The sequence below is a fragment of the Sitophilus oryzae genome, unplaced genomic scaffold (assembly GCF_002938485.1).
Source record: "Sitophilus oryzae breed Bouriz unplaced genomic scaffold, Soryzae_2.0 scaffold_465_pilon_pilon, whole genome shotgun sequence".
In the NCBI taxonomy this organism is placed as follows: Eukaryota; Metazoa; Arthropoda; class Insecta; order Coleoptera; family Curculionidae; genus Sitophilus; species Sitophilus oryzae.
In genome coordinates this window covers 3,854,407-3,926,495 of record NW_022147046.1, presented here as the reverse complement: position 1 = coordinate 3,926,495, position 72,089 = coordinate 3,854,407, and the positions used below count along the sequence as shown (strand labels likewise).

The 72,089-nt window shown below is 31.9% G+C and overlaps 1 protein-coding gene across 1 annotated transcript; it reads left to right on the top strand.

The window, feature by feature from the left end:
* The first annotated feature begins 41,336 nt into the window (after positions 1-41,336).
* Positions 41,337-41,990, top strand: LOC115885908 (uncharacterized protein K02A2.6-like). The gene has a single exon (XM_030904935.1). It carries the CDS (start codon positions 41,337-41,339, stop codon positions 41,988-41,990), a length of 654 nt encoding a protein of 217 aa, XP_030760795.1.
* Positions 41,991-72,089: the final 30,099 nt, after the last annotated feature.

Below are 72,089 nucleotides of genomic sequence, written 5' to 3'. Positions count from 1 at the left end.
TCTTAGCTACAGGGGGTTAAATTCTTCATTTTTTTTCGATTTATTATAATTTTCCTTCAAGAGCGTTGAGCTATTCGAATGAAATTTTGAAGGTAAAAGTTACTATAAGTGCGACATATTTTATTGCTAAAAAAGTGTCGGCATATTCACCAGGGACGTGCGTATGGGTTATCACTGGAATATTTTTTTAAAAAAATATGTGCGCCACTAACTTTTAATTCTATTCTTAGTAAGAGAGCTTGTGTAGACCGTTTAATGCCAATTAAAAGTTGTCTCTTGATATTTCGATCTCTTTGATGACACTAACGCAATTTTATTTTTGCCTTAATTCAACTCAATAGCAGTATTTAAAACCTTTTAATGGCATTAATGGGTAAAAGTGTTAAATCAATACTCATGATTCCTCATCAAAAAATATGAAAAAAAGTTCCTATAAACATGAGTGCGGAAATGTGTACTTTTAAAGTTACAGAATGTTAAAACTTTTAAAAAATGGTTTTTTCTGTAATTATCTTAAATACTGTTATTTTTTGGAACTTGCTGTAGGTAGTAACTGAATATTAGTGTTATAAATTTATTACTTTTATTTTTATTTTATTAATTGTGATTAATAAAATTACGTTGTCTTATCAAGGAGATAGGAATCTAACAAAATATCAAGAGATCATTTTTAATCGGAATTAAACGGCCTACATAATTTTGATAATAAAAGAAAAAGTCAGTAGCGCACATGTTTTTTTTGGTCCAGTGAAAACCCATATGCCCGTCCCTGATGAATCTGTCGACAATTTTTAGCTGTGAAATATGTAGCACTCGTTTGGCATATATGGCACATGTTTTTTAAAACACACTATATTTACGATATAGTTTTACAAATTAAGCACCATTTTGCAGAAAATGTATACAGGAGTTTTTCCTGTATACATACAAGGTGTGCTGTAAAGCATTATGAATTGTCTAATACCGACCTAGTCGTTCTATAACGGTAGTTTATACTTTAAGAATAAAACAAAGTTGGTAGTAGTAGACTCTTATTTTAATGACGCGACGTTATAATTACGCGAGTATGTTTAAAAATTAACGAGATAACAAAACCAAATTGTGATCAATACCAATAGAATATATAATATTCTGTGAGTTTGATCTTGTTATTTGTATTAATGGTCTAACTCTTGTTGCATTACTATTTAAAACTCCATTTTGGTACGGAACAACATAATGCTGTTTACAAAAATCCAGACCATCGAAGTCATCGGTATGTTAAGAGTCCATTTCACTAGTCCGAAAAAGTAGCAAAATAAGCCTTCGGCATTTAACGTTTTATGTAAAACTGGCTAGGTATTTTTACACAAATGAAAAAGGAAATTAAAGATAAAGGATTATACTATATCCGTATTGGAGCACATTTTTTAGTTGCAACTTTACGTTACAACTTCTTTATTTTTAAGATTTTGATGGTCAAACATCAACAAAATATTCTTTATATTGGGACTATATTTTCTTGAACTAATAAAAAAATAATTTAAAATTCCGTTACAGTAAGGAAATAGATTGAAGTTTTGTGATTACAGTGATATATTATTTATATGGTTTTGTAACAAATTGCTCGCTATTTATGGCAAACGCTGAAGCTCTTCAAACCTTAACCAAGCTTTAAATAAAGCACGTGTGTTTGGAATTTTGGGTGTGGCTTAACACGACAAGATCGGGCTAAGCCTTAGGCAGATTTCTGAAATATAATATATATTTCCATTGGTCACACACCCGCTTTAACTGGCCCTCGAGGGCGACCCGAACAGTACAGCGTAATCAGATATAAATCAGACTCTTTAGATATAAATTCACCATATTCAGTTCGACCTAGTATATACTTTTTATTACTCTGAGTATCGCATATACGCCTCATGTTTCTAACACCTTCCCACTAAACAAAAGTAACATAAATACAACCGGGGAACAATATTCCGTGTTGTATGTGCGCGTAAGCACGTCAACAAAAATAATACTGCTTTCTTAACACCACCGCCACGTTTAGCCTTCTTTCGAAAAAGAAAATAAAGTATCTGCGTAGAGAAAGGATGAGTTATTATAGAAAGCAGACAGGGTTAAGGCATAGACTTTATATACAAACTAGACACACCATCGTAATTCTAAATTCAAGAACCGAATGGCACCGAATTCAGAATAGTAGTTAGTAATATAAACTATTTAATTTTTTTTTTCTGTTATACAATTCTAAAATATTAATGATTTTTTTATTTATACATTTTAAAAACTGTCCTGATAATGGGAATAAAACTCTCGAAAGCTTGACAAATTTCAAAAAGTAGTTTTATTAGCCTGTGTGGTGATTATATTGACTTAGTCAGTTACGACTAAACCTGCTGTTTTTTGTAAACTATTTAAATAAAAATATAATAATAGTAGTAACAAAGCCACGTAACAACTAGTGATGTGTCGGTATTTGAGTAACGCGATTTTGAAGCGGTATTTTATTGTAACGTCTTGTCGCGCTTCACAACGAATCAGGAACCTGTTACTGAAGAACGACGATCATAATAACGACAAAACTATAAATTACTTATAATTTGCAAATAAATTATTTATAATCGCTCTTGGAGCTAGCTCCAATCGCATTAATCGCATCGCGCCATGTTTCGGACCGGCTGTCTAGCAACGCGTGGCGATCCTAGGGTCGCGATTTCGTCGGTCGCGAACAGTAGTAACTGGAACTGGTACGTAGCGACGCGCGATCTCGACCGCTTCGTACGTTGCGAAGAGATTTAACTGGTACCAACCTATACCGCGACGTACTTCGCTCCAGTGCCAGTAGTCGCGCGATTGCTGTATACATTTACGAACACTAGTAACTCGAACTGGTAAGTACGTCGTGTCGCGCTTTGATCGGTTGCTATTGGCGTTGATGCTCCCGTTACAGTCGTTACAATACTTTCGAGATCGCGATTTTCGGTAGGTCTAGGTACTAGGCATTTTTGATTCATAATAAATACATGTTAGGTACATTAGATAGTCACAAATAAACACCTTTTACAAAAATAAGAAAAAACAAAGAAGAAATATGACCGAAAAAAAAAAAGAAATTTGTAAACCTACATTCAATTGGTTAAAAATATAATCCCACAATTAGAGTTACACCGAGTGCGTCTCAAAAGTGGCTCACTCCTGTAACTTTTTTATTTTTTCAGATGATAAAACAACGAGATTTGGTATGTGAGTATATGGCATAAATTGGGATTGATTGACGTATTCAATTGTTTTCGGTCACTTCCGAACTTTTGATTTTTAAATGGCACCCTCAGTATTTTTTTACTTTATTCGATAGAAAATGACACTCTGAATCGCATGACATATCATATGTGAATTTTTGACATAGTCACTCAAAAACGAATTCTATTTTAAATTTCAATCTAGAGTGCCATGGCTATGTTAAAAACACTAATTTTTAATTAAGGAGCCTTGGAAAAATATATTTGATCGTCTAATGTTTTTAGTATCTTGTCCTGGCCGGTTAAACGATGCCCAAATCGTATTTTTAGTCATATCTCAATTTTTTCAAATGGAACGAGGGTGGCTCATTAGCATATTTGGAAAAAGCATTTTTTACGAATAATTTGATACCACACACTTGGTATTTTGAGTCAAATTGTCGTTATGAACCGCATTTTACAATTTCAAATAAACCATATGCCAAAATGTCAAAAGTTAACATATGATATGTCACTCGATTCAGAGTGTCATTTTCTATCGAATAAAGTAAAAAAATACCGAGAGTGCTATTTAAAAATCAGAAGTTGTAGTCATTTCTAGTAAAACCGGAAGTGACCGATAACAATTGAATACGTCAATCAACCCCAATTTATGTCATATACTAACATACCAAATATCGTTGTTTTATCTGAAAAAATAAAAAAGTTATAGGGGGTGAGCCACTTTTGAGACCCACCCGGTATAATCTGCAAAGAAAGAGAATTACGTTTTACTAACATACGGTAATAAGGTAAGACTGATTTTATTTTGTTTATCTGACATGAACATTTTACTTCTAACTTTTCCTCTAATAAGGAATACACGTAGATAAAAACATACACGTAGATAATGAAATTTAGTATATGAAGTAGGTTTCTCGAATAATGATTCTTATGTTACTTTTTACTGTTTAAGCTAAACTATTTCCAAAGTAAACAGATTTTAAGAAGAAAGATAGAAAAGTATAATTATCTTACAAATGTATGTATTTTAATTTAAATCGTAACGGTTATAACATATAAATCTAAATATTATTGGCAAATATATAAAACTAATAAAAAGCTATTCTTCAGTCTGAAGAAAAGATGGCGAATAAAAAGTATTGAATACCAATAAATTAAATTATTTTGTATTTTTTATTTAATAGTTTCATTTTCAAAATTAAAAGCTAACATAACTAACTGATATGAAACCGGTATTCCCATCACTAGTAACAACAGATATAGGTTATACAAAATAAACTTTAAGTCACGTGATTAAGCTTGACCGGCACAGCGTTGTCCACTTTTACATATTTTTTTAATCAAAATATTTTACTAAACAAAAATAAAATAATTATAAATATATAAATAGTTGTTATTTACATCAACAAAACTCACCTTCTTAACAGCACTTAAGGAACATAAAGGGCCATTACTATGCCATTGTCCATCTTTTGCCTAACAGGTCCCATCTTTTGCCTAACATGAAGCAATAAAACCATAGATTTAGTAAGAACAGATATCACATTAGACATTTTAACCCGATCAAACAATCGGAGGTTGACTACGTACTGTAAAAACCAACTGAGATAGAGAAGGCGACATTGCCGCATCTTAAATTTGCGCCTATCTATCTACTCAGTTTGATTTGCAGAAAAAGGTGACTTTAAAACCTTCACCGGATATCAATAAATCTCAATTTCTTAATTAAATTAATAGTTTATTTTTAAAGAAGCATGCGTAATAATATGTTATTAACCAGAAGATATATGCGTTACTATCAAAGGACATGTTTACTGTTTAATGTGCTGAAACGTCTAGAACTATTGGCAACGTCGCTGCTAGTCTTCCAGAATGAAATGAGCCGTCCGTCCCACCACCCCTCGCGACGGCCCTTGGTCCGTTATAGCGTACTACGTTTAGCTTGCGGTGTGTTTGAAGTCGGAATCAAGACGAAAGTGAACTTTCAGTATTTTTCGGTGGTTTTTGTTTTTGTTTAACGTACTTTTGAATCTGCGAATTCAGTATGGTACCACAGTGTCAAGTGTGTGGAAAAATAAGCTCAAATTACCCGAATTCGTCTTTTCACAGGTGGGTATTGTTTTCGTCATTGTACATAGGCGCCCCACAAGGGAGCCTCTCACAATCAAAATAATTTCTAATTATATTTGTAATTAATCTATTTAAACAAGAACGTAGTATCCAGTAATTGAATTATAATTCGTCTCAATGACTACCTAACTGTTGTAGATCATAACAAATTTGAATATAAACGTTGCATTTGAAATTTTATTATAAGCCAGAAAGTGACATTTTTTTCTTAAAATTGCGTCATTTCTGGTCATTATATACGATATTCTAAAGGAATTTTGCTCAACAAATAAACAAAGGTGTTATCCGACCTTTTTTACATTTTATTGCTTTATTATATCTGCCCCTTTGGCCTTATTTAGACAATTTTTTACCACTGTACAAATACCTCTTCCTAGAGTTATTTGTACGGAGTGTTTACCTTTTTTTTAGAATGGGACGGACTGTAAATAAGTCTTAGGCTACTAGTTTTATACATACCTATATACAGAGTGACCCAGGCCTCCAAAAAAGCTTTTTACCTACTAGCTGCTCTCGCCATAGTAGTACGTTTTGTACTCAAATGCTATTTTCAGCTTTTATGCTTTTCGTTTGTCGGATTGAGGGTTACAGCAAAGTCGGCCTGACGATGGAGATAAATCTCCGAAACCGGTCGTCGAATGGCTATTCCCTTCAGTCTGATGAACTTAATGCAGAGAATAAGCATATATGTAGGGGTTAGGCCTTAATAATTTTTTACATCTTGTATTTTGTTTATTTATACATACCCTACCAAGCCTTGAGCTCCATCTACGGTAACGTAGATGAAGCAAACGTAATTCATTATTATGCGACAGAAATCCCATACTGTAGCACACAGGTTTGATACTTTTAATGAATCAATTTTCAATTTTCTCATTAAATATTGATTTTAGGTATAGGAAGTTATTAATAATACAAGATTAAACGACTATTACACAGTACTTCACAGGAAGCTATCGATTGCGAACTAACTAAATCGTTACTAATTACTAATTTTGAAGTTCTTTTTAAGATCAAAAATAGTAAAACTAAAACCTAAACTATCATTTCAGATTAAACGGGAAGTTCTAAATAATGTTGCCTATTCTAAACAAGAAAAATTTATTTATAAGTTTTATAACATCTCTAATTAAATTTAGACGAAAAGTAGTGTTTGCTGTAGGTAATTTCCTTAGGGAAAATACGAAAATAAAAATGACTTTTTAAGTCAAAAAAAGTCAAAAGGACAAGTTATTCCAAAAAAGGACTGTCCTTTTCAAAAAAGGACAGGTGGCAACCCTAGGTATTTCTGGAATGGAAATTTAATGGCAAATCTACAACTTTAGTTTGAAAATATGTTCCGGCCACCTATGTTTACAAAAATGTCTAAAATGTGCTTTACCGTTGCCTCCATATTCTGAAAAAAAAATTGAAAGAAATGTCACCAACCACAAACCTAATATAGAACTATCTCGGAAGCCTGAGTCACCCTGTGAATATTCAAAAGTAACTGAAAGTTTATATAGAAGTAACTGAAAGTTTAAATTGAAAATCGACGTTAGAGCGATTTTCGAAAACCACCTACTAACGTTTCAACATAGGTATATGTGGGATATTAATTATATTATTATATTAGACCTTATAACAAAACTCATCTGACGAAAAAGTGTTAATGTAGTATATTAATATGGAGTATAAATTTTACTAATTAATTTACTTTTACTTTACTAATTAAATGCTTTCCAAAAAACGATACGCCACTGGCCATTAGAACAATCGAAATGCTCCTAGTTGCCGGGGTTGGAAATTTTAGACTTCTCTGTCTCTTCTGTCCTTGTTTGACACATTGGAATGTTTGATACACTACCAACGAGTATTTATGAATGAGATGTTCGGTCTATCTTTATAATGTCTTTGAATAAAACGCAGATACGTAACTGTTCCCTAATGTTCCCTAAATGTGACAAAACTTTGCTCACTGGGTTGTTTTCAATATTTTAAAACATACTTCTAGAAAAGTATAAAATTTTCAACATTTTTTTTCATCAAAAAACCTTATGGGAGTGTTTCTGGGGTCGAACTATACTACCAGTTAAAATACTTATTTCTGGGACACCCTGTATAATTTTTTTCTACAGAAACATGTATGTCATTATCTTTGTATTGTCATTATGCCAAACCGAATTATGATTTAAGAGCCAAAAAGAGTTTTATTAAAATATTGGGTGATTTATATAAAAAGATATTTGTACTGATTATATTATTTAGATACTCTGTTTATTTTATATATTATTTATTCCTTTTTTAAATCCTACATAAATCCGCTTAAACTGAGTCTTAAGACATTCGAACATTATGATATAAATCCGTAAACTTTAAAAATCTAGTAAATTTGAAACCTATTTGTCTTAATAGACAAATTCTGTACTTGCCTTGAATAAATAGCTTTTTTAAATTACAAATTTTATATTCCCTTCTCAGAAGCTCCAACGGAAACTCTAGTAACTTTTTTTATTCTATTTACTTTCTCCATTTTGGCGTTGGTTTTCGATCACTGGGTAGAACATTTTCAATATTTTGATAGGACTCTTTTTTGATAGGATAGGGCTTTCGAAGTCGAGGACAAAAACTATGCATGATTTAAAGAACAGATATTCTCAATGTCCCCTCTTAAATATATACAGTAATAATAGAAGTAATATAATGGTCTCCTTGAACGTGTCTGGTATAATTTGACTATTTATGATTGGTTAACTTTACTTACAGATTTTTAGCAAAACAAATCTAAAATCAGTTTATACAGATTCCCTCTGAAAAGTATTTAAATTAATGGTTGACATTTAATTTAATACTGCAGTCACCAACTAATAGAATCATATCAATTCTCTAAGGTCAGTTTCCATTTTTGGCAAATTTCTGAGATTTTTTTTAATTTTAACTGACACACAATGATAACTAGTTGCTAAAGCTGAAATAATTTGACAGCTTTGTTGAAGTAATATCAGACATATCACAGCCACATATATTTTATCAAAAATAAACTCACACTAAATGATAAAAATGAAAATATCTAGGAAAATCTTTGTTTGAGGGGTAACAACCTTACCTAATAAGTATTTTAAGGAGACATAAATTCCCCATTGAATATCTGAATAATATACTGTGTGTTCCATTTAAACTAAAGGAGAACTTGTTTTTAAAGGTAATCAATGGTTCAACATTAATTTTGCCTCACCCTGTATAACTTTTTGGGTCAGGTTTTAATTTGATTTAAAGTACAATAGTTATTTTAACTACATATTACAATACCGGGTAAATTCCAATTTAGGTAGCTTTAATTGAAATTTCAAAATTGTTCTTCATTTTTAGAAAATGCTAAATAAGTCAAAAACCTTACATTTCAGTTATATACTTTCCTAATAAAAGTGACCTTTATTTTTCTCCTAGAATCCAAAAATCAATTAATACACACACCGGAAAAATCTAGGGATATCATTTTATTAAGTTAAAAATAAATGTTTTGAATAAACAACCACATATTTGTAGGCCGATTCTTTCTACTTCGATTGAAACGAAGTAGTCACACTAGTTATTTCTAAATTTGGGATATTTACAGAAGTGTTTGTGCATTTTTTGTCAAATGTATAAAAAGCACCTAGCATCAATTGTTCGAATTTAACCTGTACTGGCTATGTTTTTATGATAGCTGGCCAGAATTCATTCAAATAACTCTGTTTAGTATTAAACGACATTATGGAGCGTAGACATCTTAACAGAGACGAAATGCTAAGGGCCATGGGTATGCTCGAAGCTGGAATTGGCGCATTCCAGCTTCGAGCATACCTATCGACGTAGCTAGAGCATTAAATATAACGCAAAGTGTAATATCGCGATTAAGTGCACGCTACCGTGAAAGTGGTGATGTTGCTGAAAGGCACACAGGGTGACATCGCATCACTACCCCTCAGCAAGATCATTTTTTACAATTAAATGCTCGACGCCGACCGACTCTTACAGCACCAGAGCTTAGTTTAATTCTCCAGGAAACACATAACGTAACCGTTAGTCCTGACACTGTTCGCAATAGATTAAGAGAGGTCAACTTAAGAAGCAGACGCCCCTGGGGAGCTCAAACCTTAACGAGAGGAAATAGAGAGGTACGATATTTGTGGGCTCAAGATCATGTTCAGTGGTCGAATGAACAATGGGCCAATGTTCTCTTTACGGATGAGTGACGCTTTGGAATTCATCCGGATTCGAGAAGGCTTAGGTTATGGAGAGAACCAGGAAATCTTATTCGGTTGGATCATGTTCAGGAAGTGCACCCTTATCAAGGTGGTAAAGTTATGGTCTGGGGAGGAGTCCAGTTAGGCCTAAAAACCAATCTCGTTTTTCTTGAAAGGTTTCTAACAGGAATCACATATCGTGATTTAATTATCAATGCTCATCAATTAAACATCTTACCCTGGCCGGCACAATCTCCTGACCTCAACCTCATCGAGCACGTATGGGACGCGGTCCAAAGAAGAATTTTGAGAATGGGTATGCCTCGTGAAACTCGTAGGAATCTGGTTCGGGTCGTGAATGCAGCGTGGCAGGCTGTACCTCAAGAAGAGATCGACAACTTGATCAGGAGCATGGAGAGACGATGTAGGGCTGTAATGAACAGTAGAGGAGGCCATACCCTTTATTAAGTAAAAAATCGTTTTATCTTAAAAAAATGTGTGTCTTTTTTTGAGTTCAATAAAAATCATCAAATCAGAAATGCAAATAATAAAATTACTGACAATGGCTGGATAAAATTGTAATATCCCTAGACTTTTCCGGTGTGTATATATAGAGTATTCCACTACAAAAAACACAACTTTGATGTGTAACTTTTTTTGAGGACACCCTGTAGAACCCTTTATATTTTTAAAAAGTGCTCTGAATTAACCTACGTATGCTCACAAAATTTAATTTCAATATAAACTGACGTTCTCCTTGGAGCCTCCGCGTCGTATGAGAGGTGCCACCCTGTATTTATCATTTTTATTTTAATAAAGTTTGTATTGGAGGCGTCAAGTTGCAAAACCCGCCTTATCCCAAAATCGTTATTTCGAGATAATAAGCAAAAATCGTTTTAGCAAATGTTTGATGCGTTATTTTACAAAAAACGGGCTCATTAGGTGGAACCATTGTTTTGTATCTGGTTTTTGTAGAAATAAAAATTAAATATTAATTTTTATTTCTACAAAAACTAGATACAAAACAATGATTCCACTTAATGAGCACGTTTTTTGTGTGCGTTTTGTTTTGCGGATTTTTCTGCAGTAAGATATTTGCTTCCTAACTTGGAATTATTAGGTATGCTATTTTATTAAAATTATGTAAGAATTTGAAATGGATTTAGCTTGCTGTGTAAGGAAAAAATAATTTTTGTTGTACCTGCCTTCGCATTATTTTATTTTAAGCGGGTTTTACAGCTTGCAATTTTACTTGCGTTTTTTGAATTGGTGCGTTGGAATTTGAATTGGAACTGCGGGTTGCAGTTCTTCAAATATTCAGGGTAGATGCACTCCGGACATATAATGTCCGTCCTTCAACGTTCCAAAATAAAGGTTATTCTTAAGCCGCGTCCAAGCTAAGGGAACAAAACGTTCGCGAACATACACGGAAAAAAAGCTAAACTGGCTTAAAGATTATTAATCTTGAACCAACGATATGCTAGTTTCCCCATTCCGCAAATCTAGTTATACTTCTTTTCAAGAAAATCTTATCCTTAGAAGCTAAGAAAATTTATCTTTTATTTAAGATCTACCTAGTATTGAAATTAAGATTATATTATATACACTCCTTATATTACACTCCAGACAATTCTAGATAAAATCTTGTTTCGAGTACTTCTTATACTTATTTGTAAATTAGCAAATATAGAAATTCTTTGTGTACATGTAATAATTACTTTATTCTGAAATAAAGAATCTTCTTACTCTTAGGTTAGTTACTATCGTTACAAGAGTTAATATCTAATGATTAGTTTATAAAGATTTTTTGTTATCGTTTGTGCTTGTGATATGTGAAAATGGAGGACCTTCTTCAGGCATGAGAGATGACGGATTTGATCCCAAAATTTCAAGGTAAGTTTTGCAATAATCCTACATTATTTGATAACATTTGTTGGAGGTTAGAAGGACTCAATTTTAATATGCACTATTTCGGAACCGAATAAACCCGATTTTAGAATAAACTAGTTTTTCCTAGGCCGAATATTAAGCGGGTTCGAAAAACTATATAGTGTGCATAAAATTCGGTAACGTTTGCTTTCGGTGGTTCGGGTTCGATCTTGTTAGAAACTCTTGTTTTGGTAAAATATTTGATATTTTACCAATATTTGGATACCCTGATTTGGCCTAGGAAAAATTAGTTTATCCTAAAATCGGGTTTGTCCGGTAACATACATGAATATAATAGAGTTGGTATATGCTAAAAATTTTAATTCCATTTACAATAAGTATGGAATATTGAAATATCACCAGAATAACCCCAAATATGGTTAATACTTTTTAAATTAGATTAGCCAAAAATCACCTACCAAATTATGCTTTTCCTAATAATAAAATACAATAAAACAGTATTAATACTATACTTGTGTAAAAAGCCTATGAAAAAATGCGGGATTTGCAACAATAATGACAATAAAAAAAACAAATGTAAGTAGATAAGACAGATTTTGCTACAGTAACATAATTTGTAGTGAATTTTATATAGGAATAGGCGACTTTTTCTGCAATTTGGGTTGGGTTGGGTTTGGGTTGTTTATGTAGATTGTAGCGTCTACTATTAACGTATATCATTAGGCCATTTTTGTTTAAATGGATAAGGCGGATTTTGCGACTCAGGCTTTACGTTTTATTTTTATCCCGAATATATAATCCGAAAATCTCTTTAAAATTGTCCAGAAGGGGCTAAAATAAATGAAAAAAATAAAAACAATATAAGATACGCAGACGACACCGTGGTATTAGCAGAATCCGAAGACCAGCTGCAAACCCTAATGGACAAACTGACAGAAGAAAGTATCAGGATGAGTCTAGAGATTAACACCGTCAAGACAAAAACTATAACTTTCGACAGACATCAGCAAGACAATGAAAACACCGACATAATGGAAAACGGCGTCCATTTCGAAACCACGCAGAGATATATTTACTTGGGCAGGGAATTAAACAGCCAGCTAGACCACTGTAAGAAGGAATAGCTAGGGCTGGTTTTCTCAACATGCGGAAGTTCTTATGCCATCCGAGAATGGCTATACCAACGAGGTTAAGAACATTAAAACGTTATATATGGCCCCTACTTCAATATGGATGCGAAACATGGACGCTAAAAGAAGACATCAAACGCCTTAGTGCGTTTGAAGTGTGAATGTATCGTCGGATGGTGAGAATAAGTTGGACCTCCAGAACAACAAACTGTGAAGTTTTTAAAATCACAAAGATTTCCTACTTTGGACATATAATGCGGCACTCAGAATATGAAGAAATACAGCTCATAATAGAAGGAAACATCGATGGAAAACGTAGCATAGGGAGAAAAGGGAATCATAGCTGCGCTACATAAGAGGCTGGACCCACACCGACGAGAACACCCTTATTCATCAATCTCTGGACAGAGAATCATATGCCATATTAATCGCCAACCTCAACGAAGAAGGCACCTAGGAGGAAGAAACTCAAGCTACGTTAATAACTCACACAATTTAGTATCGCCCCACTCAGACATCCGAAACCAGCATCTACCTTTCGCCAACTCTATGATCGAATCGACCCCGAATCGATTGTGCATGGAGGGCGCACGCCCGTCGCACCTGTGTCCGCTCTTCGCCTCGTCGAGCGTCGCGGCGTTTCGGCAATAGCGTCGTGACGTCGGTGCCGAACGGACGCCCGCACTCAGCCACAGATCACAGATAAACGGATCGGCGCGCGATGTGGTGAGATTCGCGATCGCGGCGACAGGGACGGAAAGAAGGGTTACGGTGCAACGAACAACGTTCGCTTGTTGTTTTTCGCTGGAGGCAGCACACAAATAAACTACTTGTTTGATTGATTGGCGAGAATTGGGAGAGAAATTTTCTTCTGACAGGTGGGTGTCGAAAATGGGTCGGTTTGTTTTCGTTTTGGTAATGATGTTTTGGCGCGCAGAAACAGGCGACTTGTTTATGTATACTATAGAAATTAAATTAAATGAGCTTTCTCTATTATCCTTAATTCTATAGCTAAGAGTATCGTTAATAATAGAGATTGTTATAAGGTTTCTTTATAACAAGGACCTCTTAATAAATAAACTTACTATTACGCATTAAGTAATTCATTACAAAATCTGGTTAAAATTTTTACAATTTATCTAAAACTAATAATAAACTAGTAATAATTATTGGATTGTATTATGAATAAATATTTCTTTTACTATTTTTTACCTTGCAGTCGAAATATCAAAAATATTTTTTATATACATTTATGAATAAATATGCCAAATAGGCTGAGATAATTATTGCAAATTAATTCATTTCTGTCAAAATTTTACATCATTACATATCTGTTTAAGAATCCTAAAGGTAAAATGTTTAGGTAACCTAAAGCTGTAAAATTTTAAACATTTCAAAGTATAAGCGGTTTCTAAATACAAAGATCGTTTCTAATAAAATAATATGCAGGGTGAGTCTTAAATAAGTGCAAATATTTTTAGGGGTAGTATATTTTGACTCCAGAAACACGATTACGAGGTTTTTTTTCGCAAAAAAAAAAATTGAAAAATTGGAATTTTTTGAAAAAATGTTGGATTTTTTTAAAGATTTTAGTTAAAAAATATAATTTGTTGATAATATAGCAACATAGGTAGTAGATTATATAAATTTACAAGAAAGAAAGTCCAGAATAGATCCAACGGTTCTCAAAATTTTAGAAAAAATTATTTTTTTTTGGAAATTTTCTTAAGTAAAATATCTTGGTTGGTGTCTAAAAAGATTTATTTGAAAAACGATAAAAAAAATATGTTTCTTTTATCGACATCTACCAGTCCTGAAAATATTTGCACTTATTTAAGACTCGCCCTGTATACAATTTATAAAACATAAATTATAATTTAAAGAAATGAAACGTTTAAGTGATTACGTTGTATGAAATTATAGTTCTTAACAAAGTACTATATAATATATGATACCGAACCCAGAAAGTATGTTTTTCTTGGCTTGTTCCTGTATATCAGTCACATTGATAAATTCATTTTTAGGAAAATCTGTAACTATTATCTCTACCATTTATACTTGTTACAACAAATTAAACTAAAATTCAAGTTTTGTTCTTAACTTGTTTAACAGACATGAAATTTTGATAATTATTACTTTTTGTCATTGCAACTATGATGTTATTATTAAGTATGAAATTATAGTTCTTAAGAAAGTATATATAATATATTATGATACCGTACCAAGAAAATATGTTTTTCTTGGCTTGTTCGTGTATATCAGTCACATTGACTAATTCATTTTTAGGAAAATCTGTAACTATTATCTCTACCATTTATACTTGTTACAACAAATTAAACTAAAATTCAAGTTTTGTTCTTAACTTGCTTAACAGACATGAAATTTTGATAATTATTACTTTTTGTCATTGCAACTATGATGTTATATACTACACCCTGTATACAATTTATACAACACAAATTATAATTTAAAGAAATGAAACGTATCTTATATAGGTTTGACATATCCTATATATTTTGAAATAATGCTTTAACAATAATTTTAAATCAAAACACTATAATTAATAATATCTTAGTATACTAATAAAAACCAGTCAGATTTTAATAAGAAATTAGTTGTCTATTAAAAGATACAATATAATTTTTTCTGCGATTTTCATACTTCTAAGTAAAAGAACAAGTTTTCTTATAATATACTAGCGTGTACCAGCGACTTCGTTCGCGTCGAATTAATCATTTGTAATGGTGATGATAAAGCAAAGCAAGAATTTTCATTAACATACAAACTGGATAAAATTTTCTCACATTTATGTCAGCATGAGAAAAAACAATATGGCGATATTATTATATAACTTTATATAGGTATATATATTTTTTTTCTCCTTTCTTGGGTATGAGGTTTTTTTTATTAATTGAAAATGGAAACTTTTTTTTTTCAACGTGAATGATAAGAATTTCAATTCTTATCATTCATATAAATAAATAAAGAATAAAGTGCCTGAGAAAGCCCACCATGATGAGGCGAAACGTCGCATAATAAAAAAAAAAGTTTCCATTTTCAATCAATAAAAAAAAACCTCATACCCAAGAAAGGAGAAAAACAATATATATATATATATAAATTTCTAAAGGTTTAAGAAACAGAAAAAAAAATGAACTCTTATTATATAACTTGATAATATTTGAGGGGTAGTTTCATCTCGTTGGAATTTGACTTTCGAAAAATCCGTTTGCCAAAAATTAGCTTTTTACGTCAAGCAGTTTAAGCAGAATCGTGGTTAAGAAATTACCCAACTTTTTGGAACACTCTGTATGATTTTTTAAAAAATTTCAAAATATGTAAAAAACAAATAAATTATGCTTGTCCAAGCGTTTTCCCGAAAGGCTAACCGTTTTTTAAATAACAAATCGTCCCATTGCTGCCAAAAGTCACTAACTTACTTTTTATTATTTCCGAGAAAAATGCGTCTAAAGATGAATTGCATTGCATAAAGATGTCATAGTTAGTAACTATTCGGTATTAAAATAAAACATAAATAGCCAGAAATCGAAGTTAATGACATTTGCAATCGATACTCTGATTCAAAACATAGTTAGTGATTGAATTTGGTTGTTCGGAAAAATGTTAGTTAGTGACTTTTGTCAGCAATAGGACGAAATATTGTAATATTTGAGGGGCGTTTTCACCCTCTTGGAATTTGAGATTCGAGAAACTCCTTCTTATCGAACCACTACACCCCACAGTCAATCCGATTGCCAAAAATCAGCTTTAAACGTCAAGCAGTTTAAACAGAATCGTGATTACTCAATGGTCATATTTTATGAAACACCCTGTATAAATTTATAAAAAATTTTAAAATATGTAAAACAACAAAATAAAATATACGTGTTTAAGAGTTTTTCCGAAAAACTCACCAGTTTTTAAATAAAAAATATTTTAATATTTGAGGGATAGTTTCACCTCCTCAGAATTCGAGTTTCGAAAAATCCCTTCTTATCGAACCTCTACACCCTAAAGTCAATCTGTTTTCCAAAAATCAGCCTTTTACGTCAAGCGCTTTAAGCAGGATCGTGATTAATCAATGACCAGATTTTTCGAAACACCCTGTATACATTTTTAAAAAATCTTAAAATATGTAAAACAAAATAAAATAATACGTGTTTTTTCGGAAACTTGACCGTTTTTTAAATAAAATGTATCCCAACATTGACCTACTTACGTTGAGTGGTTTGAGCAGGATCGTGATTAATCAGTATGTCAGTCACTTAAGGATTTTATATATTAGTATAGATTGAGGATAATTTGTTAGTGATTATGCAGTATTGAATCAACACATAGCAAATGCATATTAGTTTTTATCAGTTTAAAGAAAAAAGTAAGTTTTGCTGATACATTTATGCAGTGATTTAAAAAAAAAATGTTAAACATAAATTGTTTTGGTGTATTGGGATGAACTAGTATTTTATTTTGCTGATTAATATAATAATAAAAGACAAAAGTGTTTTGAAATGATAAAAAATCTAAAAAAATACGTTTTTAAAAATTCCCAAACACTTAAACATAAATAATTGTTTTGGTGTATTGTGATGAACTAGTATTTTATTTTGCTGATTTATAAAATAATAAACGACTCAAGTATTTTGGGGCGATAAAAAAATCTAAAAAATACGTTTTAAAAATTTAGAAACACTTTTTTTGGTTTTGGACTGTATGAATTATTTAATTTTAATTTAAATATTTCAGATAATGATTCAGTATTGATTAAAATAATTTTGGACTTTTTCTCAAGTGTTAACTATTTTAACAGTTCCCATTTGAAGAGTACAGGGGAAAAAGGGGGGGTAAAAGTCCACCAAGACAAAATTTTCAGGACAGCGTTTTCAAAGTTTCACATGCTACAGTACCCGACTAAACTGGTAATTTTCATTTCCTTTGCACGTAATTTTTATGTCATATTTATCAACACGATAACCGATTAACTACGACTGCGAAATCATTCACGTATGACCAGTACGCAAGACCAAAATATATTAGCGCTACTCTGAACTTCCCGCTTTATTTGCCTGTGGCGCATGGACTTCCCTCCTTTTTCGCCTGTATGGCAAATTTTTAACTGCTTATATTATGGAACCTATCGCCTTTTCCCCCGGTACAATTTGACACATGATAGTGCTGTACATTTCATATCTGATGGCTTGAAAAACTGAAAATGGCAAAAATGTGGACTTCCCCCCTTTTTCCCCTGTACTCTTCATTTGAAAACGTTGTGTAAGTTAAAATAAATAAAACCAAGGGATGTCACAAATTCTTTTAGCATCAATTTATTTTTAGTTCAGTTGTCATTGGCAGTCTTTGGCAATGACAGCCAATGACTGTCAACGACTGCCAAGAAAATGTACATGTAATTCCAGTAGTGAGACACCCCTCACACAAACTTCGTACCTGAGAATTTTATAGCTTCAAAAATCTGCACTACTAAAAACTAAAATACTTATGACAATAGCTTATGAACTGAATACCGCTTTTGAACTGCTTTGAACAGCTTTTAGTTTAAAACAACAGACCTGTTCATTTTTTGTTCAAACCTGTTTATTTCTGTTTTAAAGCGGTTCACCGCGGTTCAAACCTGTTTATCCTTATTTATTAACGTATTTTACATGTTCTTATCTGATTGGGTTCCTGAAATTCGGTGTCTGTGCCGGAAGTGGCTGTCTGTCTCAAGTGTCCCCATGCCTACTGTCATAGCGGACTAAAAGTATTAGTTAAATCAAACTTATATGATTTTGACTAGGCATGGTAAGGATATTTACTTATTTGCATTTGAATTTTACCATATTGAAATTATTTGAAATATACATTATTTATATCGAGTTCAGAAACATATTTGTGTCGATAAACTTGGAAAGTATGTTTACTTCTATTATATTTGAAAGTTTTATTGCTAGGACGTTGGCGACTTGAGGTTTTATTTCTCTCATGGGGTTTGATATAGAGGAATATGTACTGAACTTTAAAGTTCGTAAATAAATACCGCAGTTGTTAAAAAGTATTTTTAAGTTTCCTTTTATGTATGATTCTCGTATGTTTCCGGAACATAAGTCATGTCATCATCCGGACGGAGCATACGCGACCTATGTGAAATTGTTCATATAAACTCATGGTACTTGCTCGAAGTCGCGGACGGCCCGTTCCATCTGAAAACGCTGTAAAATGTCAATTATTCCATGGGTATATTGATAAATGAGGTCTAAATTATAAGGAAATACATTTTCTACGAAAACTTGAAGAAATAGGTAAAAAATGACACAATAGAATTTGATTCACGTAAAATATACAGGGTGTTCCATTTAAATTAAACAAGTTATTGCCGTTTAAATCTAGTAATTATTTAATATACATTTTTGGACGCTCTGTATAATATAGTATAATTTTTATTATTGCAATACAATATCTGATCAATAAATAATCTTCAGTAAATATTTAGTATTAAAAACATCGATACCCTTGGAGAAATGAAGCCTTCATTTTTTTACTGCAATTTCACAAAATTGAAAATATTTCAAAAACAGTAAGGTTTAAGCATAGTTTAAGGAAAAGACTAGTTGCACTCTCGCAAATATTTTCTGCCAGTTTTTGCAAGCTGGCAGGTTGTAAAGCTTTTCAGTTGAATTCGGTCCGTCGAGCTGTGAGGTTCGAGCGCTGCGTCTGAGCACAGGGACGGATTGACAAAAAATGAGTGCCTTACTGTGCGCTGCTATTAATTGTGGAAATAATTCAAAAAATTGTTCTTTGAGTCTTTTTAGATTTCCATCGGATGTAAATCGGCAAGCTGATAGTAATGATCAATTAACATTTAATTATATTTGTTTATTTTAGAAGCTGAGATATTATGTAATTAATTAAATGTTATTATTTTTTTTAGCATGTGTGCAGATTTTAAAAATAGTTTTTTAGATATACAGGTTGTCTCAAATATGCGCATGAAAATATTTTTTGGTCAGGGGATTTTCCATAAAATTTTCATTCCTATAATAATTTACGAGATAATTTATATAAATTGGTTTTTGAAACAATTTTAGAGTAAATATTTTGTACATCTAAAGTCTCCGCAAATTATTCATATTTTTTAATTGAAAGAATTTTATAATAGCATAATCTCTTATAAATTTAGTGGACTGAATTTTTTTATGTTTTTTTTATTTATTTTTTATTATAAGTGGTCGTAATATAATAATATTCAAAATATTATAGACAAAATATTGAGTTTATATTTGAGGGAAGAAAAGTGCCACACCTAGCTTTAAACCACCGTAAATATACAGGGTGGCCCATTAGTGCGAGGAAGTCCAATATCGTCGTCGTTGTCGAAGATGTGAAAAAAGTTTTATTCATATGTTTCAAGGTTTATAAAGGGGTGTCTCCTAAAATATTTTGTTATATACAGGGTGTCACAAAAAAAGTTATGGTAAAGTTCGTTTGATTTTTTTATTATTCTACATCATTCTATATACATTATTCTATATTGGGTATTTTTTATGGCGTCACCAAAATCGCAATATTTAAAATGGCATATCTCAACTTTTTTAAATGCGACATTCTGTATATTATTTTTCTGTCAGAGGCAGAATTAAAAAGTGAAATTTTTTTTATTAATTTAAAGTGTTTCTAAATTTTTACCGTTGTCGCAGATATTCGCGGTATTATATTACATATGGCTCTTTCAACAGTAATTTTTTTTCAAAGCCACCTAATATGATCTTTATCTGTCTTGTCTTGTCAAAAAATGTTCACCTTTTAATTCTACATCTGAAAGAAAAGTAATATACAAGGTGTTATACATTTAAAAAAAATGAGATACAACATTTTTTAAATATTACGATTTTGGTGACGCCATAAAAAATATCCTGTTTACGATAAAGTAAATTTTTCTACACGAATTTATTCCGATATCCTTCATGTTTAAGAAAACATAGCAAAGTATTAATAAAGTTATATTCACTCTAGTTTTTTACCACTTTTCGTATATAATGTTTTTAACCAAAGTTTTAGTAAATAAGAAATAGATTCGCAACTCCGCAGTGTGCTTTAAATAAAGACAGTGTATTATAGCATAATTTTATGCCGAATCCAGTTATCTACAGAAAATTAAACTTGCTTTAAATAAAAAAAAGTCGTAGAAAATCTCTGAAATAGATAATAATATAATTATATGTCATTATATATTTTTTCCGCATTTCTTCCCATCAGAAGATTTTCAGATACAGAAGAATTGTTACCTACACGAAATGTGAAAATATTCTGTTTTCAAGCAAGTTTTTACTCGATGATCATTTTTTTTATTTTATTTTATTGTGAACTCATATTTTCCTAAATACATATCAGTGAAACTATGGCGAGTGCCACGTCTATACCTTGCCTAGTTAATAGACCACGACTATACAGCTACGTCGTCGGCTACGGAGGCGAGAACAATGTCATATAAAGTGGCAGAAAAAGAACAAAGGATTTGACAACGAGTAAAACTACTAGTTTCCTTATACTATGGTTTAAGTGTGATAAACCTTAATCAAATTTACCTTTATTTCAATCCTAGACTCCAAAAATATAATAATATACAGGGTATTCCATTTAAAAAAATACAACTATAATATTTTTTACTCATTTGGGATACTCTGTATCTTAAAATCATTTTTAAATTGTAGCTCTAATAGTCCTTCAACAAACCCAAAATTTACAATTTGTAAAAATCTAATTGTTTAGCTACAATACTCCGTGTCGTATGTGGTGAACAACCCCGTATTTTAGTATTGCTAATAGGTTTAAAAAAAATAATTCAGATTATAAAATTCCGTGCTAATTATTTTCTGTTTGAGTTATTCAGGTCTCACTAAAAAACCGCCTGTCAAAGGCTACCAATTAACTTTAATGACGTGATTAGTCCCTAGCGTTCCGTTACAAACATAAACAATTTAAAGCTAAATACCAAAACGGATATTAGCAAGTCTCCCCTTTTTTACTTCCCTAATCGCATCTCATATTCATCAGCGTACATCACCCACTTTTACTAATTTACTCGTAAAATGCTTGTTTACGTCAAAACGGATCACATCAAAATGTTACATGGAGCTTTAGTCGTTATGAGACCGACTTTTGAAATTAATTTAGCTGTTCTTTTTTCTTATTTGCGATGATCTACGTTGTGTTGACATTTTAAATAAAAATTTAGCCATTTCTTTTGTTAAATACATGGTTTAAGTCATTTCTATTCACATCCACCTTTAAAAAAATAACCCTGATTTAAAACTTTTCGATTCTGAATATTGATAGATTAAAAATATTGTTTTATCATCATCATTTTCAGCTTATTCAACCATTTCGAATTATGGTGTAATAGCCTCCTCACATATTTAGATCCCTCACATATTTAGATACTCTCTTTATAGTTGGGCCCATTGGTTGTCCATTGTTGGCTATGCGAGCCCAAGTTATCTCTGCTAATTTCTTAATATCATGGTCCCATTTCAGGTTTGGTCTTCCTCTAGGTCTCTTGATACCTTGTGGATACCATGTTGTAATTTTTTTGGTCCATCTGCTGTCCGTCCTTCTTGCCAGGTGTCCTGCCATTGTCATTTGAGGTATTTGATTCTGTGGATGACATCTATTACCTGTTTCTTTCGTCATGGGCGCCGGAAGAATGAAATTTAGGGGGGGGCAAGGTAAAAATTAATAAAAAATTGACATTTTTGGTAATTATTGGGAAAACTGGAAATCGTCCGATTATCACCAAAATTGGTATACACCCTATTTTGAAGTCGTAGATTACGAATCTGAACTTTTTTCTTGGCGGTCTCCGTTTTTCAGAAAAACGGAAAATAATTTCAATATCGAATTTTTCTTAATTTCTCATATTTTTAAGGTTTTCTAGCACATATTTTGTTAGGTATTCAATAATCAATAATGTTTTTGCTATTTTCTGTTACTTTTTTAACCAACTCTATGCATAATAGAGGAAAATTTGCTAAAATAAATTTGTAAACAATCTGAAAATGTTAGATTATAGCTTTGTTCGGGTTCTTGTTATTACCGATTCTGAACCGTCCAAGAACTCTGCAGCGCATGCGCAAATGAAATAATGTCTTCATATTTCCTTCTGCGCATACGCATCACAGTTCTAGGACGGTTCAGAATCGGTAATAAGAGAAACCCGAAGTAAGTTTATGTGTTTCTGGCATTTAAAGCAACGTTGCCAATGCTAAACCTAAATTTAGCGTGTTTTTTTCGCTCATTCTGGAATTACGAAAGGCGGTCGCCAGAAGAACGGCTCCTTCCCATAACTGCTATTTTACCAACGAGATCTGACTATTTATACCCACGAAGTTGCACGAAAGAGTTTTGATTGCATTGGTTACAACTTCCATGCAGAGGGTGTTAATCTTTTGTTGTTATATTATTAGATTAACTAAAAAAAGATTAACCCCCTCCGCAAAGAAGTTAAAACCAATGCAATCAAAACTCTTCCGCGTAATTTTGTGGATATAGGTGTATATTTAATTATTGTCGATCTCATAATAGGTAATTTATTTAAAATCCCTAATCACCCGAAAAAATAGAAGATATGGCAACGTTGTAAATTTTCAAATTTCTAGATTAGGTCTAGAATATATTTGTCTCTCTTATTACATAGGAGAGAGAAAGAAGGATATATCAAATGTCAAACTTCCATCTGGTCTCAATTTTCTTTGCTATTTTGTTAAGAAAAGTGTTTTTCAGTAAAATGTTTGACACTTTTCTATCCCCAATCAAGTGTGGCTTTTAGATAAACTATAATATAATGAAAATATAGTGAAATTATTACTTTATAGGGCCGAAATAAAGAAAAATTCAATGTTGAAATAATTTTCCTTTTTTCTGAAAAACGGTAAGAGACCTCCAAGAAAAAAATAGATTCGTAATCTACGACCTCAAAATAGTGTGTTTCGATTCCAGTTTTCCCAATAATTACCACATTTTTTATTATTTTACAGGTAACGCCTAACAATTTCATAATAATGATTATTTTTTTTACAGATGGATGTAAGAAGATAGCTTTTATTTTTATTGTTTCAGTGATCCAGGGGGGGGCAAATGCCTCCTCTTTCCCCCCCTGTCCGGCGCCCATGTCTTTCGTCATATCAACTCTATTCTTTTACGATCGCTCTTGGTTATTCCCAGCATATTTAGTTCCATTAAGCACTGTGCGACTTACAGTTTCCTTATAATGTCCGTTTTAAGTGTCCAGGTTTCGCATGCATAGGTCATGACTGGTAGTACACATTGGTCGAATGTTTTCTTCTTTAGATAGATTGACATTCTAGATCTGAATATGATTGAGTTTCTTTCATAAGTACTCCATGATAATTTAACTCTTCGGTTGATTTTTGGTAGTAGAGATCTCGAGCTGTGTATTAGTTGCCCCAAATATATATATTCTTCTACTAGCCTAAGAGCTGACGACATATTTAGAGAACATATTTTAGGCAAGCTAGAGTAACTAAAAATGTATAGTTTATTAACTGGTGAACCCAGAATCCTAAGTCTGGCTGGGGGGTTGGGGGTATTTCGCTACTGCGCAACCCATAACATTTCAAAAAATAAAAAAACATTCTTTAGGCAACTTGAAATTTGTTTATTCTTAAATTTTAGCATCTATTTAACCTAGAAATAAGTATGCCAGACTTTTTTTTCGGGTTTAAAGTGTAACCAGACCATTCCAAATATGTTTAATTATTATACCTGGAAAAACATACTTTAGGCATTCTAAAATTTTACAGCGTGTTTATTAGATGATATTAAAAAATATGTGTTAATTGCCAGACGAATTCAATGGGATTTAATATTTGCCAGACGCGAATAAAGATTTTAAATGAGCGCGATAAGAAAGTCTTATGAGTATCTATAAGCGCGAGAAAGATAGTTTATTGAGACTCCGGTCGGCAGCCGATGCGGCTGACGTAACAGCATTTTGGAGTCGTAAAACTTAAAAAACTAACTAATATTGAATAAATAAAAGAAACTTGTAGTCTGTCTTCATCAAAAACAATAACTTTGTCAGTATAGTAAGCATACATCAGCATAGTAACTTTTTTACAAACTACACAACTTAAATGTTTTTATCCATTGCGATTTAGTAGTTAGTAGCGAAATTCGTAGTTACTAAAATATTTATTTACAGTAATTATTCTAAACTATTTACACTATGCACGTCAATATTTATATTATAAATACATATTTGTACATGGTAACTTAATTCCAACAAAATAATCTCTGAATTAAAAGCCTGCAAATAATTGAAATGAAACCGAAAAAAATAGTTTTTATGAAAATTTGAAGTACATACTCTAAAATATTGTTACGTCAGCCGCATCAGCTGCCGACGGGTCTCAATAAACTATCTTTCTCGCGCTTATAGATACTCATAAGACATTTTTGTCGCGCTCATTTAAAATCTTTATTCGCGTCTGGCAAGTATTAAATCCCATTGAATTCGTCTGGCAATTAACACATATTTTTTAATATCATCTAATAAATACGTTGTAAAAATTTTAGAATGCCTAAAGTATGTTTTCCAGGTATAATAATTAAACATATTTGGAATGGTCTGGTTACACTTTAAACCCGAAAAAAAAGTCTGGCACACTTATTTCTAGGTTAAATAGATGCTAAAATTTAAGAATAAACAAATTTCAAGTTGCCTAAAGAATGTTTTTTGGATTTATTTTTTTGCAAATGTTATGGGTTGCGCAGTAGCGAAATACCCCCAACCCCCCAGCCAGACTTAGGATTCTGGGTTCACAAGTTATTAAACTTTATTTTTTTTTGTTATTCTAACTTGCCTAAAATATGTTCTCTAAATATGTCGCCAGCTCTCCGGCTAACTATTTCCAGTTTTGTGTTATTTACTAGAATTTCTGTTCTGTCTATCAGTTTGTTGTACATTACTTTAGTTTTTGCTAAAGTTATTTAATATAACTTTAGCAAAATAATATAATATATTATATAATAACCTACTTTCTTGCTGGCTGTATTTAGTTCGTTAGTTTGTACTTGTAGTCAGGACATTGGCAATTAAGATTATGTCATCAGCGAGTTTTAGATGGTTAAAATATATTCCCCATCTATTCTTAATCCTTAAAGCGTAAACAGCTTTGGGTATATTGCGTCACCCTATCGTACTCCTTTGCCAGTTGGGAGTTGGTCGTACTCCGTTTGCCATTTTTTATACGACACTAATAATACGGTATGACCTCCGTTTTCTTCCATCACCCCCTATTATATGTGATGCTCGGGAATCTCTCCAGTCTATCTTCGAGACTTTTGGTGTAGTAATGCATGTTAATGCACCAACAAGAATCACTAGAACTTGTTCTAGTACTATGGACTATGTCGTGTCATCCTTTGATCCAGAATTGGTTGACTGTACTGTGTTGAACTCAGGCTTCTCTGATCATGAAGGAGTATTAACAAAATTTTCCATAAAATCCGAGAGTAGAAACACTTTTCGTAAATTAGGACGTATTTTTTCGGAAAAAAACTTTATAAATTTTAAGCAGCTTTGTCTAACAACAGATTGGCATGTCATCTCTGGTGATGTAGACACTGAAGTTTCCAGATTTACACAAACATTATCTGGTCTGGCATCCAAAGCCTTTCCTCTCAGGCCTGTCAAAATTAAACATCATAAACCCTGGACTATTAAGGGCCTACGTACATCTGCAAAAAACATGCCTCTTTATCTCACCTAAAAAATTCTCGGATAGTGTCTTCACGAGTACGTGAAACTTTACAGGAAAATTTACCATAAGACTATAAAAGCCGCCAAGGACATCTATTACAATAGGAGGTTGACTGAGTCCGGTAATATTGCCAAAGAAACATGGTCGATTGTGAATGACTTGAGGAGTAAGGTTTCTTCGTCCAACATAACCTCAACTTCACCTGAGGACCTAAACAATTACTTTGTAAATGTGGCGAAGAATATAGTGAATACTATCTCACCCTCCCTTGATCCTCTATCATTTCTCTCTGACTATAATGTTAATTTGCACAGTTTCTTCCTTACGCCTGTGGGGTTGGCAGAGCTTCGCAATACATTAAATGATATTAAAAATAAATCTTCAGCAGGGACTGACGGACTTACTCTTTAAAATGTTCTCTAGTATGCCGGAATGTACATTAAACCATCTTTCAGCCTTAATTAATATGTCATTTGAAGATGGTGTTTTCCAAATTGCCTTAAGTCGGCGATAATTATTCCTTTGCATAAAGGAGGTGATAAAGAGCAAGCTTCCAACTATCGTCCAATTGCACTCCTTCCCACGTTATCGAAGATCATGGAGAGACTGGTTAAAAAGAGGCTTGTATCATTTCTTCTAAAATACAAAATACTCACCCCCTTTCAGTTTGGGTTCTTGAGTAACAAATGTACAAATGACGCTATGTTTTCGCTGTTTAATAATGTATACTCCAGTCTGAACAACCGTTACAGCAACAATTTTCTCTGATTTCTCGAAAGCTTTCTGATTGTGTTAATCATAACATCCTAACTAACAAATTGCAGTACTATGGTATCAGGGGAACGCCTCTTGAATGGTTTAAGTCCTACCTTAACAACAGAAACCAGCGTGTGAGGGTTGATAAGACTGTGTCTTCTTGCAAGCCAATAGAATGCGGAGTACCTCAGGGCTCAGTGCTAGGTCCTATTTTGTTTCTGTTGTTTATCAACGATATTGCTAGTCTGGACATCAGTGGTAAAATCTGTCTCTTCGCGGATGATACTTGTTTCACATGGAGCAGCCCGGACACCACGGCACTTCATAGAACCATTTCCAGTGACTTAATCAACATAAAAACATGGTGCGATTCTAATTATCTGTGTCTCAACGTCTCTAAAACTAAAGTCTTATCATATAAAAGTACGTTGCTACCTTTTCAACTTGATAATACCACCATTGACGTCGTTGATTCTGTGAAATTTTTAGGCCTTGTTGTGGACAACTATTTAAAATGGGATTTGCACATCGATGCTTTAGCTAAAAAATTAAGTTCTGCCTGTTTCGCACTTAGATCAGTTGCTAATGTGCTTAATTTGTCAACATCTAGGACAGTCTATTATGCCCTTTATGAGTCGCATCTCCGATACGCACTTCCATTCTGGGGTGCGTGTTGTGCGACTCAATTTGAGCGTATCTTCAAATTACAAAAGAGAGCTGTGCGATATTCACTGAGGCTAACCAGTTGTGCTCACTGCCGGGACTTGTTTAGAAGATATAAAATATTAACTCTTCCTTCCCTATTCATACTCGAATCCGTCTGCCTAGTTCGCAAGCACGTATCGAGTATTTCTCTAGAGCCAGTTCATGGCTATCCAATTAGGAACGCAGAGCATAACATGTATCTGCCAACCCCTCACTCTGAGTTAGTAAAGAGTTCCCAATTGTACAATGCAAAAAAAAATGCACTATCATCTGCCATCTGAAATTAATTCCATTTCATCCTTTCCTGCATTTCGCAGAGCCTTGAGATCATACTTACTGGAGAAAGCCTTTTACGCGGTTAACGATTTTTTTATTAATATCTAGGGTTCTAAATTTAACACACATTCACTAAATTTAGAAATGATTTTGTTTTCTATCCATTTAAATTTAGTATTGACATTATATACAGTTGTTTATTTACATGTATGTTTATATTTTATTTATATTTAATTAAATAAATTTTTGACAATGTACAATTTCTATAATTGTATAAAGTATTGTTTTAGTTTTGTATGTTTGCTGTTAGTTTTATATGTTTTTCTATTGTTAAGTGAAGTTTTGTATGTTTTTTATATTCTTTTTTTTTAAGCTTTGTCAACAAAATTGTAAATTTTTTTTATGACAATAAAGCAATTTCTTTCTTTCTTTCTTTCTTTCTTTCTTTCTATTAATTTTTAAATATTCTAATACTCTCTCTGGCAAATATGTCGATACCTTTTTAGCATTCAAATATGTAACACTTATAGTAAATTTTACCTTAAAAATTTCATTCGAATCACTAAAAGCACTTGGAAGAAAATTATAATAAATAGAAAAGAAATGAAGAATTTAACCCGCTGTAGCTATGAAAGAAAGCGGAACGCGACCTATGTTGATATAAAAGTAAACCTTATATTTACGTGAGGAATATGAGTGCACATGTTTTTTGAAACACTCTGTATAGTTTGTTAATCATTTTATAGGTCTGTCTTTAATGGTTCTCTATTATTCTTGTATTGTTCCAGTCTGTACAACTTACGTTTTTGAGTTACAAATTTTGTAACTCAAAAACGTTTACATATTTAAAAAAATATTACCTGTGGACTTCCAAACTTTTTGGATATCGAGTATTTAAATAATTACATTGAGGTTTAATGATTGAATAGGCATTAATGAAGCACAGGCATACTAACAAATATAACTATTTAATTTACTTAATTCCTTAGAGTAATTTCGAAAAAAAAATGTTTTTAGCAAGCAGCAACTCATCAATGTCGATATCTACTCTCCGTAATTGCTTAGGTTTTCATACCATACACCCCATTAGCAAAACCCTTAAATTTTATATGAAACTGATTATATTGAATATTAAACATATCTGTATATTGATCCATCAATAACTTACCGAATATCAGTGGAAGAAGTTCTTTGAAGTGTTTAAATCTTTCTTTCTCTGGTCCATTTAGATTTTTATTATTTCCAAATTAAAAAAAATTATATTGCAGAGCTAACCTCTTTATCATTATACGAGAATATTTGGAGTTTTCATTCATTGGAGTCAAAATTTGGTAAATTGGGTATCGAGTAAGGGAAGAGTCGCTGCTATAATATTAATAATACTCTTAGGAAGGTGTAATAAGGTAATTAAAAACTTGTGCTTACCTTAAAATCTCTTTTAAACTACACACAAACAGAACATTTATATAGAGCTTCCGAATGATAAAACAATAATGGCCGCTAACACATACCACTCCTAGAAAGGAGAAAGGAGAGAGGGCACATAAGATACACTTGGTCGGTGTGTCTACGCTGAGGCTATCCGCGCGTGCACACACCTTCATTTCATGCTAAAATGTAGACACAATAGTACACTATTACAAAGTGTCTATATAGATATTTATACTATGTGTATATGTCACATTTTTACAAGGTGTGTACTATAGGCACAACTATGATACAAAGTATCACTCATACATATGACTTATACATTGTATGTCTCATATACCGACATCAGATTTCATCATTTTAATAATTATTTGTTACGTTACAAAAAACTCTTTAGAATCTTGAGTGCATACGGTCTACAACTAGTAAACACTGTATCACACAATTCTATCAATATAAACCTGCGTGTATCTCATATGTATATGTTAGAACTAGATGAACACTTAGGTTCACTTTAACATATTTTGTTTCTCATGTGTCTCCCTTGTAGAAACGTAATTTCATTTGGACGTGCTGTATGGGATATATTATATATCACTGTAGTCACAAAACTTCAATCTATTTCCGTATTGTAACGGAATTTTAAATTATGTCTTTATTTCCGAGAAAATTTAGTCCAAACATAAGGAATATTTTGTTGATCTTTGGCCATCAAAATCTTAAAAATAAAGAAGTTGTCTAAAAATGTGTTACATTACGGATATAGCATAATCCTTTATCTTTAATTTCCTTGTTCATTTGTGTAAAAATACCTAGCCAGTTTTACATAAAACGTTAAATGCCGAACGCTTATTTTGCTACTTTTTCGGACTAGTGAAATGGACTCTTAAGTATTAATTTTTCTTTACCATATTCTGTATTAACTATAGTTAGTTTACAAGCTTCAGTTAGTTGTTAAACTTCAGTTAGTTGTTAATTGATGAACATGAGAGAATAGATACTATCGATAGCTTCGTTAAAAAACGTAATTATTTATAAGATTTTTTTACTTATAAACTTCTTCTGAAAGTAAATCTGGTCCTCGAACCTAGTCTATATTATAGGATAGGGTTTATATAAGATTTCTATTTTTAGTTTTTCACTAAGTTATTCTAGAACATGTCGGTCAGTTCAGTAGTCAAACAGCAATTTAAACTTATTTTTAAAAAAATGTTGACTAAATACTTATTTGACTGAAATGATAAATTTGGTAACTTTTTAACGTTTTAAGCTAATCATGATTTTTTCTAGAAAAAAATACGATAAAACCGCTTCTGTTGAATCTTTGGCACAACAACATATTTCAAATTAATTATTTCGGATTAAGAACTATCCAGTCAACATGCACAATTTTTGTCAATAATGACATGTATTGATAATTTCGATTCCAAATATCTCGACAACCATTACACGTGGCGATTTTTATAAAGAGACCTTTTTCTCGTAAAAAACGTCGTAAATGTATATTTTTATTCAGTTGTTTTATACAGGTACGGACGAAAAGTTATTACTCTTCAAAACAGTTAAAAATATGTGGCGGCGCCTTCTACAAGTAGTAGTCATATTGATATCAAAATCAAATTTCTCATCTCAAAAAACCCCCAGATATCAATTTTCATCCAAATATTGACCTTACTTCAGAAATTATTTGGAAAAAATCGAAATAAAAATGAAACTTTTATACCCTCTGTATCTCCGAAACAAAGCATTTTAGGACATACTTTTATACGAACCTTTTTACATGTTTTTATCTGCTTAATATGCCCCCGAAGTTTCCGGAATACAGTTCGGACCACCCTGTATAATTTTAGAATACCTACTTTAAATGTGCATAGCATTTAAACTAAAATGATTACGTACCTATTTGCGTATTCTCTCTTGACGCTATATAGGAAATGTCGTTCAATGTTGAACACATCACGATTTGCTGAATCGTGTAGCTATTTGATAGCAAAATTCGCTTAAACCACGCCAAGCTCGTGCTGTTGGTAAAATTGACCCGCATCAAAGGATGTTTTCGCCTATTGCATTGCGTCTGTGTTGATTCGCCACACATGCATTTGAACGTTAACTAACTAATTAATATTAAATCAGTGGTAAATAAATATTTTCCTGTTTCAGTTGTAGTTTTTACTATTTTTTGCTATCTGATAATATAGTAAAAATATATATTAACTTGTATTTTTCCACCACAATTTTTCCAAAATAATAGTTTCATCCAAAATATTTAAAACGCCGCGTCGCCGTCGTTTAAAAGAAAATTAATTATTATATAAAATACAGATATTTAACCTTTGTAATTTTTCAACATAGCTATTGAAAATGCATTCTAAAATTGAAGAAATAAGCAAAAAGATGCATCGAAATATGCGTTTTTGCGGCATAAACGGCCGTATGATTGGTAACATGTATCAAGTAAGATAGTCGATGAAACAAGTAAGATAGTTGATGAAATTACATATTGAATACAACCCTAATAGTTTCAGCATTTTCTGCTCTCTTAGCAGTGTTTCTAAAATCATAAATAGGACTGTAAAATATAATGCCAAACTAATATTGTGGAAATAACGTAATGTACAAAACGTAATGTACAAAATCAACAAAACCAGACAAAACAAAATATATGCGAGTCTGGAAAATTACTGGGACATTGATGATGTATGGTAATATACCTTATAGGGGTGTAGTTATAGGGGTGAGCAACTTTTGAGACGCACCCGGTATGCATTTAATTTAGATCATTAAATTTATATTTATATACTATAAATAAAAAGTGGATTTGGAGCCGCTTGCAAATGCTTTCATCTGTGTACTGGTGCTATTAGATCTTTATGTAATAACTCACCGACACTAAACTAAGTCGCCAGTTTAGGTCCCGAAACTAGTAACGAGAGGGTGATTGATTTTTTCATAATAGCAAACAAACAAAACTTTTTTTAATTTTTCATTATTTTTGAGAGTCAAAGATTTTACAAAATAATACTTATATGGCAAGAAATATTTTTATTTTAAATATAATATACAGAGTGTCCCGCTTAAGATGAATACAAGCCAATATCTTGGTTGTTTGTTGAGCGATCTTTTTCATTTTTGGCAGGAGGCTGTAGGGCTATAAGACGTACATTTTTCCTAGGGTAAGAAATGCGATACCTCATAGACGTACGTTTTAATGGGGTTTGATATTTTTCGAGTCAAGAGTAAACTACCCTTAGGACAGTATTTATTTCAAATCTGATAAATTATATTGAATCCTTCTTACCCAAGATACTTAAGTTCTAATTTTGATAAATATTTTTTTTTTCACTCTTGGCTTTAGGTCGTTGGGGTTGCAAAGATGTTTCTAGATTTTGTTCATTATTTTTTTATTTTATGACGACGTTTCGACAGTATATGTCTTTTTCAAGCCTCTTTAAGTACATAAAAACAGTCAGTTAAAATCAATAAGATAAAATGTCAAACTAAAAGTTCTTACCTTGAACGTAGATTCTTACAGAGTTAAAATTTGTTAAACTGGACAACACAATAACACATATTAACTATTGTTTTTAATTGTTTTTGGACATTACACTTTACTATAGAGCACGTACGTATTTATCGTTTCAATACCCGATGTCTACTGTTCTTAGTGCGTTAGAGGATCGACAGATATATTTTGCTTAGATTTTTTAGGTCTTTTTTATCATTTACCGCGTTTTTGTTTTTTTGTATTGTAGCAGTATCATAGATGATACTGGGAACAGCGGCAACGCCGCGATCACCGGCGAGTTCGGGGGGATCAGCTGACGTGCCGGCGATCGATAGTTAGTAGAAATAAGAAACTTGTTTTTGAATGTTTAATATTTTGTTATTGTATTAAGTTAATTAATTGTTCATTATATTTGTTTAAACTCGACTTGTGAAGATTCATTTCTACATTTTGGCGACGAGGATAAACAACTAAAGGTATGTAAATAATGCACTTACGACTTACGAGTTTTAACCAAACAAAACAAGATTTGGATGCATTAAATTTTTATTAACAAAGCATAATATGTATGCATTGACGAAAAAGAAAGAAGGAATAGAAACGTATGCAAAACAAAGTTTTAATGAAGCATAAAAGTATGCAATATCATGTTACTTCACGTACATAATATGTTTGGGACCCCTATAATAAACATTAAATTGTTAAAGCATAATATGTATGCTGTATAAAATTTATGCTATGTATAAAAGAGGGGAAAGCATAAAAGGTATGCAATGCGGAGTTCAAATATGCATAAGAGTATGCAATATGTTACGTATTCTAAATGAAATAATATCTAAACGATTGATAACACATAAAATGTTGTTAATAAAGCATAAAATGTTGTATGCAATGTAATATCTAAATGATTGATAAAGCATAAAATGTCATTAATGAAGCATAAAATGTTGTATGCAATGTAAAGCGTAATATGTATGCATAAAACCAATGAAATCGTTATAATTTGGTAATAAATAAATTCCCAAATGCTAATATTGTTATTTGTCAAATTGCAGAGGCAACTTGAAATCATGGATTTACAAAGGGAAATAAAACCATTCCAAATGCACGACGACTGGCAAAAATGGCAGCGCAGTCTGGATATATATTTTCTGGCAAACTCCATAACTGATAATAATAATAATAATAAGAAAATTTATTGTAATTTGTGTACATAGATTAGATACAACCAAAAGAATTATAAAACACAATAAACAAAAATATAAAGAAAAGAAAAATATACAAAATTACAAAAAGACTGGAAATACAGCATAACTGATCAAGTTCCAGCCTTGTTTAATGCATTAACATGTAAATAGCAATAATATAAAAAAAAAGAAAATATAAAAAAGAAATACAGGGTTTGCTTAACAAATTAAAAATTAAAAAAGGAAAAAGAAGAAACTTAAAAATAGAAATTATATGTAAAATTGTTTAGGAAAACACTAAAAGGAAAGAAACGCTGCTCAAGTATCATTGTTGATCTAGAAGGTGTCACTTTAAATGCGATTTAAAACTATGAACTGGCAGGTCTCTAAAACATTTATCGATGCCATTATACAGTTTATAGATATTGTACGTAAAGGATCTTTGGAATAATGCTGTTTTATGATAAGGTGGGGAGATGAGCCCTTTATGTCGCAAATTCAAATTATGAACATCTGTTCGAAACTGAACCTTTTCGTATAAATAAGGTGGACACTTGTAATTAATTATAGAATGATATAAAGTTAGTGCGTGATATTTTCGTCTAGTTTCCATATTCAACCAGCGAGCCTCATGAAGTTTGTATGATATGCGATCGAATTTACGAATTCCGTATATAAATCGTAGACATTGCTTCTGTACACGCTGAATCTTAGCAGTATCAGCAGCATCCAGACAAGGCCCGTAAAGAACATCGCAGTAGTTAAAATGACTGAGGACTAACGCATCGGTGAGTTTCCTCTTAAGTGACTTATCCAGTATATGACGATGAGGATAAAGCATTTTCAAATTCAAGTAAGCCTTCTGAAGAACCCTTGTCACGTACTTCTTAAATCTCAACTCGACATCAAACTCTACTCCCAAATTTCTAGCAGTGCGTACAGATGTAATTTCGACGCCATTAATTTTAATTTTCAATGAGCTCTCAACTGCCTCGCGGTTGGTCCCAAAGACCATGACGAAAGATTTACTGGGATTTATAACTAAATCATGTTTATAGGATATCTCAACCAAACTGGAAATTTCTTCATTAATTATTTCATTAGCCCTGTCAACATCGCTTGAGAAAAATGAGAAGCTGAGCTGAGTATCATCCGCATATAAATATGACGCACAACGCCCCAATCGTGATGCAATTTTCGCAGTGTAATGCTAAACAATAACGGACCCAGTATAGTTCCCTGCGGCACCCTCCTCTCATAATGCTACCCCTTGGCGACACGACCGTTCCTATCTGAACAAACTGAGATCTATCCGATAAATAGCTCTCTCAATCATTCCGACCGATTCTTCCGAAAATCCCATATATAACAAAATGGCCAAAAGCAATTCATGGGAAATGGTATCGAATGCCTTAGAATAATCAAGCAGTACCATAACGGTTGTCTTGCCCACGTCACTCATTCTCAGAATGTCATCAACCACGTCCAACAACGCAGTTGTGCAGCTATACCCTCTACGAAACCCCGATTGTCTCTTAGGAAGAAGATCATTAATATCAAGATGAGATTTTATTTGGTCGCTCATAATTTTTTCTAAACACTTAGACAAAACAGGAAGTACACTTATTGGACGCAAAGTCGTTGTAACTATCAATGATTGACTTTTTAGGCAAAGGGATTACTTTACTTATTTTCCAGTGACTGGGAAAACACTACGTAATAAACAGTCATTCATTATATTAGCTAAATATGGCAACACAAAAGGACAGCACAATAAAAGCATTTTAATAGATATATCATCGACTCCACGAGCATCGGATTTAATATTTAATAAGTGCCTATATACTGTATCTTCACTTACCAAACGAAATTGAAAAAGTTCACGAAAAGTTTTAGCTTTGTTTTCTCTATAAAATCTCACAGTTCCTAAATCGGAATCCCTCTTAATACCATTCTGATCCAAAAAGAAATTATTTATTAAATGAGGCTGATCAAATTGTGTCGGTAGAATATAATTTTCCCTTTTAGAATATATGTCTAACTCCCGAAACTTCTTCCACAAGACCTTTGAAGATTTATCATCACCCAACACCATATGTTCTATATAAGCTTTTTTTTCATTTCTAACAGCAATATTTGTTTGGTTTCTGAGACTCTTATAGTATGCCCAACTTTGTGCATTTTTATCCCTTTTGTGTTTTTTGAAAGCCTTGTCACGCAAACAAATCATGGTTTTTATGGTATCAGTCAACCAAGGAGGTTTTTTTTTCTTACAAGTAACGGTTTTATAAGGGCAAACAGTGTCAAATAATGCAACCAATAATTCATTGAAAAATGATATTTTTTGTCAATATCGGCAATAAAAAAATACAGAATCAAACGGTGTCAATAGAAGCAATTCATGTAACCAAGCCACATCTAGCCGTTTAAGGTCTCTAAAAGCAAACGATTTATAATTCTCGGAATGTTGCCTCCTGAACCTACAATATACCAGACAGTGGTCGGTGATATCTGGGTACTTAGTACCAAAATCATAAGGCTCCAGAGAGTCAGCAACTATTATAGCATCAAGCAAGGTCGCCGAGGAAGCGTCAACGCGTGTAGGGGTATTTATAATTTGTTTTAATCCAAAAGATTCCAAGACATCTAAAAATTGCTCAGTAAACTTGTAATTCAAATTTAACAGATCTATGTTTATGTCGCCACCACAAATTAACGTATCGCAGTCAGATATAAAGTTAGACACGCTTTCTTCAAATAAATCAAAAAATGATTCAAAATTTTCTTTTAATTTGCGTGGAGGTCGGTAGAGAACCCCAATTACACAGCTACAAGATTTAGAAACACGCAATCTCAACCATAGTTGCTCTAGGTCTTCGACACAAGAACCACCCAAATATGTGTACTGAAATTTAGTTCTTACATAAATGGCTACACCTCCACCACGTCTATGTCTGTCCATTCTTACAATACTATAGTTGGAAATATGTACAAAACTACTAAGTATATTGCAATCCAATCTAGTTTCAACGACACCAACTATATCATAATTTTCGGTGAGTAAAATATTTCTAAATTCCGAAAAATTGTGTGTTAAAGATCGAATATTAAAAAAAGCAACAGATAAATCATTCAAATTCAGCATTCAACTTATTGTATAGGTATTAAAGGTCGCATACAAACAATTCAATAGATTTTCAAAGCTTACAATAAAATCATTAAAAGGTCCTAATCCTCTTCTATACACACACAACCACAATTTTCACCGTTCTGTCCACCGCACAACAGTATTCAGCTGTACCCTCTATGGCAACGCTTCCAAATTCTTCAAAGTTGTAAAGTCCCGAGCAATAGATGCATACACCGCCATGACGCATCATATTTCTGGCATAGTAGAACACCAAGTTGTAACCACATATCGCAAAAGGTATTTCTTCCCGCGTAAGCCAATGTTCACTAAACATTAGAATCCCTGGCTTGTGAGCTAATCTGTTAATTACAATTTCAGTTTCTGAGATTTTATTCCTTAAGCACTGTATGTTTTGATGCATGACGTAAAGTGACGTGTTCTCTGGCAATTTCGGTTCGGATTTCACTGGTTGCTATATGTAATGAGTTCTAGCTCTGATTCTTTCTTGTGCTCTTTGGTAACAAATACATTTTTTATCAAAAACATTATGTCTATAGTCCACATCCATTTTTAATACCTCACATGCATATCTGCAGTTTGTGCATTCTTCATTTGTCGATTTGCAGTCAGTTGTTTTGTGCTGCCCGTTGCACAATGGACAAACAACATGCTGCTGACGACAGTGGACAGCTTTATGTCCATATTTCCAGCACTTATAGCAACGCATTATATTAATATATTCATATAGGGATAAAGAATCCCAATCAATAAAAACTCTCTTACAATTTATAAAAGAGTTAAAGGCATCAGCTGAAACTTCAACAACAACATTATGCAGTTTTTTTCCATGCGGAAGATATTTCCTAATTATCTTAATTTGGGGATTTTCTATGGAAGAAATACAACTTTGACTTTCTATCTTCTTGACGAAGTTGTCCATTCCATCCTGTAAGTGTGTTTCCCGTACGCCACAAATGACAATTTTCGGATTTGCTGTTTGGGCCACCTGGACTGTATACTCCTCGGCGAGCTCAGCGTTTGCTACGGTTTGCAGTTTTTTCAACGATTCCTCATCGTTGCATTCAATAAGTACACTGCCTTGACCAATTTGTTTACATTTTTTTACTTCAACAGATATATCGGAAGGTTTTATTTTTTGTGCCAATTCATTTTTTGTTGTACTGCTGTTTTGGTTTACATTCTTGGGTTTTATTATAATTGGCGGAAATTTATTGCTTTTAACTGCACTAGAATATAAAAGACTAGTGGTTTCCGCTGCAGAATTACACTCCAGTTTTTCCAGAATTTTGCTTGTATTGTTCTTTGTCTCTTTAGATTGACTTTCCAACACTTCGATTCGTTTAACAATGTCTAATTTCGTTTCTATCAGTGTCACGCACTCATCACAATACCAATAAACATTTCGACACTCACTGAGCAATTTTTGAAATTGATCCTTTAACTGTACACAGTGTAAATGACTACTACAACTGCATAGTTTACACGTAACTAACTTCGTATTAACAATAAAGTTGTCGGAGCAACGAGTACACACGTGTGTACCCGCTGAAGCCATATCGAACACCGAACATTCGATGACGAAATAAAACGAGCAAAACTCTTACACTATGGTGGAAGTGAGCTCCAAGATTTGTTCTACATACTACCTGGCGCGAATGTCGATAAAACCGCCGAAAATAATGTATACAACATTGCAGTTGAAAAATTCAAGGAGTATTTTCTCCCAAAACGAAGCACTGCTTACGAACGACATGTATTCTTTGGACTCTGCCAAAACACTGGGGAACTAGTAGAGCAATTCGCATATCGTTTAAGGAAACAGGCAAGCAAATGTAATTTTACACATGATGTAGATGAGTATATTCGAGACCAAATAACATCAAAAACGAACAATGAAAAGTTACAAGTGTTCATTTTGAAGCATGACGAACTCCCACTTCATGAAGTATTAAGCCATGCGAAAGCACTTGAGGCCATTTCAACACATAAACAAGCATTTCAAAAAGCAACTGAGAACATTTTTAAAATGGAGACTAGCAAGAAAACATTTAAAACCGAATGTTACCGTTGTGGAAAAAATTCGCACCAAGGAACGGACTTAATTTGCCCAGCGCGGAAACAAAAGTGTAACAAATGTAACTTACTGGGTCATTATGCCAACCAGTGTCGTACCAGAAACCCAAAACGCCAACACAGTGGTCCATCATGGGAATACTCAGGCAGCAAGAAGCAGAGATTTAACAATCAAAGACATGAGACCATCCGAGCCATCGATGAAGAAGACAACAATTTATGACTACGAAATGACACCATTCCTTGCGGAGTTGGAGGTATTGTCATCCAGATGTGCATCGACACCGGCTCTAACAAAAACATTATTGGAGATACAACATGGCAATTTTTAAACAAAATGAATGCAGAAATCTCTAACTTCGAACCAAATTCTGACATCATCTTCAAAGCCTATGGATCAAATGCACCTCTACAAGCAATGGGGTATTTCTCAGCGACCCTCAACATCTGTAAGGTTAGCTCTCATGAAAAATTCTATATAATAAAAGGGGGTAAAATATCACTCATCGGGAAGGAAACTGCAATAAAATTAGGTCTTTTGAAACTTAATTCAGCTATTAACAGCATAACCAATGATGGCAAACTAACAAAATTAGCAGCAATAAAGGGTATAGAAGTCGATATACCAATAGACAAAAATATCCAGCCAGTAAGTCAACCACTCAGACGCACACCAATCCCCCTCGAAGAAGCAGTGGATAAAAAGCTAGACGCACTATTGGAAAGTGATGTAATTGAACCTGTCAAAAATCAAACGGGCTGGGTATCCCCCATGGTCATCATCTGCAAACCGAACAAAGATATACGAATATGCATCGACATGCGACGAGCTAATAAAGCAGTGCTTAGAGAAAAATACCCAATGCCCACAATTGAAGACCTACTATCCAAACTCAAGAACTGTACGATTTTCTCTAGTTTGGACATTAAACAAGCATTCCACCAAATAATGATTAAACCCGAATCTCGACACATAACAACCTTCATCACAAGCAGAGGACTATACAGATACAAACGTCTTATGTTTGGTATTTCCTGTGCTCCTGAGATTTTCCAAAAGACAATAGAACAAATACTTAAGGATTGTGATGGATTCTTTGTGTACATCGACGACATCTTAATTTATGCAGAAAACGAAGAACAGCACGATGAAAGGTTAAAATCCATCAGAAACAAGTTATCAGAATACAACGTCGTTTTAAATGAAAATAAATGCAAAATAAGAATGCCTGAAATAGAATTTTTAGGCCACAGGATATCCAGAAGTGGAGTCAAACCAGCCTTGGCAAAAATAGATGCGGTACAACGGTTCAGAAACCCAACATCCGTGGAAGAAGTCCGCAGCTTCTTAGGCCTTATAAATTACGTTTCAAGATTCGTTCCTGACGTAGCCACTAAAACACATCCACTCAGACAAATCATCAAGAATAACAAATTTAGCTGGGAATCACCTCAAGAATCTGCCTTCAGGAACTTAAAAGAAATCCTAACAAACGACTCAGTCCTCGGATTTTATTCTGTGAATGATCCAACATTCGTCATTGCCGATGCAAGTTCAGTTGGTCTTTGAGCCGTATTGTGCCAACAGTCTGCAGATGGCCCCAGAATCATTGCGTATGGACACCGTAGCCTCTCGGAAAGAGAACAAAAATACCATATAACCGAAAAAGAGGCTATGGCACTAGTATGGGCAGTGGAGCACTTCCATAAATATTTATTTGGGAAAACATTCGATCTGATAACTGACCACAAGCCTTTAGAATTTATGTTTTCTCCTAAAAACACCCTCTGTGCAAGAGTCGAACGCTGGATTTTACGCATACAAGCCTATGATTTCAACATAGTTTATAAACCAGGAAAGATGAACATCGCCGATCCTCTATAGCGTCTGCCTATAAATGAAAAAAAATCCATCGGGCCTATTTGAAGACGGCATCGAACATCTAGTTAACCAGATATCTGCCACCACCAACACAAGTACTATTCCTGCTGTAACCATAAACGAAGTAAACGATCAGTCAAAAACCGATGCAGAAATTCAAATGATCAAGAAATGCTTAGACGATGACAAGTTCTGGGAATCTGAAAAAGTAATACAAGCTTACAAACCGTTCAAAACAGAATATTGTTTTCATGAAAATATACTTCTACGGGGCACCAAAATTGTAATGCCAACGGCCTTACGTAGCAAAGTATTGTCACTAAGTCATGAAGGACACCCAGGAAGAGATAATATGAAACGCTTACTACGAGCCTATGCATGGTGGCCAAAAATAGACGTTGATGTCACCGAATATGTAAAACAGTGCCATGGGTGTGCTTTAGTCACCGTAACGAACATACCGGAACCCCTTAAGATGAGAAGTTTCCCTACTACCCCCTGGAATGATATAGCCATCGACTTCTGTGGGCCAATGCCTAATAATATCTACCTGTTAGTAATCATTGACTATTATAGTCGATTCAAAGAAGTGATTGCCATGGAAAAAATCACCTCGAGGATACACAATAGAACAACTTCGGAAGTTGTTTTCTCTCCTAGGACTACCTAAGACTATAACAGCTGATAATGGCCGACAGTTTATCAGCAATGAATTTAAATGTTTTTGTAAGGAACATGGAATTACATTATATTCAACCCCACCATACTGGCCGCAAGCAAATGGACTGGTCGAAAGACAAAACAATTCAATACTAAAAAGGCTCCGCATAAATGCAAGTACCCCAGGAAGTGATTGGCAAAAGGACCTTCACACCCTGCAACTGGCGTCTCTCCAGCGCAACTTCTTTTTGGTCGCGCTACTCGAACAAAAATACCATCCATCGGTGAACAAATAATTCAACACCCAGACCACTGTGAAGTGCATGATAACGACACAAAGTTCAAATCTAAAACAAAAGAATATGCTGACAAAAGGCGACGAGCAAAGACATCGGATATAAACGAAGGAGACACAGTTCTAGTAAGAGCAGAGAGAATGGAAAACAAATTTAGTACACCCTATAAAAATGAACTATACGAGGTGATCAATAAACACCAAGGCGATGTTACCTTAAAATCAAATACAACAGGCAATACAATACGGCAAAACATCGCACATTTAGAACTCTACGCTCCCAAGTTATTGACGTCCCCCACCAGTGAAGAAGATGCCCAAGACGAAAGAATTTCTCCACATCCACCAACATCGTCCAACAGTGAAGAAGAAGCCCAAAATGAAAGCACTTCCCCACAAGGTCTACCTCTACCAAAGCTAAAGATTAAACTTGGCCCAGAACCTTCATGCACGCTGATGGATCAATAAATCTCGAAAGCAAAGGAGAGGATGTAGCAGTATCATAGATGATACTGGGAACAGCGGCAACGCCGCGATCACCGGCGAGTTCGGGGGGATCAGCTGACGTGCCGGCGATCGATAGTTAGTAGAAATAAGAAACTTGTTTTTGAATGTTTAATATTTTGTTATTGTATTAAGTTAATTAATTGTTCATTATATTTGTTTAAACTCGACTTGTGAAGATTCATTTCTACATGTATCTCCACCATTTCATAAAATTCTCTCTTTTTTTGGTGATTTTCTGTTTTTAAAATTTTAGTTTTATTAAAATCGAATGTATGATTTTCTGTTGACACATGATTTGTGAGGGCGGTTACATTTTTTTATCATACTTGTGCCCTTTCAGTCTATTTTCTAACCATTGAGAAGTTTGTCCTATGTAAACTTGGGCGCAGTTCGAACATGGAATTTCATATATAACATTGCTTCGTTTGTTTAACGGTGTTACAGATTTTAGTTTAGAGAAATTATTAGCTAACAAGTTATGTGCTTTATAACAAATCGTTATATTATACTTTTTATGTAACCCTTGTAATTGTTGAGACAACCCATTTACGAAGGGGAGCGCAATATATCGTGTATCTTTTTTAATGTTTTTATTTTCTATTTGATTTTGATTGTTTTTTGTGTTTAAGAATTTTTGGAGTCTATCTTTGAATATTTTGTTTATTAGTTTTTGTAGATGGTTATTTTCTTTTAATGCATTTTTTGCTTTTTTTATTGCAGCATCTCTATATTCTGGGTCGGATAGACCAAAAGAAAAAATTAGGTATATAGAAGAAAAATTTAATGCCTATAATAAACATATTCAATTTACGTCAGAAATAGAGAACGATAAAAAAATTAACTTCTTAGATATTACTTTACATCATACCAATCAAACCATAAAAACCGAATGGTATACAAAGAAAACTTGGTCCTCAAGATATCTCAATTTTTATCTAACCATCCAGCTAACCAAAAGATCGGTGATAATTGGCTTGGCGGACAGATTAATTCGTCTATCCGACCAGAATATAGAGATGCTGCAATAAAAAAAGCAAAAAATGCATTAAAAGAAAATAACCATCCACAAAAACTAATAAACAAAATATTCAAAGATAGACTCCAAAAATTCTTAAACACAAAAAACAATCAAAATCAAATAGAAAATAAAAAGATTAAAAAAGATATACGATATATTGCGCTCCCCTTCGTAAATGGGTTGTCTCAACAATTACAAGGGTTACATAAAAAGTATAATATAACGATTTGTTATAAAGCACATAACTTGTTAGCTAATAATTTCTCTAAACTAAAATCTGTAACACCGTTAAACAAACGAAGCAATGTTATATATGAAATTCCATGTTCGAACTGCGCCCAAGTTTACATAGGACAAACTTCTCAATGGTTAGAAAATAGACTGAAAGGGCACAAGTATTATAAAAAAATGTAACCGCCCTCACAAATCATGTGTCAACAGAAAATCATACATTCGATTTTAATAAAACTAAAATTTTAAAAACAGAAAATCACCAAAAAAAGAGAGAATTTTATGAAATGGTGGAGATACAAAAAAACAAAAACGCGGTAAATGATAAAAAAAGACCTAAAAATCTAAGCAAAATATATCTGTCGATCCTCTAACGCACTAAGAACAGTAGACATCGGGTATTGAAACGATAAATACGTACGTGCTCTATAGTAAAGTGTAATGTCCAAAAACAATTAAAAACAATAGTAATATGTGTTATTGTGTTGTCCAGTTTAACAAATTTTAACTCTGTAAGAATCTACGTTCAAGGTAAGACCTTTTAGTTTGACATTCTATCTTATTGATTTTAACTGACTGTTTTTATGTACTTAAAGAGGCTTGAAAAAGACATATACTGTCGAAACGTCGTCACAAAATAAAAAAATAATGAACAAAATCTAGAAACATCTTTGCAACCCCAACGACCTAAAGCCAAGAGTGAAAACAAAAAAATATATAGTATACAGGTCAAAGAAACGAAACAAAAAATTTTGATAAATATTGATACAGGGTGTGTTATTAAAATAAGACATTTTTATTTTTATTATTATTTTTTTAAGTACTTACGATGCCACTGGATAAACAACTGGTTTATTATCAATAACCATTTATATCCAATTATCAATTAATAATCGATTTAAGTTTTCAGATAGCTTCCATAATAATTAGGATACGATACAAAAAAGAAAATAAAATTTTCAATTTATTTTTTTTTATTTAAAAATTTTTTTTAGTTTATATATATAATATATATATATATATATAATATATATAATATATATATATATATATATAATATATATATATATATATATATATATATATATATATATATATATATATATATATATATATATATATATATATATATATATATATATTTAAAAGTTTTATAAGTTTGCTAATACAAATGAATAAAGTGAGTTACAAAATAATTTAAAAACCCAGTTTTTAATGGAATCTGAAATATAATTTTCATTCGTTTTATTGAGGAATATTTTAAAAATATTCGAAATAGTTATTTAAAACAATCACTATTAACTTGAAAAATATGCTCTAAACAAAGATTTATAAAACTATAACGAACTAAAAGTCAACATCTTCGACAAAACCACCAAAATTTCTAATGCATGTTTAAATGCAACAACCAGGAACAGAGTATAATCTCCCGATTTCTTTCTATCAAAAATAAAGTTTATTAAACCCGTCCACGAACATTAGAAGAATTGAAAACTCGAATAAGACAAGAATGTGAACAAATTTCTAGACAAGAATTACGAAAAGTTTGCTTAAGAAATAGGAAAATTTATGAAAAATGCATTAGAAATTATGGTGGTTTGGTCGAAGATGTTGACTTTTAGTTCGTTATAGTTTTATAAATCTTTGTTTAGAGCAAATTTTTCAAAGTTAATAGTGATCGTTTTAAATATCTAATTATTTGGATTTTTTGAAATATTCCTCATTAAATTAAAACGAAAAAAATTAAAACGAATAAAAATCATATTTTAGATTCCATTGAAAACTGGGGTTTTAAATTATTTTGTAACTCATTTTATTCATTGGTATTAGCAAACTTAAAAAACAATTTTTTAAAGTAAACAAAATAAATTGAAAATATTTAGTTTTTTTGTGTATCGTATCTTATGATTATTATTATGGAAGCTATCTGAAAACTTAAATCGATTAATTGATAATTGAATATAATTGGTTATTGATAATAAACCAGTTGTTTATCCAGTGGCGTCGTAAGTACTTAAAAATAATAATAAAAATAAAAATGTTTTATTATTTATCAAAATTAGAACTTAAGTATCTTGGGTAAGGAGGATTCAATATAATTTATCAGATTTGAAATAAATACTGTCCTAAGGGTAGTTTACACTTAACTCGAAAAATATCGAACCCCATTAAAACGTACGTCTATGAGGTTTTTTTACCCTGGGCTAAATGTACGTCTTATGGCCATACAGCCTCCTGCCAAGAATGAAAAAGATCGCCCAACAAACAACCAAGATATTGGCTTGTATCCATCTTAAGTGGGACACCCTGTATATGTATACTATTATATTAAAGAATATACGAATTATAATAGCAACAGAACAATAATTAGCACAGAAATAATGTAGAAAATTTTCATTTATAAAACAAAACAAAAATATCGACATAAAATCGTATTTACTAAGAAGTGGGTCCCAGGTAGGACAATTTACTGCGTCCGCAAGGGCCTACTGTGGTTTATTTCTACAAACTTTAAAATTTAATATTCACCCTCAAGACCCAACCTTTTAATATAGGTTGTTACAGGTAGGATGATAGGTTACCAATATCTGATAAATCTAGCATGGTTTTTCCAAATAATTGTAACCTGGTCCTGCTCCCAGCGGGACAGGTACACATATCGTGCTTTATTGTTTTATCACCTTGCATACAGAGTAGGCATTGGTATCTTTCATCAGCCCCGTCCTCTGCAGGTGTGATCTCAGCTCGTACTGGTATCGACATGTGAAAAATATTACACATTTTTATTTATACTTTCTATTATACGTATTATTTTTCATAAAAAAAATGTAAATTATATGTATATTTTTTATTTTGTTTTATTAGTTTTCTTGTTTTCTTTCTAAAATATATTTTATTAATAAATTATTAATGAAGTATAGGTATTCCGTTTTCTAATATGTCGGTTTTATTTAGAAAATACGGTCATCATAGTCAAAGAAATTATGCACAATTAAAAAAAAATAAAAATTAGAAGAGAAAGTAGATTTCAAGAACTATTAATATCTGTTGTTTTTTTTAAATATAGGATATAAACTTGATTGACACTTAACTTGTACATTGAATTATTACATGTTGAATACAATCTTAATATCTGTGTTATCTATAGCTTTATTTTTGTTCTTTTTATTAAACTGTTAGCCATCGAACTAAAATATTTCCATTTATTCCTGTTTCTAAAAACTTTTAAAAACAATGTTAAATATGCTGGGTTAAATATGAGACAGTCGCAAAACAGACGTTTAAAGGCCCTGCTATCGTTTATATTAGTTGCTGAATTAAAGATGAGAGTAGACGGATAGAAATTAAACACAGAAATCTTTCTTATTAGTAGATCTCAAATAAAAAAATCTAAACTAATACACCTACCTATCAATCAAAATACAGTAGAATTACACCGCCGCAAAACATTTATATAGTAAAAGTATAAAACAAATATATTAAATTAAAAATTAAGAAAAACATGTAGTTAATAAATGACATTAAAAATATTTGTAGCAGAGTCAGTAATGTCACTTACAGAGTGGAACAAAAAAAAAATACAGATATACCAATTAACAAACTAAACATTTTTCAAAATTTACTGAAAGAGCAAACATCTCGCCAGTCTTAAAACTCCCACCTTGCAAATTTGATAGTGGTAATTTTAAAATAATGTATTTTTTAAAAATATTATTTATCTCAGTAACAACAGTTACCTACAGTTTTGATCAATATGAAAACCTTTAGCTGCGTTACGTCTCCCTTACTAACTAACGTTGCAGCGTTACATATTTTTTGTGTATATTTGTTTGGTTTCTATACATTTTTTTGTTAGTTTATGAGTTATGACTACAATTTAAAAATATACATGCTATTAAGTTGTCTCATATTTACCCGTACCTTGTCTCATTATTATCATATATATGTGTGTCTTATATTTACCCCTCCAAAAATAGCTTCTCATACCAATGGGACGTAATTTAAACGGATATGCCTTTCTAGACCATATACCGTAAACTATCTACGCACGCGACTACAAGAATGGCTTGCTACTTCATACTGGTGTAACCCGACAAAAGTTTGGTAGTCAGTATCAAAAGGTTTAAACCTCAAAATGAGATAATTTTGTAATTTCAGTTTTCGCATAATTCTGTGTGTGATGAAAAACTGTAAACAAATTATCGGGATGATATATTAACAATAACTGTTAAATGTTCCTAACAAGAAAACTGACTGAATATAAGTTTTCGTTGCTAATATAAACATCAGTGATAAAATATATATTTTTGCGGACGACACTGCTTCACTTGGAGCAACAAGGACGTCACGGCACTTCATAGGATTATATCAAATGACTTAATTACTATTAAATCTTGGTGCGATTCGAACTTCCTGAGTCTCAACATGTCTAAAATTAAAGCTTAGTCGTATAAAAACTCGCTGCAGCCTTTTGTACTTAACAACACCACCACTGACATCGTAAAATCTGTAAAGTTTTTAGGGCTTGTTGTAGTCAATTCTCTAAAATGGGACGTGCATATCGACGCTTTGTCAAAAAAAATAAGCTCTGCCTGTTTTGCACTAAGATCTGTTTCTAAGGAGCTTAACTTGTCAGTGGCTAGAACTGTTATTTTGAGGCACCTCAGGTATGCCCTTCCATTCTGGGGTACGTGTTGTGCGATGCAATTTGACCGTATTTTCAAGCTCCAGAAGAGAGCTGTTCGATATTCACTGGGACTAAACAGCAGAACTCATTGTCAGGACTTTTTTAAAAAATTAAAAATATTAACTCTTCGTTCCTTATTTACATTTGAATCCGTTTGCTTAATACGTAAGCATGTATCAGCTTCTCAAGAAAGTCCATGTCACACTTATCCACTCAGGAACGCGGAGCAAGATCTTTATCTACCCATCCCACGCTCAGAGTTAGTTAAAAGTTCAATATTATACAACTCGAAAAAAATGCACAATCACCTGCCATTTGAAATCAAATCCATATCATCATTTTCTTCACTTCGCAAAACATTGAAATCTTATTTACTAGACAAGTTTTTCTACGCCGTAAATGATTTATATTTTGATAATCAAATTTGATCTTGTAAACACTGGTCTAATGTTTGCTATTACTATATTTACTATAAACTTTCTAAATATTTTTGAATCCTATTTTTATTTTTTTATTCTTTGAAATTGTAAAGTTTATAAATGTATATTTTAAACAATAAGACTGACAATGTAATTTGTATACTTGTTTTGTATCCTCCTTTGTTTGTTTACTTGTTTTGTTACTTTGTTACCTTGTTTGTATTTTATGTACTTTACATCCATCTGTCTTTGTCTACAAATTGTAAATTTTTTTGACAATAAAGGCATTTATTTATTTTATTTATTTATTTATTTCAGTAGTTTTATCTGAATGTCTCATTTTCTACCTAAATATCATTTTTACCCCACTTGACCTTACCTAACTGTCTCTAAAAACGATCTATCGACGAGGAAATTTGAAATTTAAACACTACGAATTTTCGAAGTTCTGGGAAGAGACTGGATTTCGGGGAGAGACTGGATTTATAAAGATAAACTCTTTCGGAACAGACTTTCCAAGTATTACGATCGCACCGATTCTCTCATCGAAAATCTTTTGTTTAAAGTAATTAAAATTTTAATCGCACCTCCAGAGATTTCTCCGAGGAAAAGGGCCGGAGTCCCTCTTTAAGCCTCTACTCTATTCAAGGTTTCGATTGTTTGCCGGATGAAGTCGTAAGTTAAAGTAAATAGACGACTAAAACGAGCTTGGAAATTGATAAGTTTGTTGTCAAAAGAATACGCAGAATTAGATCAACTTCGTTTTGTCTAATTATAGATAATTTTTTCAATTCATATATTCAAAATTATCGGAACGGCGATAGAGCTTTAATCTTCTTCTTTCAATGCCTTGCTCTATAAAAAGCGTTGGCTTGTGATGTATGCCATCAGTGTTCACAAGTTAGCCTAAGAGCTGACGACATATTTATAGAACATATTTTAAGCAAGCTACAATAACTAAAAATGTATAGTTTATTAACTGGTGAACCCAGAATCCTAAGTCTGGTTGGGGGATTGGGGGTATTTCGCTACTGCGCAACCCATAACATTTGCCAAAAAAATAAATCCAAAAAATATACTTTAGGCAACTTGAAATTTGTTTATTCTTAAATTTTAGCATCTATTTAACCTAGAAATAAGTATGCCAGACTTTTTTTTCGGGTTTAAAGTGTAATCAGACCATTCCAGATATGTTTAATTATTATACCTGGAAAACATACTTTAAGCATTCTAAAATTTTTACAGCGGGTTTATTAGATGATATTAAAAAATATGTGTTAATTGCCAGACGAATTCAATGGGATTTAATACTTGCCAGACGCGAATAAAGATTTTAAATGAGCGCGATAAGAAAGTCTTATGAGTATCTATAAGCGCGAGAAAGATAGTTTATTGAGACCCGTCGGCAGCCGATGCGGCTGACGTAACAGTATTTTGGAGTACCTCAAATTTTCATAAAAACAATTTTTTATGATTTATATGAGTATCTATAAGCGCGAGAAAGATTATTGAGACCTGGTCGGCAGCCGATGCGGCTGACGTAACAGCATTTTGGAGTCGTAAAAACTTAAAAAAAAACTAACTAATATTGAATAAATAAAAAGAAACATTTTTTAATAAAAATGTATGATTGAAATCCTTTCAATAAGAAGACTTTTTTATTTAAGTATTTTGTATCTGAAAGAATAAAAAGACGAATAATTATTTAAAAATTAGCCTAATATAAAATAGATTTTTTTCAAACGTCACAAAAGTATAGTTATTATTATACCTTTGTGACATTACATTATTATTAATTTTTGCGACCTAATTGACAATATAAAAAAGTCATTTTAACGCCTAAGCATAAAAGTAAATCACTTTTACTTACTTTTCAATCTATTTAGAAAGATTAACAATGGTACTTTAATAAAATTCCAGAATACTTATTTTTTTAGCACTGTACATAGTACCCTTTTGTCGGGACAACGTTTTCTGGTAAAACCACTTCTTTAAATTTTAAACCATGTTGTTGGCGCACTTTTAAAAATTCTTTACATTTGTGTAGTCTGCCTTCATTAAAAACAATAACTTTGTCACTAGTAACTTTTTACAAACTACACAACTTAAATATTTTTTATCCATTGTGATTTAGTAGTTAGTAGCGAAATTAGTAGTTACTAAAATATTTATTTGCAGTAATTATTTTAAACTATTTACACTATGCACGTCAATATTTAATTTATAAATACATATTTGTACATGGTAACTTAATTCCAACAAAATAATCTCTGAATTAAAAGCCTGCAAATAATTAAAATGAAACCGAAAAAAAATTGTTTTTATGAAAATTTGAAGTACTCCAAAATACTGTTACGTCAGCCGCATCGGCTCATCATCGCCTGCCGACGCGACGGGTCTCAATAAACTATCTTTCTCGCGCTTATAGATACTTATAAGACTTTTTGTCGCGCTCATTTAAAATCTTTATTCGCGTCTGGCAAATATTAAATCCCATTGAATTCGTCCGGCAATTAACACATATTTTTTTAATATCATCTACTAAACACGCTGTAAAAATTTTAGAATGCCTAAAGTATGTTTTCCAGGTATAATAATTAAACATATTTGGAATGGTCTGGTTACACTTTAAACCCGAAAAAAAAGTCTGCCACACTTATTTCTAGGTTAAATAGATGCTAAAATTTAAGAATAAACAAATTTCAAGTTGCCTAAAGAATGTTTTTTGGATTTATTTTTTTGCAAATGTTATGGGTTGCGCAGTAGCGAAATACCCCCAACCCCCAGCCAGACTTAGGATTCTGGGTTCACAAGTTATTAAACTTTTTTTTTTTTTTGTTATTCTAACTTGCCTAAAATATGTTCTCTGAATATGTCGCCAGCTCTCCGGCTAAGTACACGGGACCTACAGTTTATAGCCGAATCTAAATGACACTACTTTTTAAAATATTTACATTTTTATTTTTAGAATTTTCACAAATTATACTTCCAACACTTTTAGAATAATTGCATAATACATTTTTCGTATATTCGCTGTTTAAACCCATTAAACCTGTGTATTTTTATATGCTAGTTTTTTACGATATTCTCCGATGGTGGCAGCACCGGCGGAGAATGCACCAAGCCTATCCGATGCCAGCGATCCCAATTACCGTTCTAAAAGGGTAAAAATTTTTTTGTTGGAACAAACATAATATGTTTGAGACACTGATCAGGCCATGACCAAGGTTAAACGTCAGTGACCCAGAAAAATCAATAATATTTAGCTACAAAAAAGTTATTGCGTTTTTTGTAAAACGAAATTGTTTTCTGTACGTCCAAAGGAAATAATGAAAGATTCTTAACTTTCTTTTACTTCTTTGCTGAGTTAAATCGACATAAAGGAATACTTTATTGCTTTTACGTAGGATTAAAAGTACGTGTGGGTAGAATCGTGTTGTTTACTGTTCAGCTGGATAAAATGTATAATTATTATTAATATGGATAAATAATATTTATAATTTATTACATCGTTGTCCTCAAGAAGTATTACTTTAATTTAAATTTCGATTAACATAGCAAAAACAACCTAAACTAATGATATATAGGGTGAGTTAAATAAGTGCAAATATTGTTAGGGTTAGGGTTTCCACCCCAGAAACACCAGTCCATGAAGTTTTTTTCGCGAAGAAAAAATTTTCAAAATTTGGAATTGGTTTATTGTTTTAGAGACTTGGCTGTTGACTGATATATCTACTTGGGAAGGCAATCATAATTGTATACAACTATGATATATTTTATTTTTAAGTTGTATATATATATATATATATATATATATATATATATATATATATATATATATATATATATATATATATATATATATATATATATATATATATATATATATATATATAATCTCTGTTATTACCTTGGTTAGGGCATTAAATGGTATGCAACATTGCCACTTCCTAAATGATCTATAATATTCATCGGAGAAAATACAATTAACAAGTAACAATTGCTGAAAAGTGGTGAAAAATTCAAAAAAGGTGTGAATGAAATACCCTGTATTATAAAGTGCAGAAATACTAGTTGTGCCATCATGATTAATTTATCTATATCAATATTCACATAATGAATAACTCCAGAATAAAACACATCCCTTTAACCGGTTTTAAGTATAATTAGAAATAGCGAAAATAATATTCTACTTCTTATGGGTTTGGTAGTAGCCATACATTATTATATATCTACATAATACCTCTAACAACGAACACATAAAACGCCTGGTTTAAGTGTAATAAATTGTTTTTGCTCGATTTTAAGCGTCTTACCTTGTCAGTACAAATCAATCTCTATCCAATGTTTATTTATATATATATATATATATATATATATATATATATATATATATATATATATATATATATATATATATATATATATATATATATATATATATAAGAAATTAAACCGTGGGAAAATTTGGTTTGGACACGCAGTTCTAAAAAGTTTTCGAAAAATATACAGTGAAATTTAAAAGAAAATACACGATTTTCAACATATATTTTTGCAAAAAAAACTCATAGACATGTTCCTGGGGTCAAAATATACCACCCCTGAAAATATTTGCACTTATTTAAGACTCATCCTGTATATATGATGTATACCATGATAGATTTCTATCATGATATACATCCATCTCAAAATATTAAAGGCTCAGCCCCATCTATTTCCTAGATTAATTTGAGTTTAATTTAGATTTCGAGGCACTATATGGTTAAAATCAACGAGAAAACGTCAGAGACTACAAACACATGTTCTCCTAATTAATGCAAAATTACCTAGTTTAAACAAATTAAATCTAAATCATCTAAAAGTGCATAATTGGCTTAATTTAAGCTAAATTATAATCACTAATAAATAGTTTGTCTATATAAATATCTTCCAAATCGTGATTAAATAGCACAACATTGTGTATAATAACTAAATAAATTAAAAAGCATTTCGTATTTAGAAAAATGCCTATCATAATAAGAAGAATTATGAGTATGTTTATAAACGTTAAAGATAAAGTACATCTTGTATGTTTCGCAATAAAAATGCATACTTCGCTCTTTTATCTTTTCCGCCTCCGTAAATAAATCTTCCGCTAAAACGTTGGGATATAGACAGAACAAAAAAAAACAACACAGATGGATGTAAAACTTTTATATTTTTGTTAGTTTAAAACGTCCTGTTACTGGGCACGATTTTCAGCAGCAGTAATCCTGTTAAAAGGATACGTACAGCAGACACAGTTTATTTTTCAAAGCAATTTTTCCTGAGGGCAGCATATTTTTATATTTTTTTGCAGTTTCATTCGTTTTTCTTTTTAATCTTTTAGAACTCTCTCTTTTAAAAGTGCCCTTTCCTATTTTGCAATATTATTATAGCTCTGAGCGTAAATAGAAAATAAATAGTTTCCTTTACATTTTCAGATATAAATATAAAATGTATAATTACATACCCCATGTGAATACGTAGTATTATTATCATCAATCAAGAAATGGAGCGTCGATATATCATATCGTGTTTATTGATAAAATAAACAAGCAATTCATAAAATGACAGACAAGATATTTTATGTTATCTGAGCTACTGATACATTAACCTTATCTAACTTTATCAAATAATATAAATAGTACTTTAGATAATAGAATTTGGTAACATACGGTTGTACTTGATTAATATTTATTACTTTTATTTCACCAATTAAATATGGAATATATTATATGTATATAATTTGTATTCTAGAAAAAATACACAACCAAAGGTGTCCCAGTTAATGATGGTTAAATCTTTCGCTTATGATATTATTAATTTAGCTTGAGTTTTTTCATCTAAATGAGGAATACAATATTAATTAACACTTATTATAATTGTTACTATTGTAGTAATATTTTTTAACTATTAGATTAATATAAAAAAGCTTGCAATTTCTTTGTATTTACTACTATAATTATTATAAATAATGTTGTTATTGCCGTTTAAAGCTAGTAATTATTTAATATAAAATTTTCGAACCTCTGTATAAGGTAGTATAATTTTTAGTATTGCAACACAATATCTGATCAATAAATAATCTTCAGTATATATTTAGTATTATAGTTATTTACAGTACAAGTGTGTTTATGAACATGATTGTAACAACGAGTGTGAACGATTAGAACGACGAGGTCGTAGACCGAGTCGTTCTAATCACACGAGTGTTGTAATCATGTTTAAACGCACGTGTCATGTACAACGTTTTATCTACAACCGAAAAATAAGACAATGCTGTTCTAATTTTCGTTTATTAGTCGCCCACCTTTAACACATTTAATTATGACATTTGTCACATTTTTTTCTGAAAAGTCAGTTTGCCCTGGTAAGTAAACGCGAGCACTTTTTGCCCAGAAAAATCATTTTAAAAATTACGATGAGCGATTCCGAAAGTCTCCCTTCAGATGTAGAAGTTGCCGCAGTACGTGCCACGGAAACATTATTGCCGGAAAAGTTAATATATTTAGATGTTCGTAGTTGTTTTTCATTATTATAAAAACTAGTTGTGTTATGAATCTCATAACGTAACTGAAATACTAAAAAAATAGTGATGTAAAAACGTTATAACTAAACGGTTGTAGATAAAAATCTTTAATCTACGACAATGTCATTATGACACATTTAATATTGTCATTTGGATGTCATTATGGCTCTCATAATAGCACTAGTGCTATTATGAAAATTTATGTCCAGTGTTTTGGAAGACTTAGGAACAATACTATTTTATACGGCATTTTCCCTAAAGTATTAATGCCAACGGGTTGCTTAATACATTTTCCATTTCTGTACCCCACAAAAAATCGACTATGCTCTGTGTTGCTTGGCCGCATAGCTTTTGTTATAAAAAAAACGTTATAAAAAATCTCGTGATATCTTTGTTTTCGTAAATGGAATAATGACATGAATGCATTGTCCTTCATCTTTAACATTTTGCAGCTGCAGATTTGTCAATTCGATACGCCGGCAGGCTCCCGCAAGTCCCACTATCAATGAAACTTTTGTCAGGAAATAAGTTTTATCATCGGCTTCCAAGAAAAAACGAGTTATGTCTTCTTTTCTTAAAATTTGCGATTTTTTGACCGAAATCCTTCCGATTTTCTTTTTAGAAATGCAATGGACGTACTTACTAATATGTAATGTAAATGGACGTACTTATAATATCTGTATTTTTCTTCACTGATATAACTGAACGTAGCATGGAATAATATACCCAAAGTGATGAAGCCTTCCTATGTTTTGAGAGATGTTCAAAATATGCCAGGGGAACCTTTTCGTTACTACTATTCTTGATTCCTTTTCCTTTACACCAATCTTCAAGTTTTATATAGGCTTGCTCGTACATTTGTCTTGATTTTTCGGGAAGTAAGGAATCGACAACGTTTTGTGCAATGCCTTCAATATCCGAAGGGACACTTTCAGAATCAGAATCACCCATATTAATATTATATTTTTGCTTTTTGCTAAAACTGAACGTTTAACACAAAATTGAACATCAATAATTGAGTTGTCAAAGTCAAAATGGAAACAATCAACAAACACGGTTACCACGGCGTCGACTAATAGGGGCACCTGATAATTTTGAATTTTAATTTTTATGAGGATATCTCTGATATTTTAAATTAAATCAAATATCTTTGGATCGTCCCTCGTGTCGCGTCGTAGATTGAATTTTGAATGATACACGTTTGATACGAACTTTTTAATGAAACTTGTGTAACTAACGTTACACTTGTTTCATTATGATTTTCGTATCGAACTTGTATCATTAATAACTTTAATACCCTTGGAGAAATGAAGCCTTAAATTTTTTACTGCAATTTCACAAAATTGAAAATATTTCAGAAACGGTAAGATTTTAGTGTGATAAAAATCCTAATGAAATTTACCTTTATTTCAACCGTAGAATCCAAAAATAGAATAACATACAGGGTGTTGCATTTAGAAAAATAAAACTATAATATTTTTTACTTATTTGGGACACTCTATATCTTGTAAAATTATTTTTAAATTGTATCTCTAATAGTCCTTCAACGAACCCAAAACTTACAATTTGTAAAAATCTAATGGTTTAGCTACAATACTCCGTGTCGTATGTGGTGAACAACCCTGTTAGATGTTTCTTTTCGCTTTTAGATAATTCAACAAAATACCCGACACCTTTTTATAAAAACTTTAGTTATCTAAAACCGATAAACAGCAGACTTTTCGTATTCTACTTTAAATGAGATTTCCAGCAGAATAATAATTGTAATAGAAAACACAAAAAGAATCGAATTCTTTTCTCGAAACTTTTATAATGAAGCTTTAAGAGTCGCAAAGTTTTCCAATACTTCTTCGAACAAAAGGCGAAAATATTGAACTCTATATATTATATATATCATTCTATATCGATAGCTATAAAAGTTTTTTGATTAAGAACTCTGTTCTCGATAGTTGTTTCTTCTACGTAACGCAATCCTGTTTTTCGATTTCAAGTATTTTCAAGACTGACCTTTTGAACTAAATGTCAGTCGAAATCCGATCATACAATAGTCGATTTAACAACAACAATAATCTAAAATGCTTTTATCACTACACCCAAAAAAATGCAATAACAGACAGGGTTGCAAACATACGGTTTTCCATTAAAAAAAATTACGATCCACTCACACTTCTTTTAGCCACCCTATAGCTGCTATATAAGCTCCTTAGAAATAGATTTTAATACAAAACAGGTAGAGCTTACTTTTTTCGACAAAGCACCTATATGGATGTCCCATTTCAGAGAATTGTCTACAACAAGCCCTAAGAATTTTACAGATTTTACGACGTGGCTCAAAAAAAATGTTAAAAATATAGAAATGCCAACCAAACCAAACCAAACCAAATAAAAAAAATCATTTTTTAATTCTCCGTCTATCGAAAAATTAATATACAGGATGTTTCATTTAAAAAAAACGAAGACCAATTTTTATGTGTTAGAAAGTTAGGCGTAGAATTTCAAACATCCTGTATAATTTGCAACTACCATATTTATAGCAAAGTAAGTACAGACCATCTAAAGTAAATACCTAACATAGGTTTGATTTCAGGGCAGTTCTTGTATTTTTAATAATTTTGTTAAATAAGGCTGAAAAATATATTTTTATTTATTTATTAATATCTCTGAAACTATTGAAATATATTTACTCATATCTTAGCATTATGTAAAGTGATCTGAAAGGAGGCCAAAAATGCAATAACACACAGGGTTGCAATAAACATACGATTTTCCATTAACAAAAAAATCATCCCGATCCACTCACAGTTTTTTGAGCCACCCTATAGCTGCTATATAAACTCCTTCGAAACAGATTTTAATGCAAAACAGGCAGAGATTATTTTTTTCGACAAAACATCGATATGCATGTCCCATTTCAAAGAATTGTCTACAACAAGTCCTAAGAATTTTACAGATTTTACGACGTCAATGGTGGCGTTGTTAAGTACAAAAGGCTGCAGCGAGTTTTTATACGGCAAAGCTTTAGTTTTAGAAATATTGAGACTCAGGAGGTTCGAATCGCACCAAGATTTAATGGTGATTCAGTCATTTGATATAATCCTATGAAGTGCCGTGACCTCCATTGTTACTCCAAGTGAAGCTAGTGTCGTCCGCAAAAAGACATATTTTACCACGTGGTATAAGATAACGTGGTATCCACCCTCACAACTTTTTGAAATATCCAAATCCAACTTTTCCAGAAAACTTAAATTTTAGCAGATTTGTCTCTTCTCAACCGTTGACGTTCTGTAAAATATTTTTTTTCTCTAAAAGACGTTACTATATTTTTTAAAATTGGGAGACTGAAATGTAGCGTAAATAAGAACTTTCCTAAAACGGTAGGAAATACACAGAACCGAAAAATACAGAAAGATGTGAAATTTTTATATTTCTGTTTTAGTCAAAAACCGTCCTGTTACTTGGCACGATTTTCAGTAGTAGTAATCCTGTTAAAAATATACATACAGCAGGCACAGTTTATTTTTCAAAGGAATTTTCCCTGCTAGCAGTAGGTTTTATTTATATTTTGTAGGTCTTATATTTATTTTTTACCTTTTCAGAACTGTCTCTTTATCAATATAGAGTTCTTTGAAATTATTCACTACGTTATTGCAGCTCTGAGCATAAATTAAAATGTGTATCCTTCCCTTTACATTATTTTTTTAGGAATAAATGGCAAAACATTTTCAAGAACATCATTTGTGGATATTACCAGCAAAGCAAATAGATCTTCCAGATGTAATTTCAATATTTTGATAAACTAAACAAAAACAATCGATAAAATAACAGATCGGGAATTTTATGGTACCTGGACTACTTATATATTAACCTTATCAGCAGCGGCTCGTGACCCGTCTGACTGGGTAGGCAACAAAATTTTAGTTGCGTCTATTTGCCCCCCCCCCCCCTAATTTACATAATACCCTAGCCCAGTTTGTAAATATATGTTATCTGCTCTGGGTTAAAAACATAGCTCAAAAATATTTAGGACAAAACTAAAGCAAAAATAACAGCATTCAACGTAATGACATAATGATTGACATAATGTACAAGTATAGTTCTTATTAATCTATTTTATCTATTATTTTTTTTATCTATTACTATGGAGTACATCATAGAATTATATTTTATTTTTATTTATTTACGCAAACTTAAAAATTGGTAGTATTGACAAAAATAATAATTATGTTTTATATATTAAATTGATGGGGTCAATTGAGGTTTCTTAATAAAGAAAAGTTATTTATTATTATATCAGTAAAATCATCAGATTGTTGAAGAGCTGTGAAAAGATTTTTTTAGATTGAAAGTAAGGCAAGTGGCGATAAATGTTTATTTTTCATGGAATCTCTACTATAAATTTTAATGCATTTCAAACATGAAAAATGTCTCTCAACCCAAGTACTTGTAAATGGTGTAGTAACAATCAAAACAATCAATTTGAAAGCCTCTGGAAATATATTTCCAGGATTATTCTCCTTAAATTATTTTATGCTCGAAGCTATCATATCTATTAATGGCCAATAACATTTTTTGTTTGTTAAATCACATTGTTATAACAAGTTTGTTAAATCAGATGTTAAATGCGTTGGAAATTGTTTATAGGATTCTTTAAATTTCGGATCCGCAAGAGATAAATAAAAATAATTGAGACATACGAGTATCTATCTGCAAATCTTATTTCTAAATGTATAACAATGTTATCTAATATTTCATAAAATAAAATTCGCACCAACCAAACCAAACCACAAACCAAACCAAACCAAGCCCGAAAAATGTTTCCAATTTGCTTTAAACGTTTTTTGAATTTTCATATAAAAGTTTTAAATGCTAGGTATGAATCATATGAAATATTCCCTTAACGAAATGTGATATATCTCCTTATGAAATATCCGGAATATCCCCTTAACATCTAAGCCTACCGAGCCTCCACGACTTCATGCGAAGGCCACCGGATATTTCGCCTAAGCCCCGCCTTAATATGATACAACTCCGACTTACGTCGCGTCGCTACCGCACACGATGAGTTAGACAGAGACAGTTAGGTTAAGACTGCCGTACGTCGTGCATCGACTCTGATAGTAGGCGATGTAGAAATCGCCGAACAAAGGCACTCCAACGAATAGACAAACAGAAAAATTAAAAGACTGCCAGAAGACATACGACGCGCAGGCAAATGTTCCTGTAGCGCATCGACGCAAGTGCCGAAATACGTCCATCTAGCTATCTGTGTTTCGACACTAGTCCGTTAGTCTTAGCATATTCAGAAAGAACACGCTAACCTCCAGCGTTGTCAATTTGTGAGGAATTCCTCAAATTTTGGGGAATTCGGAGCCGATTGGGAATTTTGTGGGGATTAGCAATAGGCGGCGAAAATAAGGGGAGTTTCAACATTTTATTGCTGATTGAAAATGGCGTAAAATTTTTAACTTTAAAAACGGAGCGGGACGATATATCTTTCCCAACTTAAAAATTATAATCTGCTTTTTACTTGTGCTTCCCTTTGCAAATGCTTCAGTTGAAAGAAAATTTAGTGACCTCAAATTATTTAATGACTACTAGGGAAAGGATTAAAAAACAAGGAGGTAATTTACAGTTTAATCCCTCTAACATATATAATAAATATTGTATTTTTATTAAAATTATTTTTTTTTTAAATAATCATATGGGGAATTTTTGGCGAATCGGGACATTTTTCTCCCCAAATTGGCGAATTTAATTTAGATTTTTGGGTAGTTTAGAAAATTGACATTGGCAACGCCGCTAACCTTATTCTTTTGTTTGTTGTTTGTTCAAAAACCGGCACACGGCGTAGTACAAGGTATGTACAAGGCTTGATAATTTTTTAAGAAATTTTTGATTGTTAATTTTATTTTTGTGCAAACTAAACAGTTGTTTTTTATTAAAAAATAGCAGACAAAGGTAAGAAAGGTAATGTCCATGCAGAAGTTTTTATTTCACAGGCTATTCTTTCTAGAAATTATACCATCCAGCCCTCCTATTTAATTATTAAATGAAAGTGTGAAAGAGATATCAAGGGCTATTCTGTTAAAATATCATCCGGCCAGTCTAGGCCCTGTTGTGAACCAGAAGGTCTGCTAAGTGGGATGTTGGATATAGAATGGAAGGAATATCATGGCCGAGAACAAGGCATAATTGTATGTCCCTTGATGTAGGGGGGTAGGTTTGTTTCTAATAGGCAGTAAAACCAAAAATTCTACTGTGAATCTTCATATTCTAGGCCTGTAAAGATAAATAATTCCTGGAGCCATCTCGAGGTATAGTACTCAAGTCGGAGCGAATCAATTGATAGCACGATGAAAAGAAATAATAGCCATCATAAAACTGTATATATGTATATAACTAATACAATGTAGTTATTTAACTGTAAGTACAATGTAGCTAGATATTTAGTAGAATAGGGGTATTATAAATTAATACAAAATACAATAATTGGTCATTCTTTCCATTCCCATTCAGTTCTTCCCATTTAATTGTTTTCCCATAAAAAAAGGCTTTGTGGCTTAACCAAAAATAGTGAAATAAATGGAGATAGTCAAATTTTATATTAGCGTGTAAGACTTTGAATAAAAAAGTGTAAAAGGATTATAAATGCTGTATTTATATCCTTTAATATCATGATAATATAAAATTTCGGTAGGTATCTCCATTTATTTCACTGTTTTTGGTTAAGGGCACTCTTAGTTTTAATTGCCTTAAAAATAATAAGTATAATAATAATTTAAATCTCCCACTCTTTCATAGTTCGTTCCTGTAGCCAACTAGAGGGCGCCAAAAGCGCAATCTCCCAACATTTTACCACGCGATTCACCACTCTCTAAACTATTAACTTTCTCTATGCTCCAACGGTCAAAATTATTTTGTTTTCTAACGCAGCGGCATAGTCAGCGGTCAGCGTACGCCAGCGGTAGTGAATATGTTAATATCGTTAATATACAAGACCACAAATATTAAAATAATATTGATTATTAAAACACACTTTCATGTATTAACAGTATTTTTATGCATTGGCAACATTAATAGTAAATAATGTAATGTAATAAATCGCTTAAATTCTGCCAAAATCTTAGGGTAGGCGCCGCCTACCTTGCCTACCCTGACGAGCCGTCACTGAACCTTGTCAAATAATTTACATAGTACTTTAGATAATAGAAAACGGTAACATAAGGTTATACTTGATTAATGTTTATTAGTTTTCTTTGATAAAAGCAATAAATATTATTACCTTTACTTTTCACATCAGCATTTCGAGCATGTAAGTTATGGTCCATAAACTGCTAAGAATATCTACTTTATTACTTGGAAAGTTTAGCAATTTCAAATATCTAAATAAAATTTGGAACGATGAGTTATAATAATTTAATAGCTCCCTGAGCTATTATGTATAATAATATATAATAGCTCCCGTATTGTACAGCGTTTAACGCTTTGGGAGTAGCAAGGTAGAGCTTGCCATGCTAGAGCCGTTCGGTATACACGGAAGGTAATGTGGCTAGCACTACGCTTCAACTGCCTATTATTACCTCAGGATTGTGAATCCCAAGTACTCATTTAAGTACCCAACTATTTTTATTTTAAATAAAAATAGTCGGCTGATGAAATGCCGGCTGTAGGATTCGAACCCACAACCTTGAGATTGGTAGACGAGACCCGTACCTCTACGCCACCGAGTACCTTAATGGTTAGATAATTACAATAATAATGCTCAAAAAGTATCCAGCAATTAATTTTAAATATATTGGAAACAAAAATAGCATAAAATAAAATAAAATATGGCAACTCCTATAGAGTGGCTTAAAAAAGTGTGAGTGGATCGGGATGATTTTTTTTTAATTTAACACCGTATGTTTATTGCAACCCTGTATGTTATTGCATTTTTGGCCTCCTTTCAGATCACTTTACATAATGCTAAGATATGAGTAAATATATTTCAATAGTTTTAGAGATATTAATAAATAAATAAAAAATATATTTTTTTCAGTCTTAAGAAAAATGTTACAAATAGGGTATTTTCTTAAGATGGTCTGGTAGTTCCTTTGCTATAAATATCGTAATCTTAAGTCAATATCATAATCAAATATCGTAATCTTAAATCTCTCCTAAACAGTGTTTCAAAATTCTACACCAAACTTTCTAAAATATAAAATAATTTTTCTTCGTTTTTTTTTTAAATGGAATATCCTGCATATTATTTTTTCAATAGATGGAGAATTAAATAATGAACATTTTTTGTATTTATAGTATTTCAATATTTTTAACGGTTTCGTATATATTCGCGGTTTTATATTTCATATGGCATTTTCTACAGTAAATTTTTATCAAAGCTACCATATAGAAAAACATATATTAATATACCTGAGACTATCGAAATATATTTACTCATATCTTAGGATTATGTAAAATGATCTGAAAGGAACACAAAAATGCAATAATATACAAGGTGTTTTAAGAAAAAAACATCCTGATACACTCACACTTTTTTGAGTCACTCTATAGAAGTTAAAAAAAATCCTTAAATGCATCCTCGTACATACTTTAGGTTTACACTTAAACAAAATTCCTAAGTTTTTTATTCTAGGAACCGATGCCTGACGTACAGATTAGACCCTGTATGAGACCTTGCCAGGGTAGGGTAAATGGCAAAAGGTAATATTAGATGGTGAATACTAAAGCCACATACTCACTATGCGTCATGGTGAGTTTGATGTTGTTCGTGCCATGCGTCGATGCCCATCGATGCGATTCGTTTGTTTGTTTTTTAAATTCGCCCATTGTGTTCATTATGGTGCGTCCAGACCTGAGGAGTCGAGTGCGAGACGAGAGCAAGACAAGAGCGAGACAAGAGCGAGGCAAGAGCAAGACGAGTGCGAGATGAGAGCAAGACATTTTCTGTCCATTTTGTGACGCAAGCCTGCCACGAGACAAGCGAATTGGATTGTAGTAAAAGGTGACCGGTTTGTGTAAACATGTCCGATGAAAAACCTGCAGCAAATAATAACGCATAACTAATACATTTTTGTATCTTTAACATGATATTTGATTTGTTGTATTTTATTCATCGTCGATTTTTCCCCTTTTACCCTTCATTTGTTTCGAGACATGACGTCTTTTACAAAATTCGTTTTTTAGAACAAAATGTTAAATAGAAAAGTTATAGGCAAGGTTAAGAAGCACATTTGAAAATTACTGTAGAGTATACAGGGTACTTCAAAAAGTATTACGGATATAGATGTGGTTTAATGGAAATACCCTATTTTTTATTTTATTATTAGATTCTACGTACGGTAAATGTTTTCGCATATCATAATATTATATGTATATCTAAAATATTTTTTTTTAAGATTTTGTAATAATTCAATTTGTTTAAAGAAATGTTAGATTTCCGTACAGTAAAAAGTGTCAGTGATGCAAAATTTGTAAACTCAACTAAAAAAAATTATAATACATACGGTGTTAAAAAATTTTAGATTATTTTATTTTAAATAGTCGAAATTCATAAATATATGTTGAACACACTGTAGCATGTAACTCAAATATCTTTACCTATATCTTTTTCTTAGTCCCTATAAAACTATCCTAACAAATTTTAGAACTCCAACTTCAGAAACAATAGCATGACTGACAATTTCTTACGACACTGAAATCTAACATTTTTGTTCAATTAAATTGAAATATTACAAAAACTATTAGTTTTATTAGTATAGCGTTTTAGGTATATAACTTTATACCTCGCATTATACTTAAAAAAAGGTTATAAAATTTTACGCGGAATCTAAAAATAAAATAAAAATAGGGTATTACATGTAAAAAACCATGTTATATCCGTAACACTATTTTGAATCACCCTGTATACTCTATAATAATTTTAAAATGTGTATCTTAACCTTCTCTACAGTTTTTCTATTTTTTTTAATAATTCTCAAAACAAATGAAATGATGAACTTTCTCGTTGGCTGTGTGTTTAATTTACTAGGTAACAAGATTCAATAATAATTAAACTTCCTATAATAATCTCCTTCCGGTATGTTGCCAATAGAGAAATATTTTTTTTATATTCTTCTCAAGTTTTATTCATCGATTGTGAAATATCTACCCACACATCGTGTTTATTGTTTTTTATTAAATATTCTTTATCTTTTGAATTCCATAATATTGGTTTTGCTTTATATAAATCGATGAATTTCAGCTGATCTTTTTCCGTCCAAGTCTCCATTTCAATATGCACTAATATCAGAGCTAATATCTCGCAGTCGAGCGAGCCTACCAAAAACACGTCCAGACTTGGCCGCGACCTTTCTTTGATCGGCCGTCGAAAAACCGACAGGGTACGGATAGCAACGAGGCTCCGTGGGTTGTCTCGCGAGACGGTCGCGAGGCTCTTGCGAGACCCGTCCACACTTAGCGAATTTCGTATATCTCGCGCTCGTCTCGCACTCGACTCCTCAGGTCTGGACGCACCATTTTATTTCTTTTGATGGTTCGCCCAAAACCGACATTCGGACAAACCGCCGCGCATCCCATCGCATCAACGCATTGGCGCTCCAAATCGATGCATTCACCAATCGCATCCACAATCCACATCAGCACAGAGTGGGTACGTGTCCTACTTTTTTCTTGACGCAATATTGGCTGTTGGCATATTTTCTAAACATACAGTAAATACCTTGTTTCTTAGACAAAATAAAATAGGTAGTAAAAAAAGTCTTTGTCTCGGTCTTTGTCCAGTGAAATGCATTAAGAAGATTAGACTATGTGTTGAACAGCTTGTAAACAAAGGAAAATCCTTGGCTTAATTACCATAAATCCGTTCTCTCTTACTCTAATCATCCAAAGAGCATGACCACGATAAATTTGTAAATTAGTGTCTGTTAAATCCGTCAACAAAGTTATTAGTTTGGTTGACAATTAAGATAAAACTCAAATAACTTTACTGAAAGTCTTACATTTTCTATAGAATTTAAATAATTCGTACTGCTTTTATATTAATATTTTATTACAAATGTTCATTTGTTCCAGTGTATTGTTATGTTATGGAAATTGTGTATACACGGTGGGTCTAGTGTTCAGTGGACATAGAACTACTACGTATTTTTGGAAAAATAAGTTCACTGGGACACAATTTACCTCTATACAAAAGTGCTTCGTTTGTCCGTTAGAGGACTATAAATTTTAATAAAAAAACAATTTTTTTCAGATATTTTAAGAACCGTTATTCCGATTTGAATGAAATTTTGGGTGTCTAGGTTTTGCTAAATGCTTTAACATTAGACTTTCTCAAAAATCAAGAAAAAGTACAGGAAGGGTTAAAACTATTTTTAACCAAACCAAACCAAACCAAACTACCCTTACACTGAAAAAAATATTGTTCATAATATTAATGAACATTGATTATTAACTGTTGTTTCATTGGGACAATGATTTTTTTCATTAATATAATGATTTGTTAATCATAGATCGATGTCCGATTTATTAATACTATGAATCTAATTTTATCAATATAATGAAAATCTGGTTATTAAATTAATGTAAGATTTTCATTAATATAATGAACGCGTTCATTGTCCCAATGAACGCGTTCTTTATTTTAGTGCTGAAACTTTAATAAACACATATTCATTATATTAATGTACTAAATCATTGATTAATGAGTTGTACATTGTGACAATGAACAATGTTATTAATACAACGAACACACTACATTATATTAATGTACGCGGTTATTAACATCATGAATAAAATATTAGGGCTTAAATGTCCGCCATGTTGATCGGTTACTTTGGCACTTTAATAACGTCTGTGTGGTTGAGTTATTCAGTGAGGCTTTAGTTTCATTAGAGCCTTTTCTCTTCAATATTTTAAATATTTTAAATAAAAGTCCTATCGTATTGTAGTTAATTTGTTGTGTTGTCAAATCAAATTCCGCTGTGTGAGATCTCTGGTGTGGGTATTCATTAAAACAGCGGTTTCCAAATATGTTTCAGAAGATAAAAACAAAAAGAAGAAAAACATAGTAACTAGTCGAGGCATGGAACTGATTATGGTAAATTCGAATGTTCTTTTAATATTTGGCATTTTAATTATTTTGATATACGTCTTTTAGAACCGGAAGAAGATGTTGAGACCTGCCTTCAAGCCCTCAAATTCGACAATTTAACATCGGACCCACTTGATGCGACTTAATGCCTGCTAATATAATGAAGAAATGGTCTTTTTATAGAAATCCCTCAGGATATCGACTTGTAAATTAATTTTCTTATTATAATCTACCCTAAAATTAATAATAACATTACTATTCTCTTCGTCGATTCGTTTTTTTTAATTTTTAATTTGTATATGCTATATCGAGTTTAATAAATTATTATTAGTTTATTGCACTTGTTTTTTATTAATAAGCCCTAATGGAAAAATTTACTGTGCTCGTAAGTAAGTCGGCACTATTAGTAATTTTGTTACCTTTGTAGCTAAGGGCTTGTTCAAATGGAAATCTATTTATAGTATAATTATTTCAGGTACTTGGCTGGGAAGTGACTATCAATGACATTTCATATCAATGACAGCGATCTTCATCATCGATTATACGGTGTAACAAGAGTTACTAATAGTGTCGACTTTTAAATGTATAACTAAATAGGTTATGAAATTATTTCATTGTATTAATGATAACGGTTCATTAATGAATCAATGAAATAAATTTCGTTGTATTAATGATACGGTTCATTAATAAAATGAAATTATTTCATTGTATTAATGATACGGTTCTTTAATATAAGGATTTAGGTACATTATATTAGTGAAATCTGTTCATTGTACCACTGAATGTGTTCTTCAAATTAATGAACACTGTTCATTGATTTAATGAACTTAAAGTTCATAGAGTTAATGAATTACTTTTCATTGTGCCAATGAAATCGTTCATTGGCTCAAAATTAAAGAATTAATTCATTATATTGATGAACTTTTTCATTATATTTATGTCGACTTTTGGTTCAATGTTGAACTCCACTCTTTTTAATCGTTTGTTAGTTCAGTTCAGTTGACGATTTCTTCTAGTGTTGCTGTAAACAACTTATTACTAACTACACACAGATACAAAAAAACGCAACAGAGAAATTTTTGGTCAAATTTGAATTGTTATATTTTTGTTATTTTTAGCTCTATTTTCATGAATTTTTTAGCAAACTGTACATAATTACATCAACTTTAATTCGTAACCTCAGTTTTTATAAACTTTATTATTTGGCATATTATACAGGGTTAATCGAGAGGTTGTTTTTTTTAACTTTAAAACACCCTGTGCAATAATTTCATGTGTAAATTTTTCTAAAATATAATTTTACGGTCATATGCATGTCTCCTGAGCATTTTGTTTTTTTGGATCATGTCAATACATGCCTTGGTTAATTTTTAAGAGCGAAGTGAACTTGCCACTAACAATTTGCACTTTTTCTCAATTACCATTTATTTTTGAAGTTATTTTCCCATATGACAAGGCGGCTTTGGTGATTATTGTGAAATATATACTACTATGAACTGCCCATCGTGTTCGACGTTTTGGAAATGTTTGGCAGGAGGGTAGAGGTCGCGAAGTGTTACCAGCTTCATTAAATGACGTTCGCTTGGCTCTTAAAGAAGAATGGGAAAGCATAATGCAATATCACAGCTTCAATGACAGTATGATCTGACGTATATAGGCAGTTGTACCAGCCAAGGGAGGCAATACAAAGTATTAGGGTATTTTTTACATTTTCTTTTCCTGTTATGAGTATTACTTGAGTATTACAAATGTTTTCTTTAATATCGTTAGTCCTGTTATCGTTATTAATATTTATTAAAACCCGGGTTGTGTTGTTGGTCTCAACGTTTTTTTAAATTCAGTATTGAATATCCAATGCAGCGTATGACGTTACGACAACAGTCACCAAAATTATCTCGTCATATTAACAAATTACATCAAAAAGTAATGATAATTGAAAAATTGCAAATTGATCGTGATCAGTTTATTTTGCTCTTAAAAATTAACTACAGCATGTATTGACATGAATCAAAAAACAAAATATCCAAAAAAATCCTTATGGGTTTTTCGCCACTGCACTGCAAGACAAATCTACAAAATAAAATAGTTATTTTTTGTAAACACTTCTGCGTTAAACCTAAACGGACGCTGCTTGTCAAAAGTTGTGTTTACAGTAATAAAAATTTGCCTAACAAAGAAAAAAATGCTTATCGTTTCGGAACGTTTTCTCTTTCCGTCGTCGGAAGCAAAAAAATATAAAGAATCAAGAAAAAAAAACTATTTAAAATATTTAAATTGAACTATTCGAGAACACTTTACTTTTTAAAATAGATACGTCTACAAGAAATCGTTGACGTTCTGTTAAAATGACATTATATTAATATAATTGACATTATATTGATATAATTAATATATTATATTAATATATATTTTTATTACTGTAAACACAACTTCTGACAAGCAGCGTCCGTTTAGGTTTAACGCAGAAGTGTTTACAAAAAATAACTATTTTATTTTGTAGATTTTTCTTGCAGTGCAGTGGCGAAAAACCCATAAGGATTTTTTTGGATAGATGAATCCGCCACATAGGTATAGACATTTTTTAAAAAACAAAATGTTCAGGAATCGTGGTTCTGACCGTAAATTTATATTTAATAAAAATTTAGACACAAAATTGTTGCACAGGGTGTTTTATAGTTAGGGCAAAAAAAGAACCCCTCGATTAACCTTGTATACTATGCCAAATACTAAAGTTTACAACAAACTCAGTTTACTAATTAAAATTGATATGATTATATACAGCTTGCTGAAAAATTCATGAAAACAGGCTTAAAAATACCAAAAATATAACACTTTAAATATAACCAAATATTTCTTCGTTGATTTTTTTTGCATCTGAGTGTATAGTGGAGTGCTTTAAGCCCTTATGGGATACAGACCTCGGAATTCATTTACTGTGAACGTGTTTTTATAAAACTTTTTGCACTGTATTGTTAATAAGATGTATTACAAAGTTTACCCATTTAAATTTGTTGCTTTCACTTTAGTATTTAAATAAAAACACATATACAAATGCATACATACAAGATGGCTCCGTATTCCGGAAAAGCTCTGTATCAGGATTACTATTTGAGATTTTCACTCCAAACCTTTACAAAATATGTGTTTAATGGTAGTTCACATTTCAAAAATATTTTTTAAATATACAGGGTGAGTCAAATATATATCATTTATTTATTCGAGTTCAGTGAAATTGCTATAAAATTCCGGAATTCCGGGTCCAAAAATGCCTTAATACCATAGAGTATACTAAATGGTCTTTGAATTATGACCACGTCCATGAGACCGTTAAACTAGACGTCCAGGAACCTTCGTATGAGAACTTCTAATCGAGACGATCGACTTATTGTAAGTTTATCCCTAAGAAACTGCCGTTTGCCAGTTTTTCAAATTGGTAATGAATTGCACCTAAGGAACATATATATTAACTAACGGACTATAAGAAGAAGATTAAATGAAACAAATCTTATGTCAAGAAGGCTTGCTTCGAGACCAGAACTTACTAGATGTGTTGACTTGGCCCAAAAGCAAAGGCATGGTCTTAATGTAAAAATTAAGAAAATGTTAGTGCCTTCTTTAAAACCGAATATTTCCAACAAAAATAAAGCTAATGAGATGAACCAAAAATAAACCATCGAGAAAGGTATATATATCTAGATGATAAAATGATTTTTAAATTTCTTGCTGTTTTAACATATTTCACAGGGAGTTTCAAACTTTCACCAAAATATCATTGTGTTTTCCCTCGTATAATTAAGAGATGGGGAGTTTCATTCTTAATTTAGAGAAAGATACTAAAAAGTCAAATAATTTGGCAACACACTGCTTAAAATATCATCAAAATCGGCCTATTAAAATAAAATATATTAACCTTTAAAATACATTAAAGTTTTAAGGTGTCTATTTTTCGTACCAGTCAGTGAATGTATTTCAAAAACTATACATTTTAGTCATATAATTTTCTAATGAAAAAATTCACAGTCCTTTACAAAGATGCAACCGGGGGGGGGGGCATTGAAAATGATGAATAAAAACGTAAAAATATGATTAGTGTTAATATGAGTGTATTAAATACATAATATGTATTTAATACACTCATATTAACACTAATCATATTTTTCTAAAGGACTGTGAATTTTTTCATTAGAAAATTATATGACTAAAATGTATAGTTTTTGAAATACATTCACTGACTGGTACGAAATTCAAACATATTATGTTTAAATAACGAACTTAACAAAAAACAACAGATTTAAAGATTCACTGAAAAAG

Coding starts and splice junctions, on each gene's coding strand:
- LOC115885908 (XM_030904935.1), top strand. CDS start 41,337: ATGAAAAAAAATCCATCGGGCCTATTTGAAGACGGCATCGAACATCTA.